Below are 72089 nucleotides of genomic sequence, written 5' to 3' on the forward strand. Positions count from 1 at the left end.
ACAGTTTTTATGGTGAGGACTCAAAACAGTATCAAGGAAATTTTCCCTTTTTATTTATGAATAGCAGACAAAAAGTAGAACTTAGTTGTTTGAGAGTCTGAAGACTTTCAGGCATTTGCATTATTTCTCAAAACAAACTTAATTCTTCATTCATGTGGAATATTTCTGGATGATACATAAACAGGTTTAGAGTGCAAAGGCAAAAAGAAGAGAGTTTTGGAAAGTGCCAAACAGTGAGAATTTGGCTTTCCTGGAACTATCTTTTATGTCGACACTGGAATCTGTCTAGACTTTAAAAGACTACTATTAAAAGAGGTTTAATTTCAAAGGATGGCTATTCTTTCAAAAGGTTCCTGGGTCCTGACACTTAGAGGCAAAAACAGAACTTGCAAAGTCTGGACACAGAGCTGGCTGGTACAGATTGTTTAAGCCCCTGTGTTCCTGAGATCATGCTATTTTACTAAGCTCTGAACCGAGGAACCTGAATGCTCAGTGAGAAGTCAGAGACAGAGTTAGTGTGGAGTGGGAAGTAAATGTGTCCCTAAGGGATAGAGGGTGGGCTGGATCTGGTGACCAAGTGCAAATCCAGTCTGCTTTCTGATACCGCAATCCCCCATCTGCTCCTCCTCCCTCTTCCCAGTGTCAGGGAACTCCCCCAGCACAGCCTGTCAGGTCTAGCAACTTCCACCTCACTGACTCCAGACCTACCCTCTCTCACCCTTAACACCCTACCCAGAGGGACTACCCAGTTTAAACTTCAAGGGCCTTTAAAGCATGAAAGCTCTTTACTTAGCCTGTGTGTGTGTGTGCACCTGTGTGTGCACCTGTGTGTGCATGTGCCTGTGTGTGCCTGTGTGTGCCTGTTTGTGCGCCAGTGTGTGCGCCTCAGACTGGCAAGGTTTAGGGCCACAGTGCTTGAACCAGGCTGGATTTCTCCCTCCCACTTTCTGTCTTTTTCACCCAAACCAGGCATCTACCACCCGTTATGGTTTAAGTTGCCCCAGTAGTTTCCCAATAACCCTTTCATAGCCATCTTAGCCTTTAGGTTTGTGTAGGGCATGTCACCATGCAAAGTCCCTTCAGTTCAGCTGACAGTGATTTTACAGACACTGCATGAACACAAGCTGTCACAGGACGAAACTGGTATCCCGGCCAGCCCTCCACCTAGACCAGAGCTGGGCCTGGGCAGCCTCTCTGCCACAAGGGACACTAGGGACAGGGCAGGCAGCCTTTGCTCCACGTGGGTCCTGGGGCATCCTGAACCTCCCTATTCATCTTCAGGGCCTTTCTTTTGTTCTGGAATAAGCAATACTGTTTTGTTCAAGGTTAGGTTCTGGAGACATATCTTTACAACCTATATTCTATTTCATTCAAAGAGATTATGGCTTCATGGGTTTCTATGGGACTGTATATTCTTTCAACTTGAGTTTATAGTAATGAATAGAATAAAGCCAAAGAAAAACTGCCATGGCCTTTTAGGCACCAAACGTTAATACCCATTCATCTGAGAAGCAGCGACATGGAGGCAGCTCTCTGGGCTTTCATTCTGAATGGGACTATCAGCCCCGTGGAAAGGACAGACAGACGGGCCACTTTCTCCCTGCATGCTGCTTATCACTGGTCTGTGCTCAGGGACCATGAGCCTAGATCTAATGTGGTTCCCGGGCCTTTATTCCAGCCTTCTTCCTGCTCCTCCAAACTCCCACGTCCGAGGCATGCTGGGGTGACTTTGAGGATCAGGTGCAGCCTCTGGAACAGCTGGGTTGGTTCCTTTCGTTCTTTGTAAGCACTCAGCGAAGCAGCTTCCCTCTGAGCATGTCGAGGCACAAGGATAGTGCATTACCAGGGAGAGCTTGTCTGCCCTTCGTCCCTGGAGGCCCTACTATGCACAACGGGAAGAGGCCCAGGACTGTGAAAGAATCCTCCAAACTGAGATCCTGGAGTTTATCTTCCTTTTCCACTTAGAATAATCCCCAAACCATCTTAATACGTTTTTCAGTATTTCAATTCATTTCCTTTATCTTCTTAAGAAAAGATGGGGAAAAGTTTTTAAATTGCCTCAAGGCCCTTTGCATCAACTAGATACACGGTGAGGTCTGTAAGAGGTTAATACCTTCTAGCATAATCTTTCTCTGGCATCCACTGGGGCAGTTGTGATCTCTTGAACATCAATAGGATGGCTACAGGTCTTCTGGAAGGAGTTATCAACTAATTTCAGAATGGAGAGAAAAGCCTGTGAAATATGCAAGGGCTCTTTTCTAATTAAATAATTCGCTAAACAAAATGTGTTAAAATTTAGTTCCCCATCTAGAACAAGTGCTATCCAGTACCCTAAGGAGAGGGCAAGGTGGGTGACAACCGAGGCTTTAGTGATCAAATCTGGTGATTTATCTGCTCACACCCGGTATGGCAGCCATCGTAGGATTATTAAAAGAGGATGTTAGTCATGTTTTGATCATGCTTTGGTCCCTGCCCCATCCATTCCACAGGCCTTTACACAGAACCTACTCTAAACCACACTAGAGTAGAAGGAGGCTCTCGGTGCTCCCGCGCTGGTCCAAGCTGCCCTGCCACTCTCGCAGGTTATTGGAATTACCTTTCAAATGGACTGCCTCCTTCTGTCCTTGTCTCCCTACAGTCTGTTCGCAACACAGTGATCAGAGTGATTCTGTTAAAATGTGAATCAGATCATAGAATCCCTCTGTTCAAAATTCTCCAATAATGCTGCCTCGCCCAAAGTAAAAGCCACAGCAACTGACCCCACTCCTCCTCTCCCCAGCCACCCTCCTCTCTTTGCTCCTTCCTTCCTTCCTGCAGATTTCCTTAGAGTCACCTCACTGAGCCCTTCCCTTACCACCTTGTATAGTATCACAACCCTTTGATTTTCTCTATTCTTCTGGCTTTATTTCCCTGAAACACTTTTACCCGTGTGGCATAATATATACTTTTCATATTCACCTTGTTTATTTTTATATCTCTCCTCTCCCCCCAACTTCCACCCCCAGACACACACTCTAACCCAGTGGTCGGCAAACCACGGCTCGCGAGCCACATGAGGCTCGCAAGCCACATGTGGCTCTTTGGCCCCTTGAGTGTGGCTCTTCCACAAAATACCACGTGTGGGCGCGCATGTACAGTGTGAAGTTGACTTAAAACTTTAAGTAAAGTTTATTAAGTTAATTTTAGGGAACATTGTGGCGTGAAAGAAGATGTAGTGTCGAGGATTGAGAAAGGTATGTTGAGATGGTTTGGACATATAGAGAGGATGAACTAAAGGAGATAGACGAAACAAGCATACAAGACGAGTGTGGATGGGAGAGTTGGAAGGGGGCGATCTCAGCGAACGTACCTCAATCAGATTGAGGATGTTTTTAGCAAAGGCCAGCTTAGGAGTACCCTAATTAAGTTAATAACAATGTACCTACCTATATAGGTTAAGTTTAAAAAATTTGGCTCTCAAAAGAAATTTCAGCCCTAACTGGTTTGGCTCAGTGGATAGAGCGTCGGCCTGCGGACTGAAGGGTCCCAGGTTCGACTCTGGTCAAGGGCATGTACTTGGTTGCGGGCACATCCCCAGTTAGGGGTGTGCAGGAGGCAGCTGATCGATGTTTCTCTCTCATCGATGTTTCTAACTATCCCTCTCCCTTCCTCTCTGTAAAAAAATCAATAAAATATTTAAAAAAAAAAAATTTCAATCGTTGTACTGTTGATATTTGGCTCTGTTGACTAATGAGTTTGCCAACACTGCTCTAACCTAAGCTCTAGAAAAACATCTTTGTTGGGTTTCTTCACGGCTTTATCCACAGGGCCTGTCACATATAGGCATTTACTTAGCACTGCTGAATGACTGGTGACTTGGGGCATAAATGATCTGGCCCAACTTGATGATCATAAGTCAGCCACTTGAAGGCCACGTGCAATATGAGCAAGCAGAGGAGGGCAGAGGAGAAGAGAACAGATGTGGGGGTAGGGTGAGGAGGGGAACAAAGAGAGACTGTGAACTCCTGAGAGACAGGAAGGGTAGCCTTGATATTTGATCGAGGAATGGACCTGTTCCCAATTCTGACTCCCATTAGGCCTCTGACAGGTAACTTGTTTCCTGTCCTTGAATTGTCCACGTATGTCCACTCTTCCTTACAACAGCACTCTTTAACTTGAACCAGCCTGAAGGGAGAAGAGAAAGAAACAGCATTAGAAAAGGAATACACAGGCCAGAGCACCTACGGCCTCGCCTCGTGGGCCTTGCCTTAGGGGCCATGTAAATACTTGGCTCTTGTGCTGTTGGAAATGGAAGACTATTGGGCATTTCTTTGACCAGAGGAGTGGCATGCTGGTTGTCATTTTAAGGAGCTCCCTCTGGCTACTGTATGTAGAGAACCGTCATGAGGAGTTGTATTAGCCGGGGTTCTCCAGAGAAACAGAACCCATAGGCTATGTCAAAATCCATATTGCAAGCTATACCACCTCACACCATTTGGGTGGCTACTATTGAAAAAAAAAGCCAAAAAACTCGGAAAAGAAGAAGTGTTGGCAAGGATTGGAACGCTGCGTGTTTTTAGGAATATAAAAAGATACAGGCCAAAACCGGTTTGGCTCAGTGGATAGAGCGTCGGCCTGCGGACTGAAAGGTCCCAGGTTCGATTCCGGTTGAGGGCATGTACCTGGGTTGCGGGCATATCCCCAGTAGGAGATGTGCAGGAGGCGGCTGATTGATGTTTCTCTCTCATCAATGTTTCTAACTCTCTATCTCTCTCCCTTCCTCTCTGTAAAAAAATCAATAAAATATATATTAAAAAAAAAAAAGATACAGTCCTGTGAAAACTCTGTATCTTAATGGTGTTTTCAATATTGAGGATTCTTAAAAAGAAGCATCCTTTTCAAATGTTAAGATCTGATGTTTGGATTTTCTGAGCACAGCCTGCTGTCTCTTACCTTCATCATCGGCGTGTTTGGTTCCCCACAATCCCCCTTCCTGGGTGAAGTTCAGCCAAGTGTCACCTCTCTCAGACTCTCCCCAGCCCATCCCCACACCCTCTGTCACTCCGACACTGTAATATAATTCCCACATTTGTTCCCATATCTGTCTCCACTATGAGGCTGTGCGCACTTGTAGAAGAGGGTCTGCATTTATTTTGTGCGCCAGGGCCTGCTACCTGGAAAGCTCTCAGTACATCTTGGTCAAGTGATTGATTGAGCCAATTAGATAGGACAATCCCTATTCTCAAAGATCAGAGATTCTCAATGGAGGGAGGGTGGACCCGCCACCCCCACCCCCACCCCTATACACACACAGGGACACCCGGCAATGTCTGGAGACATTTGATTGCCACAACTAAGGTTGGGGGTTGCTACTGGAGCCTGGTGGATAGAGGCCAGAGAATCTATTAAATAGCCTACAACTCAGAGGACAGTCCACCACAACAAAGAGTAATCTGGCCCAAATGTCAACAGTGCTGAGGCTGAGAAACTTTCATAGATTAAAAAAGAAAAATGAAGTCCTGAGATACACACACACACACACACACACACACACACACACACACACACAAAACACTTCTGTTATTTCGCTCGTTCTGATGATGCCTCAGGTAGGATGCGGTGGTATGTATTTTACCAGATTGTGGGCTCCTTCTCCAACAGCTGCAAAACTGAAATAGTCCCTGAAATCAAGGCGACACTAGCCCATTACCCTTAGAATTAGGTTACATCTTCCCAACTCCAATGCTGAAAACAGCTCCTAACTTCTTGTCTTTCTACCCTTCCAAATCCTCTCAGAGATTTACATAACGTTTAATATTAAATACATCAAGACTGTCTTCATACTCATTCTAGAATATATGAGGTCACCACTGCTGGTAATTTCTGCACCAATTCCCTCCAAAGCCACCATATCCTCAAAATATATAGACAAAAATTTTCCCAAGCTTGCTCCCATCCCCAACTAGAGAAATGGGAAAGAGAGAAGATACTCCTTTGATTCAGCTCCCTTCCCAGCAAATACACAGAAACATTGGGTAAATATTTTAACAATATTTGTCAAGTTCAAAAACAAGATAAAACTCAAAGTGCCAGAAATGAGGAGGGGCCCCTTGATGCTGAGTAGAATTGGGGTTTCGTGGCCCAAGGAGTAAGCAAACCTGGCCCCAGGTTTTCTCACAGGTTACAGGCTGGGCATGTAGGAAAGGGGGACAAGAGCAGAGGCCATAGTCCCTGCAAGTGGGGGAAATGGAATGGACTCCCTGGACAAAGCTGGAGTTGGGGAACCTTTGTCTGTAGTGCAAGGACTGGGCTTGGAAGCAAGTGATAATCCCTGTTATTGGAGTAAGAGCCAGCCTTGAAAAACCAGAACTGCCACGTCACTCTGAGAGAGAGAGAGAGAGAGAGAGAGTTGAGAAACTGGCAAACCTCTTAGGACCCTGTCAGAAGTAAGCTCAAAACGGAGCTACAGGGCTGTCTCTGCAGCCCAGGCAGCACAGGACACTTGAAGAAGGTAATTTCCACTGCAGATGAGCTGAAAGCAAATAAGGAAATTCACTTTGCTCAGAGATAATCAACTGGTGCAAAAATAAGAGAAATTATACCCAAAGAACTACAAATATTAGGTTAATCTGAAAGTGATTTTAAAATGAATATGTTTAAAATGTTCATAAGATGAGGCAGAAATAGAACTCACTGGGCAAAATGGGGCATTTTGAACAAAAAGAGCAGAGAGATTTGTAAGATAACCAAATGGAAAGTCTAATAATGAAAAAAACATTTTTTAAAATAGAATATCTTGCCAAAACCGGTTTGGCTCGGTGGATAGAGCGTCAGCCTGCGGACTGAAGGGTCCTGGGTTCGGTTTCGGTCAGGGGCATGTGCCTTGGTTGCCGGCACATCCCCAGTGGGAGGTGTGCAGTAGGCGGCTGGTCGATGTTTCTCTCTCATCGATGTTTCTGGCTCTCTATCCCACTCCCTTCCTCTCTGTAAAAAATCAATAAAAATATTTTTTTAAAAAATAGAATCTCCATGGTGGGGGAAGCAGCAGCTAGCAGCAGTTTCAGAGCCTCCGAAACAAAGCCCTACTGATCACTGATATAACGGGATTACTGAGAACTTAAATGGAGCATCAACATTTAAAATTTTTTAAGTTTTTCTAATTACTCCTAAATAGACTCTCTGACACCTTCCTTTCCCAGCAGGTAACTGATCTATAAGTACTTTCAGGGCAGCTTCCGTAACACTTACCACTTCAGGTTATTGGAATCATCTCATTTGGATAGAGTATTCCCCCCTTATCCATGGGGTATACATTCCAAGACCCCTAGTGGATACATGAAACTGCAAATAGTACCGAACCCTATAGATACTATGTTTTTTTTCTATACATTCATGCCTATAATAAAGTTTAATTTATAAGTCAAGCACTAGTAGTATAACAGAACACTTATAACAACATATTGTAATAAAAGTAATATGAATGTGGTCTTTCTCTGATAACCAATGTGATCACTGAGGTGACTACTAGGTGACTAATGGCAGGTACACATACAGGTGGACATGCTGGACACAGGAATGATTCACGTCCCAGGTGGAAGGGGGCTGGACAGCACAACATTTCGACATGTTACTCAGAAGTAATATTAGAGGAGGAAAAGAATGGAAACTTCAGGAAGAATTTGCCCCATGGATGAATGATTGGCCTGCCTTGGGGGTCACGTGTGAAAGAAAGAAAATAGCATTTAACCCAAAGGGAAAGTTCTGAGTCAGAGAAACCTGTTTCTCACTCCCCCCCGCTGCCCCCCCCCCCACCACCCCCTGCCCCCAATCCTCAGCTGGCCAGAAAGGGAAACAACACAATTTCATTTAAAGATGTTTCTAATGAGAAACCAGGCCGCTGAGGGCCGTCTATTAAAGGAAATGGGGCATGTTTACCAGGCTCAGACGGATGTGTTATGAGTGGTTATCTAAATGTGACCTCTAGTGTCCAACTTGTGTGGCACGTACAGAGGAAAACCTAGGTGATTTGATGGGCCGGACACCAGAGAACCATGAAATGGTAGCGCTGGAAGGCATTAGAGAGCATCCATTCCAGTTTCCTGTTTTACAGATGAGTGATTACGGCCCAGGAGTGACGAAGTGACTCTCCCAGGGTCAGTCACATAAATAGGGGAAGAGGTGGAACTGAACCCAGCTCTTCTAAGCCCCAGTCCAGTACCATTTCCTGTACTCTTGAGAATATTTCCCATCAAATGCAGTTGGCTTTATGTAGGTCATTAGAGGACCTCTCTATGGAAGATCATGAAAGCTAAGTGTTTATTTACTGTGGGCTGAATTATAAAGAGGATGGTGACATCATTTATTTGATCTGAAGCAGTGCTGAATCTTAAATTGTTCATGCTAAGAATTGTTAAAAAGATTTCAAACTCTTTCCATATTTTCCCCATTACACACCACACATGTAAGTGACAGATTATGCCATTTCTTCTCAGCCCAAAATTCATAGTGATTTTCAAAGGAATGAAATGACCCCATGTAATGGGAACAACCAGTCGGGGTGAAAATCAGATGGCTCAAGCCTCTTGAGATTCCCCGCCATGGCCATTGTGTGGGCAGCTGTTACTTTCCATTTCCTGTCCCTCCGCTCACAGCCAGCTGAGTGAAGCCAGAGGGCATCATGCCACCATGCATGCTTGTTCTCCAGCACACCCAGACGATTGAACCTCAGCTGGCTCCTCTCTACCATCAGGGGTGTTGGGGTCCCGCCCTCTCAAATTGCTTCCAACACCTCTTCCACCTTCCAGTACCTTCTTGAATGCCCAAGGAGTGCCCAAAGTGTATGTGGATGGCATGACAAACAGAGTGTGACCTGGAGATCATGTTCCATCATCCTCTCATTCTCCCTTCTTCCTTTTCTTTTTGGTCTGAATATATCTTTGTTGTCATTGCTTCACTTTTCAGGACTATGTAAAAGAACCAAAGTATGGCAGGTGAAGGTGGTATAGCCAAGAACACCATCTTATTGTAAACCTTTAGAAGCTTTCCTTGGAGCAGGAGGGGTTTAAATGCTAGATCCCAAGAAAGCAAACACAGATGCATCATTCCAAGAAGTCAGCAAGGAAGACATAATCCTGTTTCTCAAATAAGTCCACTGGGATTGATGGAAAATTATCTCCTGAGAAGGGAATTGAAGGGCCAAGTGACAATAATGCTTACACTGGTCCTGTATTCGTGGATTCGGCCCTGAGTTCTCCAGAAAAGTTCATGTCATTGTCTGAAAATGTTTCATGTACTTTGTTACCCTTACTGTTGTTCTGGTTGTTATTAAACCCAACAGCACTGCTGAGGACTTATCCTCTGAGCTAGAAAATCCTAAAAGGTCTGTATTTGAGGCCAAACAAGAAAATCCTGCTGAAAATGGTTTAAACTGATAGTGGTTCTTCTCCCCAAATAAGACGGCAACCAGTAGACACGGGGCTTCCTGCTCTGTCCTCCTTCACACATGGCTGCTGCCCTCCAGCCGGAAAGGACAGAAGGGCAAAGGAGCAGAAGAAAGATGGTCAGGCCACTCACATCTGTCCCTTTTGAAGAGGCTTCCCAGAACCCATATCCAGGGATCCCACTCAGATCTCACCGGTCACATGACCACACCTGTAAATGAGTCTATAACGGTGATTGTTTTTGTTTTGTTTTGTTGTGGTTTTTTGGTTGTTTTGTTGTTGTTGTTTTGTTTTGTTTTTGTTTGTGTTTGTGTTTTTTCTCTTAAAGAGAGGAAAGAAGGGAGAAGAGTTGTGAGTCAGCTACAAGAGATCTTGGGTAATTCTATGACTCTGTCCTTCTGCCTCAAGCTAGATTATTCCCCAGACATAAATGTCTGCATGAGGGCATGGAGTGAACACGGGAATACAGACAGGGATCTCTCGCCCTGCTTCCCCTTCACAGCAGAACAAAAGAGCAAGATTTGTCCATTAGAAAACATGCCGTGGGAGCTGCTTCACTGGGGTCAAACCGGTCCTCTCAGCAGCAAAGGTGATTATTTTTCTTAATTACCAGGGCTTTGCATCTTGTTATGTGAGCTGCCAGCGTCTTAATTTAGCTGATGACTTTCCACAGTCATTTTAGATTTATTTGGTACCTAATTTACTTAACATAGCTTTTGCTGTGAAAGTTAATCAGAAGCCCCAAAACTCTTAATAAGCTCAATATTTTACAGTGAACACCACCCTGAGGAATGCTTTATGAAAATGATGACAAGGCACAGGGTCTGTAGCTTTCAGAATCAATACGTTACCGACTAATGAATTAAGAAGGCCTTGAACTTACACTTCACTACAGGCTCCATGAAGCAGAAGCACAAATGAGCATTTGTAAATGGAGCTGGTCCTTAGTAGAAAAAGTCCATTAACCCAGCAGCTGGGTATAGGAGAACCTGTGCAGTGTTAGAAATAAGGACTAGAGAACATATACTGCCCAGTCGGCATGGCTCAGAGATTGAGCGCCAACCTATGAACCAGGAGGTCAAGGTTCAATTCCCGGTCAGGGCACATGTCCAGGTTGCGGGCTCGATCCCCAGTGTGGGGCGTGTGGGAGGTAGTCAATCAATAATTCTCTCTCATCATTGATGTTTCTATCTCTCTCTCCCTCTCCCTTCCTCTCTGAAATCAATATAAATGTTTTTTAAAGGACCATATACTATTCAATAATTAAAATGATCTTGCTTCTGCCACTATTTACTTAGCTATTTCTTTTAAGATGAAACTGTTTTATTTTCAGGTTTCTACTAGTCCTGGCTTTTGATATCAGTGGAAATCACAGAGTTAGACAAAAATGCCCTGTTGAAGTCTCTCTCTTCATGCACCTACTAGGGGTGAGTTCAAAATGCAGGAACCCATCCTTGTGTAATTTACAACCCAAGGCTGAAAATTCCAATGTAGAAAAATAAAGAGTAATCATGAAAGACATACCACTTAAAAATGCAAATAGCTGCCCCCCATCAACTATACTGCTACCTTCACTACTAAGTAACTAAATAGTGCCCTGCAAAAAGCAGAAACTCGAGGAATATTTGCTGAATAAACACATGGTTTTCAAAGTGATGCTGAGTAAAAGGGAAGAAGGATGGGAATGGGTAGAATACCTGGGGAAGAGTAGGCACACAATATATCCTCATAGAAAAGCTAGGACTTCTCCTTTCCTCCCAGATAAAGAATTATAGACAACCTGAGATGAAAAGGAACAAAAGAAAATATTTGTCTGTAGGGTGGGGTGGGAAGACCAACCCAAACTTCTAGGCTCTAATCTGGAAGGCACAGAGGATGAAGAAGGATCTGAGAAATTGACATGTGAGCCTTAGGAGAGGCAGAGAGAGAAGCAAGGGAGTTAGGAGTTAAAAGATGTGACACATTCCTGGACTCTGAGCCTTGGTTCCCTCATCCCTAAAATAAGAATAAGACTATGCTCCACTATTAATATGTACATGTTCCACTATTTCAAATAGGTGTTGTGGGAATTAACTGAAATGATGTGTATGAAAGTGTTTTCAAAACTTTAAAAACACTATGTTAATGCCGTAGGTCCTTCTGGCCCGGGAACAGGTGAGCAGGTGCTCTCCAGAAAGAACTCCGCACAGAGGCAAGTCACCAAGGGATTGTGACCCTCAGCTATAAATAGCCCGGGGGCACTTTAAAAGGTTGGGGTAGGAGTCTCAGATACCCTGTATTTTTAGGGACCCACACTTCCTGAAATGTTTTCACATAAAACGTGTTCATTGCCAGGGAGACTTTACCGGTGTAAGGAATCAGGAGTCTTGGACTCAAGGAATTAAGGGCTAATTAGGCACATAAGACAGCAGAGCCAGGATGAGGGCTCAAGCCTCCTGGCTCCTAGCCTAACGTTCAGGAAAACCCTCCAGCAGATTTAAACCGTTAGCACAGTTTCCTTTGTTAGTGAACAGGAACACGGAGAGCATTCACTTTCCTGCACTTCTGCTACCTCCCCTAAGGACAGTTTCCACAGGGAAAGTAATGAGCACCATGTTCCATCTAAATTGGTCTCCTTGCTGCAAAGCTGACTCCATCTATTTCCGGGAGGAAACAAGCTGGGCGCTTGCGGCTCCCCGTGGAGTTCTGCAGGAGGATTGGACCAGAGGGGAGCATCACAATGGGCCAGCCTGCCCCGGGTTCATAATGGAAGAGGCAGACCTGCATTAGATTGTGGATTGAGAGGCTCTCTGCTTGGAGCTACATTTCCTTATCTGGGAGCTGGGCAGAACGCTGATTTAGGTTTTTATGCTAAAGAGTTTGTCTTAATCAGTTCAGGCTGCTACACCAAAACTACCATAGACCGTGGTTTAAACAACAAACATTTAGCCCTAACCGGTTTGGCTCAGTGGATGGAGTGTCGCCCTGTGGGTTGAAGGGTCCTGGGTTCGATTCCGGCCAAGGGCATGTGTCTTGGTTACGGGCACATCCCCAGTCGGGGGTATGCAGGTGGCAGCTGATCGATGTTTCTCTCATCGATGTTTCTGACTCTCTGTTCCTCTCCCTTCCTCTCTGAAAAATCAATAAAATATATTTTTTTAAAAAAATAAACAATAAACATTTATTTCTCATAGTTCTGGAAAACTGGGAAGTCCAAGATCAAGGCACCAGCAGGTACGGTGTCTGCTGAGCACCTAGCTTGTAGGTAAGTTACCTTCTCCCATAGCCTCACATGGCAGAGAGACAGATCACCTTTCTACTGTCTCTTCCTACAAGAGCACTAGTCCCATTCCTGTGGGCTCCACCCCCATGAACTCATTACCCCACCTCCAAATACCATCACATTGGGGATTAGGCTATGACATGTGAATTTCAGTGGGAAACAAACACGCCATCCATAACACAGTTATGAGTGGTTTTTCTTCCTTACTTTCCTGTTTGACCCAATGTTGATTCTTTCTGATTTATATCCCTCTAAAAAGTGTAAGCAATGGCCCATTTTTTGTTTCAATTACACAGACTGTTTTCCTTCCTACTGAAATGAGAGTAGAACGAATGTGCAATAAGATAGTTTTGTGAAGTAAGCACTGAAACGAATGAAAGCGTGTTGCCTGACAGAGGTGACCTCCTTCCCCCTGCATGGTGAAAGTAGCTAGCATTACCAAGGCAAATGTGTATTACAAACTTATTACCAGGGAATGACACGTGCATAATTGATACATGTACACATTTTTGTGGATTTCTATGAACCTTAGAAAACCAACCTGGAAATATCCTTCATTTGCTTTTGTAGTCTATACTACACAATTACTTAACTATGTAATAATTCTTTCCACAAGTTAATTTTGAAAGCCTTTCGAGTTGAAGATCATGCACTAAACTTCTTTTATGACCCCCTACAAGTCCTAACACAATCTTAAGCATGTAGAAGGTGTTCAAGAAATATTTTTAATTGGTTGATTCCAGTAGGTAAAATATTAATAACACATAGCTAGAGAAGGAGGGTCCAGCTGATGAAGAGCTCTAAGTGCCATGTCAAAGGAGGTGACAACATCTGCAGCTTAGGAAGATGCCTCTGATGGTCATGTGGCGAGTGGGGCTAGAAGGAGGGGGTGGGGAGAGTGGAGAGATGATAGCAGCAGGGAGATCTTTTGGAAGCTGTTGAATGGTCCAGGTGGGAAAATGTCTAAATCTTGGCAATGATAGGGGATGTGGAACAGACAAGACAGATGCAAGAGATACATAATAAGTACAATTAGTGGGCTCTCGCTGAAGTGGGAAGGGCAGTGGGCAATGATTCCTAGGTTTCAGGCTTGAACAGTGGTGTCATTATGCAAAGTAGGAAATGCAGCATGATGAGACGCTGCGAGTGGGAAGAAGTAAACTATTTCATGCTGGACATTTTGAGTTTTGAGGCCAGGAGGGAATCCAGGTTAAAATATTTAGTTAGAAGTTATAAATGGGTGGGCCAGTATCAAAGAGAAGAAGGACGTTTGGACTATGGATTTCAATTTTGGAGCTGTCAGCGAGTGGGTGGTAGTTAAAGGCATGGATGTCAATGAGGGAGTGAATAAAGGAGGATGTTAAGAATCAAGGCAGACCCATAAGAGAACTTGAGAAAGAGCTATTACAGGCACAGAAGGGACACTGCGTGATGCCTGAGGCCTATGCAGGTGAGAGTGCAAGATGGTGACTACAGGTAATAAACCCAAAGGCCCACAGTCTCAAAGAGGTCAAAAAGCTGGAGAAAGGGAGTCCCCAAAAGAGCAGCATCCAGGGGAAGGGGGAATAGTGTTTGACCGTGTCTTTTTGTACCAATGTCCTTGAAACACGGGTTTAAGCAAATTAGGATCACAACCAGACCTTCTCTAAGCCCATCTAGTGCTCCCTTGTCAGACACGGTTTGTGCCAAGAGGATCACAGTGAGAGCTTTAGGGTCTCGTCCTTGCTGAACTGTAGTTAGGTGTCTAGCAAACTGTTGGAAAATAATCAAGACCAATGCATATCATGAGCTGATCTGCATGAGGAGGAAGCTTTGAACATACTCTCTGGAGGAAAGAAAGAGACCTGAGGTGCCTGTCCCTTGTCAGGCCCCAAAGGATGGGCCGTTTAAGCCCCGTGGAGAGGACTTTGGGAAAAGGCAGAAGCGCTGTTGTCTTGAAGAGTTCTCTCACTTATAGAGGCTCAAGTAGAGTTGGGGACAGAGTTCAGGAAAGACGCCCCTCTCCATTGCCCCCAGAGCACAGCAGAGAGATGAGACCAGAGGAAATGTGGGACCATGAGGTCATCTCGTGGGGCTTCTGGCTCGGGGGCCCAGTGCCAGTGGCAGAGGGAGCCACCGGCCATGCCCACTGTGCTCACTATGCTGCAGCAGGCGCCCCTCATTGAATGAGGGCTTCAGACCATGATGAGAGGGCTGGAGGGAGACACGAGGGAACTCTGGGAGCTCCTCTAAATACACCCAGGTGTCCCAGAAGTAACTGGCAGACATTTTTTGACTGGGGCAGAGAAAGAATTTGGCCTCTTTTATATGAAGGCAGGAGTTAAATTTGCGATTTAAAAATTCCATATCAACGGCTGGGGAAACCTGCCTTGGTTTATGGTGGAGAGGCCGATCCAGCCCAGTGCTGCTTGACAGCTGCCGGGAAACCAGAGGTGGGTCGGTGGTCTTCAGGGCCCCAACCTAAGTCAGATCCGGTCTGGGTAGAGCATGCCGCCCCTGGGCATGGACAATAACTTCCGGCCAGAGGACCTACATGTCTCCAAAGGCCAGTTGATCAAACTTTGATTTTAATTGTGTCCAGCTCATCTTCAGGATTTTTAACTATTATTATAAACTTGTTTTAATTTTGCACCTTTATCCTTAGCTATTTTACGCATGGGTGCAAAAGCAACGTACATATCTAGGATCTTTGTCAGTTTTAATTAGGGTTGCCAGATTTAGCAGATAAAATACAGGCTATCCAGTTAAATTTGAATTTCAGATAAACAGTGAATAATTTTTAGTATAAAAAACTAGCATGCAATATTTGAGACATATTTATACAAAAATTATTCATTATTTATATAAAATTCAAACTTAACTGGGCGTTCTGTATTTTATCTGGCAGCTCAACTCGGACTAGATCTTTCCCTAGAGGGCAGAGCAACAAAACATCTGGACTAAAGGAAAAGTTCTGTGGTCCTATTTCCTGCTGAGTAAAACTGCAGTGACTGATTGATTTGTCTTCCTTAAAACGTACTCCCCATTTACTTCCCCAAAGGATGAAAACGGCATCCAATAAAAGGCACAAACCATCAGGCCATTAAAACAGAGTTAGAAAATCAAAGGAAACACAAAGGGTTGGGGGAGTTTGAAATCCAAAAGCCTAGACTGATGTGGTCGTGGTTGACCTGTACTTTTGTTAGCCCAAAGCCAAAAGAAGAGACCAGCTAATACAGGGTCACAGGCGATTAAAGCTTTTCTCTGGTCCTAATTGTTAGAGGACTCTTCATACAGAATAGAATGCTCACCAGAGTGGTCTCCACCGTATGGCAGGTTAAGGATCCCGAACATCTGGAACACCTGGACGGGAGGCTCAGCTCAGCCTCACACCATCACTTCAGATCTCTCACCTCATTTATTTACCTGTAACATGACTTGCCCTGCTGAACACATTACAAATGTAAGATATTGTTACTAGAGCTGGGACTAAGGGTATTACCACCAGCAACAATAATGTGTCCTGTGAGGGTTTCATAGGAGGCACATAAACATTCTTCACATGACAGTTATTACATTAGCCCTTGATTTTAAAAGACTAGGACACACGTTAGTAATGATGTGGCAGTTCAGCAAAGCCCTTCTCACAAGGTGGGTCGCAGAACCAACGTCATCCTGGCTGACCGCTGTGCTCTTGAATTTGCAGACAAGGTGCAGCTCAGAGCTGGCTGTGGGCGCTGCGACTGCACAGAGCACAGGTACTACAAGTCACTTCTCTTCCGTGTGCTAATAATCTCCCCGGCTTAGGCTGAGAATAAGTTGTCTCGACCAAAAAGCAAGCCAAATGCAAGGGGGAGCACCCATCCGAACCCAAGGCAGCGCTGCAGGCCGTGCTTCTCTCAAGGAATTGGCCACACTTGGCCAGAGCGGTAAGAGAAGGGAAGACACATGTCTGTGGGCTCCACTGGATTTGCAGACAGACTATGGAATGCAAATGCTTCCTCACTGAGAAATGGCTGCCAGGAGCCCGCGGAATAGCAGCGTCACTCCCACTGGGTCCCTTCTGCATCGGCCACATTTGTAGGGTGCCCCCTTCTCCTTCAAGGGGAGAGCAGAGGACTCCCATCTTGCTCACAGAATTCCTAGAGAAAATATGCTTCATTTTAGAAATAACAATATAATAATAATAATAATAGCAATCAGTAGATACTGTACTGTTTCATATGCCTGAACTCATTAAGTCCCTGTAAGAAGGTTCTATTACTACTCCCATTTTACAAAGACAAAAGAGGCTTGAAGATGATCCTATCTACCAGGTGGGTATGGAGAAAAAAGACCCCTGGGGTCCAGGAAAGAAGATTGTTCATTTCTGTTCTTATTCGCAAGGCTGGTTTGCTGTAACGGAGAGAGGTGCAAGACCTGAGGGCCAATTATTCACAAAGTTAAATAGCAATTAAGTACCTACGATGAGAGTAGCCTTAAACTAGTCACAGGAGAATGCTCAGGTGGCTGCTGTCTACACACCTTACAATCTAGTTGGTCTACAAACTAACGGAAGTAGAATATACCTGCCATCGGAAAGGTACCTAGAAGGCCTTGGGTCACACTATATCCCTCTGACCAACAGCCTTTCAGATGGTGAATGTGAATATCAAGGGCAGCCAGAGGCGCCTGATGAGGGGACCTTGCTTGGTAACTGCTTCCCCAGGAGGGAGGGGATTGAAGCCAAGTGTAATTCTCGGGACTTCAGGATAGTTTGGCCCAGTGGGCAGGCCATTATGCTGGCGCGTTCAAATAAGGTCCCTGATTCTCCTGGCTACATGAGGCCTTTCAAACTTGGCGGAGGTGGGGGGGGGGGGAGGGGGCTCAGGGGCGGGGATGAGAGGGGAGGTTCAGAGTGACCTCATCCCTTTGGGGACACTGGCTCACCTTATTTCCCATCAAAAATAGTTACCATCACCCCCTGGATAGAGAGCAGAGGAGAGGGGGTGGGCACTGTAAGTCATTCTAAAAATGGACAGTACTGGTCAGTGAGTGGAGGAGTTTGGCCGCAGAGGTAGGGGTGGGTGGCTCTTCTCTCCTTACAAAGAGTAAGTACTCCTTAGCTGGAGTCAGAGCCAGGGAGCGCCACCAAGAGCCACAGCTGTGGAGGAAAGACGCGCCGGCCCTCCACAGGACACAGAGCTGCCTGGACAACCTGTGGCTTTCTCAGCAGGCACCTCTGGGTGCTCCGTCTTCCCGGCCAGGGGCCTGCACTACAGCGAGCTCCTGCTTTGCTTTGCGTACTTCTTGCATTTTTAAACAGCAGTTTCTCGGAACAGAGCTCGATTCTCCCTTCCCGGTGGCCTTTCTGCGCAAACAGCAGATTGCCCGCTTCTGTCTTCTTAATCAAAGGAGGAGAAACATGCTAATCATGTTATTTTCCTCTTCCTTCTGCTGCAATGAGCTGTGGGAGCCAAGGGCCCTCTCTTCCCCTCAGCCTCTCCCCATGCCGACGCCCTACACGGGTGATTTCCCTGGGGACGTTTCACCACGCCTGCTTCCCTTTGGTGTCTTTTTTAAACAAAACCTTGGTTTGGTGTTTGTTTTGTTTAGATCTCTACTGTTTTTTTTACTTCCTGGGAGTCAGGTTGCCATGCAGTCACTGGTAATGTCTTGATTTCTACTTTCCTGTATATTAAAGACCCCAAACCAGGTTGAAATCTATGGAGACCATCAGCATAAAAGTGTGCTTGTGCCTCTTTTTCCCAGGGCCGCTGCCCCACACAACTCCAGAGGCCATCATTACGCAGGACTGTGTGTCTATTGATAGTGACACAACGTGGTGCATAGATGTCATGAAAAACAAACCACCTTAGGCCACAAAAAACTTTTTTTTCTCAGGATCACTTGTTTTGAAATGTCACATATAGGTTCCCTTCCAACACTCTTTGCTTGGTGGCATATACTCTGAGTAGTCCACCCACTGAACAACCCACTGAGCAGCCCACCACAAGGCTGCTGCCAGCTCACTGCTTTGGCAAGTGCCCCAGGCACCAGAGAACTAGAATGGGCACACTAAATCCTGAGAAAGAAAAGAATAAGATGAGCACTAAGACTTGGCTTCTAGAAGAGAATTAACACCTGAAATCAAAACAGGCCAGATTCAAATGCCTTCCATCAGCCTTGCAGAGCTGTTCAGTGAGGCCATACATCGTGTTAATGGGGTTCCCTGCCCCTGCTAGATTCTCAGTTTACATAATTTGACCCAGGCCTACCTGTTGGGGCTGCTCTGGGGAACAGTGGCCTGGCAGGTCTCCGCCCTTCCCAGCAGGGTAGAAAGGGGGGATTATGGCAGGTGTATTAGTTGGCATCTAACCAGAAAACCGAAATCACGCAAGTACTTACAGAAGAGAGAATTTAATGCAGGAAATAGGTTACACAGGTTTCTTGGTTAAGAGCCCCAAAAGACCCAGAGACAAGGATTTGAATGCAAGTAGTTTCGCTGGGAGGGGATCCCGGAAACTTACAAGTAGAGAAGTAAGACGGGCAGGAGAAGGAGGCCAATCCAAAGGGTTCGTTATCAAGCACATCCTCCATGTGTTTGGGAACCGGTGTGGAACAGCTTCAGGGTGTTTGTCTGTCAACACACCTGAGTTGCAGCTGCTTCGGGGAACATCAATTCCCCAGCTCGCTCTAAAAACACACTGAGCCCTAACCGGTTTGGCTCAGTGGATAGAGCATTGGCCTGCGGATTGAAAGGTCCCAGGTTCAATTCCGGTCAAGGACATGTACCTTAGTTGCAGGCACATCCCCAGTGGGGGGTATGCAGGAGGCAGCTGATTGATGTTTCTAACCCTCTATCCCTCTCCCTTCCTCTCTGTAAAAAATCAATAAAATATATGTTTTAAAAATTAAAAATAAAATAAAATCACACTGAGCATGCTCCATGGGTCAGAACAGGACTCGGCCAGCAGGTCTCAGGTGTTCCGGGAAGCAGCCTTTGGTTTGTAAACAAAGAGCAGCTCATGACACATATAAACAAACCACTGAAATTCTCCAACACATCAAAAAACAATCTTAATTTTGCCTCTCTGACCAAAAAATAGGTATCATTTTGATTCATTCACACTGTACAGCATTTGTTGTTGGCTATTGTCATTTTTTTTTATTTGACAATCTAAGGGAAAAAAGGTCAGTGCCCTGACTAAATAGTCCGGTATCGCATGTTTTAAAAATTCTCGTGGCTGACCTGCACCACAGTGTCTGTGACAACAGATAAAAGAGCCAAAGCCGAACAATAGAGAGTGAGGCCACCCAGAGAAGAGCAGCAGCGGAAAGTGTCTACCAATTCTAGGCCAGAAAGACAACCTTGGGAAGCCACGTTCCTGGGTTGGGAACGCATGGTACGAGCTGGAGCCAAGAAAAAGGGGTGGGCCTACAAGAACAGGACAATGGAGAGGATGCATCCACTCCAAAGACACTGCCCGAAGCGGAAGTGGGGGCGAATACCTCGATTTCTCTTTTCCTCCCTCCCTCAGTCTCTCACCAGAGACCCACCCTGGCTGGGAGCCAGCTAACAGGGGAGCTGGAAAACGGAGCCTTCAGAGGTTAGTGATCTCCTCTCTTCTTGAGCAACCCCCTTCCCACCATAATACAGAGCAAAGCAGAGAAAGGGTAAGGCCTGTGTCTGAAAGCAAACTGGCCGAGGATGGCAAGGGGGGGGTGTGAATTAGTCTCCCGCCCCCTCCTCTACACGTGCTCCTCTTACAGTAAGAAGGCGAGGAAGATACAGCGACCTAGGAAGATACAGCGATCAGGGCCTACGTGCTGGGGGGTTAATAAAGGTGATACCCAAGTGTTCGTTAACCACATGGGTTGACACCCACGTCTCTAAGAGCAGGTCAAGGACCATGGTGTGGAGGGGGAATCTCCAGGAGAGGAACCCTAATCTGCCCTGTAGGGACTTGGGGGAGAAGTACAAAGATGGCTGTGGTGACGCTGCCATGTTATCCAAGTGTAGCAGCATTTTCTAAACTATATCCTGCTAAATAAATGTAATAACCAAACATTATACACTCTTCTGGAAGATTCAAAATGTATATTATCGGCTCTGAGAAGTCTTACAGAATTTCTCAAAACTTCTTGGAGTCTAGAACACCACCCTCCCCATTTTTCTTAATGGGGAGTGCCTCTTACATCTCAAAGACAAGATATTTTCTAGCACAGACTTTAAAACCTTAAACTAAAGAATTTGCAATTAGAAGAGTGCTGAAATCTCTAGGAGGGTATAATATAAAGTTTCTGGTGGGGTCTTGGACTAAAAACAAGTAGGATGAGCCACTAAAGGCTGTAGCATGCACTGGTGTCCGGAAGCCAACCTGCACTGGCTCGGAAGAGCCAATGTTCAATTTCCTGGAATTTTAAGAGCTGGTTGCTTAACATAGCCATTATTAAAAATTAAGTCCTCTGAACTTATAACTGAATATATTTTATTAAAAACAGAGGTAATAAGTATTCAAAACGCATCACTCTGTAATTATTTTGCTATTATCTGTGTTCCCCGGTGGTTGCTGTCTATTGTGTCAGTAAAGTGGAGATACTGTATGGTGCCGGTGCTACTGCGCTTCTCTTCCCAACTCTGTGTTCAGTGATGGCACATTGTTAGCTTGAAATCAGTCAGGACGGGAGTATTTACACCATGGAAATCAGAAAATGCTATGCCTCAGGGCTTGATATATTATTTTATTGTTTATCTAGACCCGTGGTCGGCAAACTGCGGCTCACGAGCCACATGCGGCTCTTTGGCCCCTTGAGTGTGGCTCTTCCTAAGCCTTAGGAGTACCCTAATTACGTTAATAACAATGTACCTACCTATATAGTTTAGGTTTAAAAAATTTGGCCCTCAAAAGAAATTTCAATCGTTGTAACTGTTGATATTTGGCTCTGATGACTAATGAGTTTGCTGACCACTGATTAAAAGTCTAGATTCTAGACTTTTAAAATATAGAGAAAATGTTAATAATGTAGATTAAGTTGTTGTTTTATAGGCATGGCTCTGTGAATAGCGCACACAAAAAAGTTGAGATGTTCTTCCAGTATTCAAAACCTGTGGGGAGGCATGGGACTTGGCTGGAATGTCTGTAAGGAGGATTCTCCGAAAGGTCGGGGGCCTCTGCGGGGACCTTGCCTAGGGCGGCAGCCCCTACCTTGACTTTTCCAAACAAATCCAATCCCCCAGGGTGTTTTGCTAGAATCTTTATGTTTAGTCTTTAAAGACCTGACCTTGTAGAAGCATATACTTTCTCAAGGATACTTACCCTGATAATTTTATCTAGAGGTTAATTTTAGTTCAAGCTGTTATGATAATAAAAACCTGAGAAGGCAGGCGAACAGAGTTACTTGGCGGCGATAGCCAAGTAGTGTCTTAGCCCTCCCTTTCACAAAAACGTGTGTTAGAGTAATCATTCATCTGTTGCTCAGAGTCTGCTGGTCAGCCCCGTAAAAAAGCTATATTCAGCAAAGAAATTGCTAACACCATTGGCAAATAAATGAAGTTCTGATCTGTATAGTGCCAAAATGAAAGAGGTTTCAGTTTAATGGATGTCACCTTTACAAGAATAAGAAATAGTGTAACAGATTTCATTTCAGAGTAATGATGATAAATTTAGTGGGAAAAGAGAAGACTGGGATGCACTCCATTTATGAAATCCTGGCTCAGTTGCAACATAGCTTGGCTGCAGACACAAGAGTTCAGCAAAAAATGCAGATTTTGGTCTGTAGGTCTTGGGTGGAGGTGAGACTGCGTTTCCGGCAAGCTCTCGGTTGCCCACCACAGACTACACATTGTGCAGCAAGGACTTAGCACACAGGCTTGCTGACTGGACAAGACCTGCTCCTGGGACACAGGCTCACAGAACACACCCCTTCTCTGCTTTCTGGTCCTAGAAAAAGCACTTGACATCATGTAGCACTGGGTCCTCAGCTGAGGGGAGAAAAACTCTGGTAAAAATTCTCCTTGACTAACCCCTTATCTTCAGTGGAAATGCACACCATTGTTGAGTCAGAATGGCAAGCAGGTCCAGATCCTTGGGATGGACAATGAGTACCAGGGCAAAAAAGACAAACCCAAAAACAATCCTCAATGCATTAATGAGTGTCCTTGGTAGGCAGAGGGCCCTTCAATAATTGATGAATGGGACCATTCAGTGTTTGCTGCAGCTCTGGCCAACACTACTCATTATGGAGATGATTCACTTGGTTTTATGGAACAAATTGTTCCAAGGTCTAACTCCACTTCCATTACTTTTTTTTTTTTTTTTCAAATAAAAGGCATGCACCTGTGGAATTCATGTGCATGCAACCGTGTCCAGAATAGATCAAAGATAATTCATTCATGTCCCAGAGCCCATAACAGAGCAACCTTGAGGACCCAGTCAGGGAGCTTGGCTTTGGAAACAACTTCTTTCCTCAGAGAGGAGGAAGGATATAGATATGTTGAGTCTCTGCAGGCTGCTTAGATTCTAAGAGCAGCATGAACTGAAATGAGATCGTCTTCCCCAATAAGGCTTGTTATTTGTTAGTTTGGCAGAGGGGCCATTGGTATTCAAATTGTATGCCTACAGTTTAGATTGTGCATGTGGTAGCTAATTTAGTGTGTCCAGTTCCTGTTGGCCATGTGTTTCTAAGTGCTTAGGGTTGCCTTGTGAATTGGGTCCGGAGAACAATTTAATTTAGCTCTCAAACTCTGGTGGCTTAACAAGCACATGTCAAGCTGCTCTAGTTCATCTCTATCCCTGCTCTGTCCCCCAAGTTTGGAAACTTCTCTGTTTCCTCTTTTCGATTCATAATTTTCATGAAAAGATGCCAATTTGTTCTGTAAAATGAAGTAAAAACAATCGTTTCACTGGCCACATTTCTGCAGTGGTTTCAATGTGTGCAGACTCAGCCCTGATGAAACCCTTGGTGAGAGGGCAAAGTACTGGCCTGAGACATAAGATCTCTTCCTTAGACAACCAGAGAGTCTTCACAACCGAGAGAGCCCGGGGTGATCCAGCAGAGCCTGATGGTGCCGAGGCCCGAGTGTGAGCCCTGGAAAACATCATCTATCCTCTTCAAATCCCAAATCCTGCTCCAGTTCGCAGATGCTAATAAGACTCTGCCCAGTCCCCAGAGTATAATCTTGGTTGGGCTGGGCTCAGAAGCTGTACCCAGCTGTGGCTCTTTTCTGAATCCAACAAGGCCTTGGACTGACTAGGCTCTGGGCCCACTGGACAAGGGACTAGATTTCCTTGCCAGATTGGAACAAACCAACCCCTGAGGAATCCCAGGGACTCGGAATCACACTTCTGGTGGAGCTGGGCCACCAGAAAGAAAGCAGCTTTCCTTCCCCACTTGATTCTAACGGCATCTTAGCACCTCATGAGTCAGTGACCCTTTGCGGGTGGAAGATCTTTGCTTTAGGATCTCTGTTCTACTACTTTCCTGTGAGTTTGTCAATAGTTAGCTAAACTTAGGATCAAGAAATGGCGTGAAAAGGCCTAAAGAGCCTCAGTGTCTCCTCTCTTGTTCTCTGGCTCCTCCTGCGTCCACTGCCTATTGTTGAAAGTTGACCTGTCCAGCAAATTCTCTTTCTGGCCTCCAGGTGCTCATTTGGAAGCAACAGTGTCTGCACGGCATTCCTTTGTCTTCTGGCTGATTCTAGAAACTGAGGATATTGGTCCAGATTCTCACATCTGTCTGCTCTTCCTTCATTCCCAACTCCATTGTTACTTTTGAGTCCAGGTTACCTCAATGTCCAGAGGTGTCCTGCATACCACAGAGATGGTACAGACAAGGAAGAGGTGAGAGCATGTGCTGGGCAAGGTGCCACTCCAGGTAATGCTGAGGGCTGCTCCTCCACAGTCACCTCTCCACTGGGCAGCAGCTTGGACCATTGCTGCTGAGGCCTTCTGTGGCCAAAGACAGGGCACTCCGAAAAGTACAGCCCAGATGCCAGTGTTAGGGGAGAACTTATGGGTCAGCAAGTCACCACCCACTGGTGTTTGGATCCTGTCTTCACTGTCCTTCCCTAGTAGCCATGCAGGAGGTACTTGACTAGCCTGTGTTAGTTTGGATATTCTGAGAAGTAGATGCCAAGCAAGAATTAAATGCGCGAGGATTTTATTAATGAAAATGCCTGAATAAAAGAAATAGGAAGGGAGCCAGGAAAAGCTGGGAAAGCATCACCAAAATGCAATTCTGACTCCAATCTTTTTCTTCTGAAGACCAGAAGGAGCAGATTGGGGTGAAAGCATCCTAGACTGTCATGTAGTTCAAGGGTATTTTACAAAGCCTTCGGGGAGTCCTTGACCCCAGAGTAGGCAAAGGAGCCCATGTTTACCTGGAATGGGTGGCCATTGACAAGGAGCAGTGCACAGAAACATGTCCTCAGTGCAGATGCTGCGATGGTGCTTGTCCCTCCCCCAGATCTCCATGGGCTCAACAGTCTAAGCTGCCCAGTCTCAGCCTCGCACACTCCCAGAGCTTGGAGCAAGGACAGCCAGACATCTGAGTGGAGTTAGGCCAGAGCAGAGGAAGAGGCCAAGTCTGGAAAGCAGGAAGCTGCAGAAACCCCAGCCTGCCTCCCATGGGCACTTGAGACAGTCATGTGACCAGTGATTGCAGTCCATGGACCTCAAGGCTCAGTGTGGCTAGTCCCGGTTGAAAGAGGAAGGCTGTGTACACAATCAATACAAGTGTTCCAAAATTCTTCCCTGAAATCCATTCCCAATATTCACCTAGTCCCAACTGTCACGTTTAAATAAAAACTGATCAGAATTTAGGGGAATGGGTTCCCAACGGGAGGAGATGATTTGAAATGCCCATTAGTTCAAAAACCCATTGTTTCTGTCCTTCTTTGTAAAAACAGTAGCAGCTTTATAGCAATTGGAAATGACTCTTTTGAAAACCTTGAGGAAATGGCTTAGAAACCACAAAATGGTAGTTTCATAGCAATTCTCAGGGACAGTGTACATCATCACAGCCATCAGACTCTTCAGTTTATCTGGGGACCTCCTGCAATTAGCTCCCAGCGCCTCTGCCTGGACATCACAGGCCTATCCGTAGTCTCTGACTTACAATGGATTTATGGTAAGTCTAGGGTGTTGCCATGGAAAACATCTCCAGCTGGTGAACCAAAGTCAGGCTGTTTTTAGGTTTGTGTCTGGCTGGTGCATGTTATGGTAGCCAGGCTTCACTATAATCATATTCAGAGATTTACAATACGCACACACACACACACACACACACACCATGAAAAGAGAAGTCAAATGGGGAACAGCTTCTGATGAGAATCCATGATTTCCCCCCAACTCAATTCTCATTTGATAACATGTGAGAGCTGAAATTTAGAAATATTTTGAATGTCCTACTTTCTCTCACATTGTATGTACAGTGTGGCCAACATTACAACTAGAGGAAGTAAGTAAGAAAGGGGAGTTTTAAAGGAGGAAAACTATGTCTTAAAGTGAAGATTCTATTCTAGTAATGAGCCAAGGATCCATACAAGGACGCAGATAATAGATTTATAGGAAAACACAATAATTTTTAAATAGTGTCTTTTGTGACAATGTGGATGAATTTCAAAAATATTAAGTTGTGCAAAAGAAGCCACAAACAATACTCTCTGTAGTTCCATTTATATAAAGTTTAAAACTATTCCATGGCAATAAAAGCCAGAACTGTGGCTGTCTAGGGCAGGGTGAAGGTGGATCAATTCAATCGGGGTGATGGCTTCACAGTTAAACACATTCAGCAGTGGCCTGAGTCTGGCTCTCATACTCCTGAGAGGCAATTCTTAAATAAATCAGAATAATTTTCTGAGCCAGATGTTAGGCCATTGCTAGTTTGAAATCAGCTATAATGAGAGTATTTAAACGATGAAAATTAACAAATGTTACAAATCAGGCTTTGTTTGTGTGTGTGTGTTTTTTCTAGAGAGCCAGTTTACCAGCACATCCCTGAATATATCTATCAAACTCCTCCAAAACTTATACTTAAGAATCATAAAGTTTCCTATATATAAATTATGCCTCAAAAAAGGACTAGTAGCAAGAAGGGGGGGTCAAAGGTTAAAATAGTGTCTTCAAGTGGTGATCTAGACCAGTTGCTCATTCATGACTTTCACGTTCTTATGTGCCTTTTCAAGCAAGCCCCTCATGAGTTCTGTTTTCTAAAATTAAGGATCACCATGACTGGTTTGGCACTGGTACTATGGAAGCTGTTGAGCTTATTTAACTACTTTTAATACAACATTCATCCTAATTTTTACTCCCTCTCTTTTTTAAAAAAAAATATTTTTATCGATTTCAGAGAGGAAGGGAGTGGGAGAGAGAGACAGAAACATCAATGATGGAGAGAATCATGGATTGGTTGCCTCCTGCACGCCCCCATTGGGGATCGAGCCCACAACCCAGGTATGTGCCGTTGAGGGGACCCTTCAGTCTGCAGGCCTAGGCTATATCCACTGAACCAAACTGGCTAGGGCTTTACTCCCACTCTTAAAACAGACTTACACACAAAACGTAAACATGCACCCCACTTTATTAAAAAGTTTAATATGTAAAAATCTTAACATGCTAAGCAGAGGAAATATTTTATTACTTAATATTGACTTAGTTCACAAAGTATTCTTTCTAATTGAATAATTCCCCACAGTTTTTGCTTTGTCTTCATTTTCTTTTGTTTTGTGGGGTTTGTTGAAGCCATAAAAAGGGCATGTTGGCTGTGTCAAATGCAGACAACACAAAAAGCCAAGAAGATGCCTCCCTGTAGACTTACCCTGAGTGCCACTCTCTCAGTGGTAAGACTCAGCTGCCCAATCGTTCTCTACACCTGTATTATTAAAAAATAACAACATACAAAGACATGCATATTCTAGTATACACACAGTTTTTTAAAACGAAAATAGGATTATGCCTAACACCACATAACCTTGTCTGTTTACTCAATATTCCATGGTCACCTTTCCTTTTTCATATAGATTAGCTCCACCTTATGCTTTTTTAAAAGCTTCATGAGCTATGTACCACTCTTGATTTAATCATTCTCCTATTACTAAAATTTAGGGTGTTTTTTCAAGCTGCCATCATTTCAAGATGCTATAATGAGCATGCTTGTATTAGATTGAATCATTTGAAATTACTGTTTTTGTATATCAAAATGGTCAAATCACAGTAATTTCATATGGTTCACACTATACATTTGTATTTCTATAGACTACACTTCTTGAAGTGGGATTGGTAAGTCAAAGCATATGTGCATTTTTTTAAAATTTTGTAGCTACCGCTACACTGCTATGTTCATTTCCCCATGCTCCTGACAATAAATAATAAAAGCATTTAATCTCTTTAGCATTTGCTAGCAAATTACACCTCGTTGCTTTGCTTTGCTTTCTTTACCACTGAGGAGGATGAACATCATTTTGCATGCATTTTGCTCCCACAGCATTCAAAATATCATTTGGTTCTCCTACAGCTTTCCAGACACACTCTTATTTTTTTAAAAAAGAGAGAATCAAGCTTGTGTTTGAAAGAATTAAAGAATATATGCCTGTCATTAAAAGAACCTCTTTTAAGAAGCTGGAATGAATTCTTTTTTTGCCTTCAAATTTCTATTTGTTTCTGTTGTGGACACACGGAAACAGGATGTATTGTTTTTACCCAGAATGAACCCCTTTGACCTCAGCCACGGCTGTGGGCTTTGTAGCCTTGTGCGGGGCCTGCCAGCAGGGGGCCTCTGCAGCTCTGCTAGCTCTCCTGTCCTGAGCTCCATTTTCCCTGAAAACAAGCTTCATCCCAACACAGAGGCAATTGCCGGCTTCTGCTTAGGCAGACTAATTTACCGAATTAAAGTCGTTTGGCTCCCACCATAGCAATTAGTATGCAAATTACCGGAATATTACCTGCCAAGTCATAAATTACATTGACAAACTTAATATTCACAGATTCAACATACACAGATTCAACATTCACAGATTCAAAATTACCAGTGTGGGTAATTTTTCTATTTTTCAGTAGTTATAGTCCAGGGCGATTCATCGTCTTATTGAACCATTACACATTAATTCAGCAGTTGAAAAATTAAGCATTTTTCAAAGCATTTTGTTATGCATTTATTTCTTTCAGTAAGCAGTAAAGTAGAACCTTAAATATTCAATGTGTCTAAGTGTCTAAATGGCTGGTGAATACATTTAAGCCTAAAGCAGTTCTTTTGAAACTTTAAAAAAAAGAGACTCAACAAAGGAAAATCTATACCATAATACAACCTATTGAATCTTATTCACTATCATTGGAACCAAATATTTCCTAGTCCAGATTCCTGTAACTGTGAAGAGTCATTCAACCCCAATATGTGGTTCAAGTTAATGCTGCTCACAGCTGGGAAGTGGCAGGTCAATCGGATTCAAGCTTCGTAAGTTGTCACTAAGGTGTGTAGCTATGGCATAGCTTTTGAACTTCGGGGTCATTCACTCATTAAATTCATTATACCCACTTTTTTTCTGTTTTGAGCAAATACTGAGTTACTGAGTCTTAAGATTGGGAAAGGGGTGGGGCAAGTCCAAGTGGGAGTGGACAGGTCAGGCCCGAGCACTATCCTTCCTTCGTTCTGACAAGAAGCAAATGTCAATGGGATAAATCCCGTCCCCAGTGGGATTGAAGGACTGTTAGAATCAGAGTCCCTTAGCTCTGCACCTGCTGGTGGAACAGCCTAGTGATCAGGAATCACTGAAGAGTCTCTGGAACCTTCCTGGCACTGAATTCCTCCCCCTGATTCCTCTCTGTACCCCCAACAAAATAAACTACCTTTGCTTTAAGATTCTAACCTTGCTACTAAGGTGAGCAAAGGGTATATTCCTTGACCAATTAAGCAAGGAGAACTGAGAAAGGTTATTGGAGTTAGTTAGCAGGAATATACTGAGAGACACCCATTCACAGATGTGTGGATAAGGTCAAATTGTAAATAAACCACATGACTGATATGTTATATTTGGTGCTTAATTTTAAAAAGAATTTGGTTTGCCTGGCTGGTGTGGCTCAGCAGTTGAGTGTCCACTCAGGAACCAAGAGGTTGCCAGTTTGATTCCTGGTCAGGGTATATACCCAGGTTGCAGGCTCGATCCCCAGTAGGGGGCATGCCGGAGGCAGCTGATAGATGATGTTCCTCTCTCACTGATGTTTCTATCTCTCTATCCCTCTCCCTTCCTCTCTAAAAAATCAAATTTAAAAACATTTTTTAAAAGAAAAGGATTTCATTTACATAGAGAATTTTTTCTCTGGAGATGGTGTGATGATTAATCTTAAATGTCAGCTTGATTGGGTCCTTAGATGCCCAGAACAGCTGGTTAACCATTCTGTCTGGGTGTGTCTGTGAGGGTATTTCAGAAGAGACCAGCATTTGGTTTGGAGGACTGAGTAAAGCAGATTGCCCTCCCCAATGTGGGCACCATCCAATCCACTGAGAGCCTGACTAGAACAAGAGGAGGAGGACAGAGGGATTTACTCTCTGCCTCACCACTTTAGCTGGGGCATGAATTTTCTCCTCCCCTCCATGCTCCTGGTTCCCAGGATTTCAGACCTAGACTGGAATCTACACCATCAGCTCTCTAGCTCTCAGGCCTTCGAAGACCTGCACTGCTGGCTTTCCTGGGTCTTCAGCTTGCAGATCGGAATAAGTGGGAAAGACCCTCCTGTATGAGTAGGGAGAAGAGAGGATAATGATATAAGTAAAAATGACAAATATGAACGTGTACGTCTAAGAGCGTCCTCGTCTGTTCCACAATCAATCAAAAACTACAGAGCATAGAGACAGGCATACAAAGAACAGGCTTACCCCAACAGCAAATAATAGTTCTGTGTGTATCGATTGGAAGCTGAGGGAATTTGGGCTGTTACCATATCAAAACCCACCATGAGCTGCAGTTTGTGGCCTGACTTCACCTAGAAGTGAAAGGTGGGGAACTGTCTTTTTTCCTCTTTGCTACCTGTATTGACCCCTGAGACTATCTCAATCTAGTGTAGCCTGGAGTCATCATCAATGTTTAAACTTTCACTTCAAAGGGGGAAATCCATGCCCTGGCACCTGAGATTCCATTTCCTCAGGAGTTTAGGTCTGTTGCCAAGTGCCTTGGGACTGCCTTCAGGCCTTGCCAGTTCTCAGGTGAACTGAGAGGTTGGCAGTTCCAGGATGGAGCCCAGGTTTCCTGCTCCCTCTCAGCTAGAAGTAGACTCCCGGTTCCAGGAGCTGGAACTGACCCCAAATGACAGTGACCCAGACTGTGATAGAGGCAGTGATCCAATAGACCCACAGGGTTAATAATAGTTGTACAGAATAGGAAATTTTTTTTTCTATTTCTCTATCTTCACATGTAGACCAAGCACAAATCTCAAAATTTGAAAATAAATAAATGGAGTTATATGTTGTATATGTGTGTGTGTGTGTGTGTGTGTGTGTGTGTGTGTGTGTGTATATATGAATTGTGCTATTATTTTGTGGAGACAAGTTAATTTTATCATCTAGGAGTGTCTCTCCCTTGATCTTGGGCTTGTTTACCCATGGTGTCATTGATGGGAGGACAGAATAGTGAGAGGAATATTCTCACGTTCTCTGTTTGGTCCAGGACTTGGATTACAGTCACATGGTTCTAGAACTGTGGAACCAGCGGATTTATATTTTTAGAGGCAACTGGAAAAGTATATATGGAAAGGAGGTCAAAAGTGATGGGGAAAGCATAGGCAACTTGTAGTCACTTGCTTTCCTAGTGTCATCTTACTTTGCAAGTGTTAACCATGTAAGCATTTCTTGTCTCCCTTTAGACATGGGAAACAAGGCAGGCAATGATCCACCAACTAGCTTGAATCAACCCAGCAAGTTACTACCAATGGTGGAGAATTCAGCTCTCCTAAATTCAAATCCATCCTCCTGCCTTGACCCATAGCCATGTCCCCTTTACTCAGATGCACCTTGTTGGAGCTTATGGAAGTGAACCTTCAGAATCCAAAATACATTTCCCGAGAGTAGCAGAGCCATTCAAATTTTTATGAAAGCAAAATATAGTGGTTTGTCATCCAAAGAAAAGATACTGGAACTTCCTATTTCCTTGTCTAACAGTAATTATTTCTGTCTACTTTGAAATGAATAAAGACAGTTTTCCAGAAATGGAGAGAAATACAATCCAAGGGCCCCATTCATTCGGGTGTTAGGTGTTTCATTAGAGAGGCCAGATGAAGTCACAGTAAGAAGGCTTTGTGTATTCACCCAAGGGAATAGGCCTTGAAGCAAGCTATAATACATGTATACACAGTGGCTTAGCAGGAGCATGCCTGGAAAAGACTTGTGGTTTTAATTGACTCCAAGTCCAACAGGAGCCAATGATCTGATTGTGGCCTCCAAAAATAACTGATTTAACTTCAGCTGTCTTTAAAGAGCCATAGTAAGCTGAATAAGTGAAGCAGGAATTCTTGCCAGAATCCACATGGACAGACCACAATGAGGGCCCCATATTCTGCTCCCAATATCTTGCCATTAGAAAAGACCTTTGTTACCTGAAACCCAGCCAGCCAGGAGAACCTATGACAACAAGAGCACTTAAAACCATGGCCTACAAAGGGCTGGGCTTGTTTAGCCTGGAGAGAAGAATTCTTAAGGACATCATGACAGCTGTTTCAAATATTTTTAGGACAGTCACATGAGAGAGGAATTGGTGTTGTTCAATGTGGAGCCAAACTGGTATACAACATCTTTCTACACAGGAAATGCCAGGAGTTTGGAAGAAGCATTAATTAATGGAAAATATAAATAATAATAAGGAAATAAGAAGTTTCACTCTATTTTCAAGAAAGTCTAATTCAGCCTTGAGCTCTTTGCTTTTACCATTAAGCATGCGGGACCATCGCTCTGAAAAAGCCCTTTACAGAGATTTTGGCCAGCCTTGTGATTAGGTATACAACGGCACCATCATTTTTTCAGGGGATGGAAATTAAATAAAGGAAAGGCAATTCGGTAATTTTTCCACATCCCAAGGGAGATTAGAATTCATCCCTTCATTTTTTTCTCTTCACACCTCTGCCTGCTGAAATCAGCAGGCTTCAATGCCTCTTACCTCAATTAGCCATCTCCCCAAGTTATAAACATGGTGATCGTCTGGGATAACATTCCTCCCCAACACCCGACTCTGTATATTTTTTATACATATCATATTTTAAATGCAATCCCTAGAAGAGTGTCATGAAAACATTTTTGATGGAGAGGTATGTAGCTGGCCCCGGGAACCCGGGGCAACACATAGCGACTTCAGCTTAAATGTGCGTGATTTCACAAACACCATCTCAAATTCTCAATTATGTTTTGCCCTGATACTCTTTCTGTTTCAAAATAAGCTATATTTCTTAAAGAACCAGAATGAAGTGATTTGTATTCTAGTCACAATATGGGGCTTTGATTGAACAGGCTCAGATTTCTCTCACCTGAACACTGCAACTAAATAAGAAAAAAAAATGAAGTCCCATTCAAAATGCAAAAGACAGAAAACCAGAAATCGTTCTGCCTTGTAATCAAAAGCAGAAAGCTGTTATTGCAGCCCTCCCCCAGTTCCAGGACTATTAATTCACTGCAGAAACGTGGTCCTAAAATGAAAGTCTGGGAAGAATGACATTGTTTCTGTGAAAAAAAAAAAAAAAAAAAACAATTTGTCTCAGTGGCATCATTTCCAAAGTCATGGGTGCAATTGACAGACAATAGCTGATTGATTTGGGTACTTTGTTCTAGCCACATATTTGTTTAGGAATAAAAAAAAATCAACTTCAGTCAGAGCCAGTCTGAAATTAAGTAATTAGGACAATGAGTGCTCTGGTGACATTTATAAGAGATGGGAAATTATAGTGCTTTCTTGAGTTAATATTATATTTATAATCACTGTGAACTTCTTGAGGTAAATCTGACACCATGACTGTTGATTCTGAGTCTTGAAAATATTGTTTGAAGTTTCCCTCAGGACTTTTTTTTTCTTACATTCTTCCACAAAATGTTATTTGGCAGCAACCTTCAAAGGATCCAACAGTGATTTTCAATTACATTTATTATTAGCTCCATAATCAGCCCACGTATTAAAAAGAGCAAAGGCAGTAACTTGGACCACTGGGAACTGGTATCAAGTTTCAAAGTTCATTTGGCTTACAGAGGGTAACAGGTCTGGTGAAAATTTTACCTCAGTTCTGCTTTATTGCATTTTGTTTCATTTTCAGTTCTCCACCAGAGGATTCCCGAATCTCAGACTGCATGGTTGCCTTCACTGAATGGTAAAAATAAAATCAAAATATTTGGGGGTTTTTTCTTTAAAAAAATGTTTTATGGATCTTTATGCTGCCAAGCTATTTCTCTTTGTTATTTCCCTTGAATTTTCGTTCTTTGGTTTCAGGATTCATTTTAATCCATTATTGGATCATTTCTGAAATTATATGAGATTACATGGCATTGAATTTCTATGAGGCTGATTGCTACTGATATAGCAAAACAAAAAATGATGTAATAATTATAGATAGCTGTCATCACCCTGAACTGAGAGTCCTAAGGAAGTAGGATTAGTGACTCGGTAGATAATACTGTCTTTTCTTGAGGTTTCAAATGATTTCTCAGTATCCTCTCTGACTGTAACTGGAGGCACCACTTTTCACTCCAGTTCTCACACTTCTGTGCTAGAAGTCAATTTCCCAATGAGGGCTTGGGAATTTATTCCATGGAAAAGAGGACGCTGCTTATGCCAACAGCCACATCAACCAAATGCTGTGGAATTCAAAACAACCAAAATGGCTTTATTCGAGGCAAAATGTTATGACTTTAAAAACCAAGGCAGTATTGTCAGGTGCGGGGGACCTAAGACTGGAAGGAAACCAGGGAGAATGAGGTTGAGCCTGAAATGGAGAGGGGAGAACTGATGCTGGTGCCCTACTCTGAATAGGACAGGGTCAGCTCTTGGTATCTGTTTCTCTATGATCTCCAGGCAGGAAAAGGGTTTCAAGAAGCCAGTCTCTGACAGAGGCTCTTTCACAACCTCCCCATGATTCACCACAGCTGGAGTGGTTACCGCTGGACCAGGACCAGCCACCACTCAAACTTGCCCATGTGGTGGCAGCCAAGTTTCGCAGGCTGGTTACAAATTCACGCAGCGCAGTGATCATCCATGCGCTTGGAGTGAGCTGAGCATATTGAAAAATACAGACAGTGCTTCAGTTTTCATTTGCCCCAAGGCAAACGCTGCCATAGCCCCAAGGTCAAGAGAGCCTCCCTCTGAGGCGGCTGCTGCTTACCGTGGTTTTGCAGGCAACTCATGCAGAGTTGTTGGGAGCCTGTAGTGCAGATGGCCTGTCAGGTCCCATTTTTCTCCTGGCCTCTTCATAATGTTGGAATAAAGCCTTAGCTCGTCATCTGATTTAATTCTTGGAATGTGATACTCAACGTACGCTAATGCTGAAATGAGAACATTTTGAACATTCTCAATTATAAAATGGTAGGGGCAAGGCCTTAGCAAAACACAAGCTAACATTTTTTCCTCCTACTAAAATGGCAAGATATTACAAAGTGTGCTGACAAACAATTCTCAGCACACTTCACTTTATAAGATTTACAGGTTACATTTTGAAAGTGTTTTATTGTGCCAGGATAGACAATGATTTTATTTACCACAGGCATCCTCAAGTTTAACGAAGACAGCACTATTCAGTTAAAAAAGAAGATGCAGGGCCCCACCTGGTTTGGCTCAGTGGATAGAGTGTCAGCCTGCGGACTAAAGGGTCCCAGGTTTGATTCCAGTCAAGGGCACATTCCCGGGTTGCAGACTCAATCCCCAGTAGGGGGCGTGCAGGAGGCAGCTGATCAATGATACTCTCTCATCATTGATGTTTCTATTTCTCTCTCTATCTCCCTCTCCCTTCCTCTCTGAAATACAGTGGGGCCTTGACTTACGAGTGTCCCGACTAACGAGTTTTTTTGAGATACGAGCCGTCTCTCAGCTGATTTTTTGCTTTGAGTTGCGAGCTAAAATTCGGGTTACAAGCCAGCTTCAGATACCCCACCGCTAGTTGGCGCAGAGAATGTCACAGTGAACGCCACAACATCAGCCCAGCGTCATGTGTCTCACTCGTTCACTGTTGATTTGACATATGAGTAATTTGAGTTACGAGCTCCATCACGGAACGAATTAAACTCGTAAGTCAAGGCCCCACTGTAAATAAAAATATCTTAAGAAGAAGAAGAAGGAGGAGAAGCAGCAGCAGCAGCAGGTTAGCTAGAAGATGCTGGTTTTCCAGTCATAAACCAAAGCCCAGAGGAACCACAAGGAGAAAGCAACCATCTCCTGGACCTTCGCTCTCTTATTTCATTCATGTTTATGATGAGGGATAAGAGCTTTGGTTTTCATGAAATCGAGACCAAAGGAGGAGGGCAAGTGAAAGTTCTAATAGTTCAAGTAATTTATTATCACACAGAACTATACTTTCAGAAAAGCAGAGGTTGCTGCTAAGAGGCCTCCAGTCTTTGTAATACACATGGGAGTGCACACACACACACACACACACACACACACACACACACCCTCTGTATAACCTGCAGAAAGAAGAATCCTTTGAATTTGAGTTGCGTTCTGTTAATAAACAGGTCCAGTGGCAACATCTCACCACTACCACATCCATGGAGATCCAAAAGCTGATAGAAAACTATAGTCTGTGAATAAAATTAATTTGAAGATATAAGGACTAATAAATCTGTGAGTACTTAATGTTTCTAGCTCACTGAGTTCTGTGGATAAAAGGTCCAATATAAAAGTGTAACCTTATACTTTTATTACTTATTGTTACAAAATTCAGTTTCTCTCTCTGTATCTCTCTCTCTCCTTCCCTCCCTCTTAAAAATGTCGTTCTTGGGAAACATTTTAAAGCCTTCACTGGTCTTAAACTTCACAAGAAAACCTGAGGGCCCCCTTTTTCATGGAAACAAAATAGGTTGTCTTTACATTTAATCTTTTGTTTAATTTCAGCTGCTTTAGTTTCCAACGTTAGCAATGCGATTTTAGGGCAGTGCGGAGGGAGGGTCATTCAATGTATTGTTCGTTACACCTGAAGGCCATACAGAGTGAACTTGGCCTACCTAATACTGTGGTGTTGAGATCTGATAGTTTCCTGCAGTGAAAGCAAAAATAATTTTTTAATTGCATACAAAGGCTATGACTAATTCCACAATTAACATTGCACAGTGATCTTTCCCTATATGGAGACCATTGCTTTATTTTTAAATCAAGAGGGTTTTCATGTAAAAGTGCCTATTTAAAAACACACACACACAATAAACTAAAGATGTCTTTGACCCTAAGAATCACTTCCAAAAACAAATCAAAACAATCCAAATTAAAATAGTTCTTAGGTTAATTTTTTTTTTTCAGGATCAAATAAGACTTTGCCAAGCCAGGGAGATGGGAAGGAAAATATTTTAGACCATCATGGGGCTTCCTAGGAATAGAGAAATAATGTTGAGTCCCCACTGTGTGCCTTTGACACTCTTCTCTTGTAGTAGGTCTTTGACTCTTAGGGCCTTGTCACAGGCCCGCTTATCTCTCCAAAAATTAATGAAACACCAATCCCAGGACAAATACTTTCTGTGGTTGTAGATTTCCAGTCCATAGGGGAGTGCAGATTGGCTGATGCGTCCACCCCTCCGTAAATATCACACAGTATCCCTTCCCTGACATGCTTACATCCACTTCACTCCATTAGCAAACAAAATGAAAACTTTAAATGGAAACCTCAAACACTAAATGAACAAAATGCTTGCCTGGTATTCATTTACACATACTGCATGCACACACATGAGCAAGATGTGTCCAATCCTAGAAGCTCTGTGCTTTATGGCTTGCAAAACACTTTCTGGCCCATCCTAACAATTGTGTGATACGTGGGGTGCTGGGAGAGGAGGCAGCTAGTATTATCTCCATTACTGTCAGGTAAACCTAAGGCTCACACCAGTAATGGTGACTTTTTCCATTGTCTCTGAGCTAATAAATGATGGAGTCAGGATTTTAACCCGGATGATCAGGCCCTTATTCCAACTAGTTTAAACCTATAATTCACTTTGCCTCTGTCTCTAATTCTGTTTTTCTCTACAGCCCCTATCCATTTGAGGTTTTTTTCCCCCTATAGAACTAATTAAATAGATGTCTGATGGAGCCCAGCCTTCTTGAATCTGAGAGAACCCACATTACAAACTGATGTGAATCAGAAAAGATTTGCATCCCACTCCCTGGGCCTAGCTCCACGCCAGGGCCATGGAATCCCCCCTTCTCTCCAAGTTTGAGTTAGCCATGCCCCTTGTGTGCCACAGACTCCATTTTCTTCCTCCGACACAACAATAAAGCAATTCTGCTGGATGCTGAAGAGCTTGAGGAAAGAACTTCTTAGCCACCAAATGTCAATGGGAACCCAGTTCTGGTGTGTTGATAAATTCAGTCCCCAGAAGTTCTTCAACCCTATGTCGGATTTCCTATATATAGGGAAGCGTGACTCTTCCCCAGGAGAGAAATGTTGAGGACAGAGAAAATATTAAGGTACAATCCCAGGACCAGCTCTGACAGTGAAGTCCATTCTGAGGGTGGAGGGCACATGCTGGCCACACAGTGGTGTGTCTGAGAGCAGTAAGCTATTGCATGAATTTCTGGGTGGTAGACTCAGCCCAGAGCTACTATCTGACTCCTTCTTTGGTATTAAATGCCACACAACGAGGACCACTAATGAGGATGTGGGAGCCATGCCTCCCCCTCCCGCACCAGCGGCTCCTTGAGGCACTAGCTTCTTTGTGGGAGCCTCCCCTGCCAGCAGGACTCTCCTTATGGACGCTCTCCATGCAGAAGGCAGAGGATGGCCATCCCCCGGGCATGTCTCACACTGTTTTTCAAGCTGGCGCTCCAAGGGGAAGATGAAAAATTGATTAGCTCTCTTAAGCAGAGCTGGGAAAATGAGTGATGCCAACAGCTCACAGAGTGGCACCTACTGGTAAGTGACACCTTGATGTGAGGAATCTCCTGGCCTGGCCAGCATGACAGCCCAGATGCCCAACTCCAATGTCGGGGATCCCAAGGCAATGACTTGAAAGCTTCCACAGGACTCATTTGTCATGTTTGTGCCTTAAACGACTTCCTTCTTAATGAGAAAAAGCAGGCCAGCAGTGCTGTGCCACTGTGCTTTCCAAGGAACAGGGAGCCAAAAAGATCCTCTCAGAAGCGACATGCTTGCCTATCGTATAGGAGAACCAGCTGAAGTCAGGTATATAATTCATAGTCAATGCATAAAATAAATTTACATTTCTATAAAGCTGCTAACATTCCCAAGCACGTTTATATTCATTGTGCAATAACTAGAGTAAGCTTCATTATCCTCATTATGACTGAGGTTAAATAACTTGCCCCCCATTGTAGGACCAGCTAATGGCAAAGCCAGGGCTACAATCCCAGGCTTCTGATTCCCAATTGGAGGCACTTGCAACATGTGTAAGTGTTTCTTAACAGCATTCAGCTTATATTTTTATTAACCTGCTAAAGGAATTTTTCTCATCTCTGTTCTCTCTCACCGACTGCATTACTCCCAGACTCCCACACATGCAGCACACAGCAAAGTGAAAGGGCACCCTGCTGGGGAGGATGGGGGTCAGATGCTGCCACAGTCTCTGCTGGCTACCTTGGGGCAACCCTGCCGGGCCTCCTCTCCCATTTCACGTTGGCAAGACCCCAACGTATCAAATGAATCAGCTTGGCTTTTTCTGAGCTTTCTCCTTCTGTCTCCCAGAGTGTGCTGGAGGTTTTAAATGGATTGCATGGGAGTGAATGACTCACATGTGGGATGGTAATGAAATTTTGGAAATGAATATCTACAGAAAAGCAGAAAAACTGCAGGCCCTGCAGGGCTTGAACACGCTGAGAGCTTATTCACTGACGCAAGAGAATTACAAGAATTCTCAATTTAGACTTATTAAATAAGGGGGATAGAAAATAACATAAAATATATGGCACAGTAATTTTGCTTTTTAAAGAGGCTTCCTTTCTCTCTCCCCTTCTTTCCCTGTCTCCCTGTCTGACTAGCTACACACACACACACACACACACACACACACACACACCACATGTATGTGCATGCTCAGTAATTCTATTACTGATACAAGATGAGATCCTCTCCTCTTTACTGTAACCCAGGGGGGGATTTTCACATAATGACCAGGGTAACAATTTTTGAATAATTGTTCTTCAGATCTGAAGAGTGTCTTGTTTCCAGATTACAGACTCAAAGCTTTGGCAAACATATCGTCATTATGAAATCCTCTTGACGGTTCCATGGGAGTGAGCCACACAGTCTCCTGCTGCTGCAGTGAGAATCCTGGAGGAAGGCTTGTGTCATGGAGAAGTACTAGCCTCGGAGTCAGGAGGGTGGGGGCTGGCTCCGCTCTGCCCCTAACCAGATGTGCAATCTTCAGCGAGTCCTCTGACCTCCCTGGGCCTCTGGGGCTCATCTGGCTCCTGAAGAACTCACTGAGCTGCTTGCCCAGCCCTCCTCCAGCTCTAGCAAGTGTGACAAGACATCTGAACTGTTACAATTTACAGTCTTTCACATAGATTGACCCAATCTTCCCCACAGCTCATCTTATCAGTTGAGGAGACTGGGGCCCAGAGATAACGGGGTTTGCTTGGGGGTCATAGAGCTAATAGAAGAGCCAGGTTTGGGAACCAGGTTTCTGACTCCAAAGCCATATCCCTGGTTCCCAAATGCCAGGCCTTCTATGTTTTATTACTTATTGTAGAAAAGTGAGATTTTTCAATAATAGTTTATTTAAAAGTGACTTTTGCAGTTTATCAATCCAAATGTTATAGTCAGTCAAGAACAGTATCTTTCCAAGGCCCAGACCATGAGCTGCTCTGGAGAAGGGTGAGCCTTGACCTCACAGGAGTTAAAATCCCCTGGAAAATACAGCTGTAAAGTGCGCACAACCACAGCCCATAGCCTTATGTTCAGCCTTATGTACTGGGGGTGTCCCTGGGAACATTCCCTTTATGAAAATATATTTGGTAAGTTGACCTATATGTTGAATACATAAAGCTCATCTGCACTTTAAAGTGGTCATCTTAGAAAATTCTTGCATAGCTTAAAAAGAAAGAGAACATTTCCTAATCCAACAGTTCTCTCCTGGGTCACATTTCCAGCTACGGAACAGAGAAACCAGGCCGAGCGGGGAGACTGGCCAAGATGGACAATGGCCACCAGCTCCAACAGTCACTGCTGCTCACACTGCATCTGCTCATCACTCCAGCTGCTGGGAGTAGGGATGGTGAGTGTTGCTAGCTCACAGCTGGGCCCCAGTTGCCTAACCCAAGGCCACACACCAGTTCCCTGGGGCGGCCAGGTGAATCGCTGGTATGCATCAGGATGAAGCCTGGCCTCTTCACTCCAACTGCGGGCAGCTCTGCAGGGTTGGCTGAGGCTTCTGTTGTGGCTGCATCACCACACAGCTTATCCCTCTGCCCAGGCCTGCTTCCCTCCCTCCCCAGACATATACTGCACCCCAATCTCCATCTCAGAGTTTGCGTCATGGAAGCCTGACGTGCCACACACATCTTCCTTTCTCTCAGTCCTGATCCAGCAGACTCTATAAAATCCCCACTTCTTTTTCTCTGATTATTAAAAGCAACTGTCCTGGCAAGGCCTCTGATGCTGAGAGCCAATGTTGAGGAGGACAGGGCACAGCTGTCTGTGAACTGACCCACGTGCACCTATGATTTTAGAACCTGGGAAGAGCCTTTTGAGACAAAGAAATAGGTGATTTGGCAGAAGCAATAGCAAAAGAGAAAATGATGTTGCATAATGAATGAAGAGGAAATTCCACCACACACTCAAGAACTTCATCCAGGGAAAAAACAGAGCCTTCTCTGACGCCTCCCCGAGGGCGCACGTTTCGGCCAGACCGTGTCTGCCGCAGCGTGGCGGAGCACACCTTCCATCCTCAGGAGCAGAACCGCAGGGATGCCTTCACCGGTGCTGTATTTTCTGCATGAATTCTCTTCCCTGAACTTCAGGGCATTTGTGTTTGTCATTCAATCAACTTACAATACTATGAACTCCTCCCTCCCAATAGGGAAAGTAAATTATTCAGTTACAAAATCTGAATGTGTCTGCATAAATCTAGCTATAACCGAAATCATGGTCAAACCATCATAAGTAGGTCACATGATCAGTGTTTCTCAGGATCTAATGTCCACGGACAACCAAATCCTCCAAACTGTGGGCAACACAACTAAATTCAGAGACAGCTGTGCACAGGAAATTAATATTAGATGATGTCATCTGACCTTTTGAATCTCTGCCTTTTTAACTATTAGTTGGCAGTATGAAAAAAAAAAAACAAGAAGAAGAAGAAAAAGAAGTCATATCTGCCTCTCACGACCAGGTCAGCTCTAATTTGATTATGAGAGTGTTAGGTACAATTTTTGGTCATAATTTGGAGAGTGAACTGAAACAGAAGTCTGGTTTTGCCCCCAAATGTGAGGGTTATGCATATTTGTCCAGGTCATTGGTGGAATTCAAATAGAACAGAATTTCCAGAGCAAACCCACTAAGTGTTTCCCAAAAGCATCAACATCCCCAGTCCCTCTGGCCAATATACAGAGAAACATGTGGATGTTACCTGAAAATACACACAGTGATACCATGAAAGGGTCAGGAAAGGGAAGGGAGTATAATGAATGATTTCTATAAATCAGACACACCACTAACCTGTCTTCTCTCTGAATGTGAACTTATGGTCCCTGGTTGGCCTAAATTGATATACATCTACAGAGTGCCTGCCTATTGGATAGCAGGTCTAATTGTTGGTTTTTAATGACACGTCACATAGGTTTGCATGTCCCTGTTACGTGGGGTTGCATGTCAGTGAAAATGAAGGATGAGCAGGAAGAAGGACTCGTTAGGAGAAGCACTTACAGTCAGCATCACTCAGAAGCCCAGCAGGAAACAGAAGTACACGTACATGAGGATAATCCAGGAAGGACTATCTGGGGAAAATAATGAGATACATTATTGTAACTGTGTCCTCAATTTAGAAATGAATGAGGATTGATATAGATTATGTCAAAGGAAGATTTATTTATATAAATACTAGAGGCCCGGTGCACAAAATTCGTGCACTGGGGGAGGGAGTGTCCCTCAGCCCAACCTGCACCCTCTCCAATCGGGACCCCAGTGGGATTGGGCCTAAACAGGCAGTCAGACATCCCTCTCATAATCCAGGACTGCTGGCTCCCAACCGCTCGCCTGCCTGCCTGCCTGATTGCCCCTAATCATAATCGCCTCTGCCTGCCAGACTAATCACCCCCTAATTGCTCCCCTGCCAGCCTGATCGATGCCTACCTGCTCCCCTGCCGGCCCGATTGTCCCTAACTTCCCTCCCCTGCTGGCCTGGTCACCCCTAACTTCCCTCCCTTGCTGGGCTGGTCGCCCCTAACTGCCCTCCCCAGCTGGCCTGATTTCCCCTAAATGCCCTCCCCTGCTGGCCTGGTCCCTCCCCAACTGCCCTCCCTTGCAGGCCTGGGTCCCCCCCAACTGCCCTCCCCTGCAGGCCTGGTCCCTCCCAACTGCCCTTCCCTGCTGGCCTGATCACCCACAACTGCCTTCCCCTGCCGGCCATCTTGTGGTGGCCATCTTGTGGCCACATGGGGACAGACATCTTTGACCACATGGGTTGGCCATCTTGTGTGTTGGAGTGATGGTCAATTTGCATATTAACTCTTTATTATATAGGATTATCGTACTATTAAATATTATCATCATCACTGTGATGATCTAAATAACTAGGGGCCCAGTGCACAAATTCACACACCTGTGGGCTGCAAGGCTGCAGTGGGCACAGGGGCGGGTCTCAGCCCATCCTCCGCACCCCTGCCTGGGCCCTCATGCCACGGCCCCCAGTCCCCTCTCTGCATGGAGTGATTGGGGCTGGCTCCAGCAGTGGGTGCGAGCAGGGCAGCACCATCAGAGGGTGCGAGCTGCGGCTGATGCCCTGATCAGCCCTCAGGAGCAGGGGGAGGTGGAGAAGCCCTGAGGGGCAATCAGGGCCAGCAGCCGCCGCTCGCACCCACTGATGGCACCAAGAGATGGGGACCAACACTGGGCGCCAGCAGCAGGTGCGAGCGGCAGCTCCAGCGCTGGCTGTGGGTGCAAGCGAGGCCAGGGGCCAGCAGCAAGTGTGAGCACTGGGCGGGACCGCGGGGCATGCGGGAGCAAAGAATTTTCAGTAACCATCAGAGGCTCACCCCGATGACAGCGACCGGCAACCTGCCCTGGTCTGGTGCCCCCGCTCACCTGCTTCACCATCCCATTGTAGCCGACGCCTGCCATATTCCATGACGCCCCCTGGTGGTCAGCGCACGTCATAACAACCAGTTGTTGGGTTGTTCTCGTTGTTCTGCCGTTCAGTCCATTTGCATATTAGCCTTTTATTATATAGGATAGAATAAGAGATGATGATTAAGTTAAGTGATTTGTTACCCTTTAAAGTCATGAGTTTCCAAATTTCTTATTTAAGTGGTGATTGTATATAGTTACATTGTGTATTAACTTAGGCTTAGGTTCAACTACAAAGAACAGAAAACTCAACCAAAGAAAACCTGAATGAGATAGAGGCTTACTGTATTTTTCTTTCCCATACAAGTCCCAAAACAGGCAATCCAAGGCTGCTATGGAGGCCCCATAGGCATCAGTAATCTGACTGTCTTCTGTGTTTGTGTTCCACCTTCCATAGCAAAAGGCTTCCATCATCAAAGCTGCATTACTGCCAAAGATAGCTGCAGGAACTCCAACCATCGTGTGCAGTCTAGCCAGGAAGGAAAAGGATGGAGAAAATGGCAAATGGATGTATTATCCTACTGAGTCAACCTTGTTTGAACCAGTTTTTCCAGAAGCCAACTTAATGGCTTTCAAATACATCCCATTGACCACGTAAGGGAATTTGGAAACTGTGGGAAGAGCAGAACACATTACCATCAAGGAAAGGGGAGAATAAATATTTGGTCGGCAACTAATAGTCTCTGACACAATTTGCCTATCAGAAACATGCTACCACTAAGTACATGGTGATTCCACTAGACCAGCAGTTCTCAACCTGTGGGTCGCGACCCCTTTGGCGGTTGAACGACCCTTTCACAGGGGTCACCTAAGATAGACACTTTTCGAAAGAGGACATACAGAAGGCCGAAAGACATATGAAAACCTGCTCAAAGTCACTAATTATATGAGAGATGCAAATCAAAACGACAATGCGTTATCATCTCACACCTGTCAGAATGGCTATCATCAACAAATCAACAAACAACAAGTGTTGGAGAGGATGTGGAGAAAAAGGAACCCTTCTGCACTGCTGGTGGGAATGCAGACTGGTGCAGCCACTGTGGAGAACAGTATGGAGCTACCTGAGAAGACTAAAAATGGAACTCCCATTTGACCCAGTGATCCCACTACTAGGAATATATCCCAAGAAACCAGAAACGCCAATCAGAAAGGATATATGCACCCCTATGTTCATAGCAGCACAATTCACCATAGCTAAGATTTGGAAACAGCCTAAGTGCCCATCAGCAGATGAGTGGATTAGAAAACTGTGGTACATATACACAATGGAATACTATGCTGCGGTAAAAAAAAAAAAAGAAAAAGGAACTCTTGCCTTTTGCAACAGCATGGATGGAACTGGAGAGCATTATGCTAAGTGAAATAAGCCAGTCAGAGAAAGATAAATACCACATGATCTCACTCATTTGTGGATTATAGAGAACAACATAGACTGATGAAAAGGGACAGATCCAAAGACTGAGAAACAGCTATCAGGCTATCAATCCCCAGAAGGAAAGTAGGGGAGGGCGGGGTAAGGGGAAGAGAGCAACCGAAGGACTTGTATACATGTATATAAGCCAAACCAATGGACATGGACAACGGGGGGATGGGAGCATGAGTTTGTGTGTGGGGGTAGGTTGGGGGTTAATGGGGGGGATGAGGACACATTTGTAATACCTTAACTAATAATAAAAAAATAATAATAATAAAATAAAATAGAATTGTCAAAGCTAAAAAAAAAAAAAAAAGAAACATGCTACCACTAAGTACATGGTGAGTCCACTAGACCAGCAGTTCTCAACCTGTGGGTCGCGACCCCTTTGGTGGTTGAACGACCCTTTCACAGGGGTCGCCTAAGACCATCCTGCATATCAGATATTTACATTACAATTCATAACAGTAGCAACATCACAGTTATGAAATAGCAACGAAAATAATTTTATGGTTGGGTCACAACATGAGGAACTGTACTTAAAGGGCCAGAAGGTTGAGAACCACTGACCTAGACCACACACTCTCTGGGAGCAGGACCTCATCTATTCTGTTCACTACAGACCTCCATCCCACCCCCAGCAACCCAAACACTACATGAAATATAGAGTAAATAACTGGTCCAAAGTTACTCCAAGAGTAATAGATTGAGTCAAAATTAGAACCCTAGTACCTCCCCCCGCCCCAATCAATGCCCAAATGCCTCCCGAATTCCTCCATGCTTTGAGGCTGTACAAGGAGGTAAATGGTAGAGCTAGGAGAGAGGCTGGAGAGGTGGATTGGAGGCTAAGTAGTGACAGTTCTGAATACCTTTCCACCAGAGATCTTAAACACAGATTCCATGAGGAACACTGAAGAGAGCAGGAAATAGAAGAGAGTCTGTAGAATGGTGCACAAATCCAGGTTAATGCTGATTAGCCCTAACCAAGGCGATGTCAGTGGGGACAGAGGAACGGGGATGAATTTGAGGGACAGCTTTCTGGATCCACAAGACAAGGGCCATTGGCAATAGGGAGGGGGAGGTAGCAGGGATCACAGGCTTCTAACTCATGAGGCAGTGTAGATTAAGATGGCATTTGTAGTAACTAATAGAAGACAAGGTTTTTAAATGAAGGTTCAACTAGTGTTTTTCCACAGAACACCACCACCAATGGATAGCCAAGTAGTCCAGTAAAATAACCTAATTCAGCCAACAGACTAAAGGAATGAGCTTATTTTTAACCTCTTCTGTTTATCACATGTATAATCCTCAGTCTTTTTGTTTCTCTTATAGGCTGAGCAACTAGAATTCATGAGAACAGTTCATGTAGGACCAAGCTTGCTGTTTTCCCAGTTCCCACAGAGGGGGGGGGGGGGGTGCCTGCTGGCATCCACAGCAGCTCTACAACAGCTATTCCAGGCTGACAACCGCCCTAGAATGCATCCTCTTTGAAAACGAAAGCCAATGTAATGTTTCCAATGTGGCTTTGTGAAACCTGAGAAGTTTCTACTCTTCTCTTCTGGTAATAATTATAAGGTGTTTTTTTCCTTGAGTGCAACAAAGCTGCAGAGAACCACTGCATAGAGCAGTGATGGCAAACCTTTCGGCGTGTCAGCATTTTGAAAAACCCTAACTTAACTCTGGTGCCGTGTCACATATAGAAATTTTTTGATATTTGCAACCATAGTAAAACAAAGACTTATATTTTTGATATTTGTTTTATGTATTTAAATGCCATTTAACAAAGAAAAATCAACCAATAAAATGACTTCGCGTGTCACCTCTGACACGTGTGTCATAGGTTCGCCATCACTGGCATAGAGGATAGAACATGCTTTCATCCACTTAATCTGGAAGTCTCACACAGTTAAAGATGGGCAAAGCATTTGGAAATATTAGAGGCCTGAATTGTTCCACTTTAGTTTGATGTCCTTGTGGCCAAAGCACTGGCACCCGGTTCTTTGGAATTATCTGAATAACTCCACATTCACCAGATTTTATTTTGCTAATAATTATTTTGTGTGCATTTTCTTTCCCATTATTGCTTAATAGACATCTTGTAAGGTTCCTGAAATGGGAACAAATCTAATTTATGTAGTGGTACATAACATAAACAGTTGATTTCATCATGAAGCAGAAATGCAAATGGAAATGTTTAAAAGAAATTTCCATTGCCAATTAGTTCGTGAAAACAAAGAAAATTCAAAATTTTAAATATAAAGAGATACATAGTAAATATATGAAGGGATATTTTAGGACTAGAAATATGTAATTCAGTTTCTTTGTATATTCCTACTCCCTCCCTTGCCTTCCTAAATCTTTTATTGTCTCTTTATTTTCCAAATTGAATTACAACCTGATGGATTAGTTTCATTAAAAATTTACAAAAAGTTGAAAGAAATCCAATAATATTAGAAATTGTAAAATATACTGACTCAAATAAAATAATAAAGACAAGTAGAAAAGGAAGCAAAATGCCCAGAATATCAATCTACTTGCTTCTTGATGTCCTTAATTTGAGTGATTCATAACCAATTCCTAGAAGAGTGTATCTTCAATTAATTCACTACCAATTTGCTTTGGGTTTTTTTTTTTAGTTTTCTTAGAATTTCTGGGTCAAGTGTTCAAATATAGCAATTCCTGTCTTCAGTCTTTGTAACTTAAGATAGCCATTATTTAACCTTGTTTTCTATAAATAATCCTTAAGGCCTTGAGGATATAATTGTCCCCAGTTCATTAATGAGAAAAGTATTATTCTAAATATATTGAGATTTCTGGGCACATTTTGTTTAAGCATTTCCAACGAAGTCTTTTGCATACTTCTCTCTGCCCACTCCCAATCCAATCCCCAGGACATGAGAATTCAGGCAAAAATGGTCTTAGATGCTATTATTAATATTTGTCAGGTCAGGTAATCCATGTATTTTAAACTTGAAGGAAACCGATAGGTTTGAAGACCCCTTTGGTATTCTGAGATCTATGGTCTGACTCTCTTTGATGTTTCTCTCGGTGTCATTGAATACTGAATCCTATTCATTGCCTACAGCATCTCATAAACTTTGCAAATGAATCATCCCTAGTCTACCCCATGTGACATTTCACTTCACCTTTTCAAAGGTGGACTTATGAGAGAGAAAGAGACACCTATTTAGAAAATTTGGTCCAAATTTCCCAGAACATTTTTAAGCATTTCAAGGTCCAAATATGTCCACACACCCTTTCTCCATGAAATTCTAGAAGCATCCAAACTCTATTGCTATACTAACAAACCACCTCCAGCATTCATCCAGGGAAACAAATCTATGTTACCATGACTCCAGGTTGATGGAAAATGACATTTACGTCAATATCACTCTAAAGAACTTCTGCTTTCTTACCGCTTATAGATTTATTTTCAAAACACAGAAGTAAGCTATAACCCACTCTGAGCTCCCACTGAAGTCATCGATATAGTTTTCAGCAAATACATCACTTACACTGAAAACCAACTTTGTCACAATAGTGCTATTCTAATTCAAACCACAATCCTTTTCTAAAATAAAATCCTCTCTCTTGTTTCTCCAGGAAAAGAAAGTGCATTCTGGGCAGGTTTAAAAACCATTGTTTACTGAGCATCTGCCAGCTCTGTTCACTTTCAAACCTCCCCAAATCCCAGCCCCTCCACAAAGGCTCCCATATATTGGCAGCAGTGAGGCCCAAGGCCATGGCCACCACTCCAGAGACCAGCACCATGCAGCCCATAATAATCCATTTAAAGGACAACTATCACTGTGCATGCTTAATTATTTATCTGAACTTATTTTTGCTCTGTGATCATTCATCTTGATCCTATAGTATAGAGCATAGCATATAAAGGTGCTGTGCTTGTTTTACTTTCTTTACACTGGGTTCTGTGCTACCTGCCAATGAGGGTGGTTCTATCTCTGAAAGGACTCTACGTGTTACTTTATGATATTTCTCACATGGAAGGGTATTTACTAAACCCTGCATTTGCTTATTAGCTTTCAACTCCCTGGCCCTTATACTTCTCTAGTTAAACAAAGCACAATGGAAAAGGAAGGATGCGGGGGAGGGGAGGGGATCTTACTTAATGGGAATGGACTGCTGCTTATAGATTATTTCAATGACCAGAATGGTCAAGTAACACAAACTATTACATACATGCGCCTCTGGATGGATTTATGTATGTGTGTGTGTATGTATGTATGTAAAGGAATCTTGCTGGCTGTGTCTAGTACCAGGCACAGAGCCCAGGTTCTGCAGTCAAACTGCATGACTCAGATCTTCACTCTGCCACTTTCATGAGGAATATTTTTCTCCTCTGACTTTGGTGTTCTGATAGGTGGAGCAGGCACCATCTGACTTTGGTGTTCTGATAGGTGGAGCAGGCACCATCTGACTTTGGTGTTCTGATAGGTGGAGCAGGCACCATCACCACAATAACGTACCTTGTGGGGCTGTGCTTAGGATAAAATGAGAGAAGATGACACTTGGGGCAGGGGAGGTGGGAGAAGGGCGTGGCCAGAGACCCCTCTCCCTTTGCTTCCCCTTTTCAGGCTCTGGCCCCTGAGTGTTTCTCATCCCTGTTGTTTCCCTGCTGCACTCTCAATCCAGGGACTAATGGCCAAGACCACAGAGCAAAGAACTGCCCTGTCATCCGCGCATTCACTCTAGGTGCAGTCAGAGCTCACGCGGTGAGCTCATGTGATTCGGCAGGTCCCACTTAGCTCATCCACAGCTTGACACTTTTTTGTAAAACATGGGATTCTACACAGGCTAGGGATCTTCCTGAATGAGGCATTACAAGGCTCCATGTTGGAGTCTTATCTATTTTTCTTTTTCTACCTCAAGATCATTGACAATTACATTCACTCCCATAACTTTACAAACCATCTCTAATTCTAGCTCCCATCATTAAGGGCCTGCTGTGGCCAGGCGTTCTACTTGTCACTTACCTGACATAAAACTGCAAGATGGACACTCTTTTTCTTCTTTGTAACTTATGGGGGAACTGAGATTCAGGAATGTAAGCAACTTGCCCAAGACCACACAGCTGGGTATGGGCCATGCTGCTACTCAAAGTTGGTCTGAGTTAAAGACCGCACTTTTTCCACTCTACCAGAAAAAGCAAACAGATTTCCACTCGTGTCTCTGCTACGCCAAGAATTCTTTAGTTGAGGAGAGCTGTTGTGTTTGTGCTTTTGCTTGGTTTTGGGTGTTCCCCTCTTCTTTAATCATCTCAGTTGAATCCACATAGATCTTGAGATCAGGAACAACAGCTGTTCTCTGCTGTTTTTTGTAAACAGACCCAACGTCAACCTTTCTGCTACAAAACCAAATCATCTAGGTGTTGTGTGAGGGAATAATGTATCTTGGAAGTCTAGGTTTGAAAACAGGAATTTCCGTCTGATGTGCAACTCTCTCCTGACAGACTCAGAACTTGACCCTGGCCCCTGGATTCCTTGGTGGTTATTTTTTTCTTAGAAAAAAATGTCTGGTGCCTAGTTTATAAAGCCCAGTCATCATTAATGCACCAATGAGTACAAAATCTTTTAAATATCTGATGTAGAGGCCCCATTTCATGTACGAAGCAACCTTCTTATTGCATTAGTACTTGAGTGGCTTGTTTTGGCTAATCTAGAATTCAATTATGATTTTTTTCAACAGGTAGAAGGTACTACAGAGGCTTTCAGAAAATGGGAATTCACGTGTAGCTGACTTAAGTGATGACAAGACTCATTTTTTCATACAGCATGGTTCCTTCAAGGAGAAAAATTCTCCTCCTTGATTGTTCTAAATCAGGGAGGGTTTGTAACGATGTCAAAAGCTGGATTTTCTAGAAGATAACTAGCCTCCCGAGCTTACGCCACCATGTCATATTTTCCTGTTTCCAGCGATTCCCCTGGGTGAGTCTGAGTGACTTTTGAAGTCTTGAACAAAAATATGATAATTTTCCAAAAGGATTCTCACTTTTACTTTATCTTATATGAGAGACTAGAGCCTTAACATTGGTCCACATGGGCATCCAAGCACATTGCCATTAGCATGCGGATTCACCCATTCAGAGGCCCCTTGGTTTCAGTCGATGCGCACTGGAGACAGAGAATCTGGTTTAGGATACAATGAGCTCATTCTCCTGGACTGAGGGAAGCCAGGCTTGCCAATTCTGGTCCTAATCTCACTCTTACATGGTTATGATTATTCAGCACAATCATGAAAACTTGATCTACTTTAGAATTCAAATGTCAGCTCTGTAATGCTATTAAGAAAATAGTAAATAATTTCACAGTCATCCTTCCTAGAAAAAGCTGGTGAGACCATCCATCATCTGTAATGCAAACAACAGCAAACATTTTGTGGTACTATGTACAGGTATTTTGCAAGTGCTTCATACGCAGTATTTCATTCAGTCCCTACAGCAAGTCCTCGAGTCAGTATTCTTTCTTATCCCATTTTGGACTAAAAACACTGAAACAGGCAGGTATGCCACAGGTAGCCACAGACAGAAGAGTAGTTCAAACAAATCTGTATGACTCCGGAGCCCATGCTTTTAACACATGATAGGTTATGTTGCTTTTAGAATAAAATAGTCACATTGTGACAACTAATATTAATTGAGCACTAGCTATGTGAGTACTAGTAAGTTAGATACACGTAATAACTTACCTTATCAGGTAACTTTTATGATTACCATTTTGCAGATGAGGAAATTGAGGATGAAATAAATTAAATAACTTGCCCAGAGTCTCACAACTAGGAAGTGGAAGAACCAGGTTTATAGGGCCTACACTGACTCATCAATAACCATCTCCCAGTTGTCTATGCTCTTATGACTATAGAATGACTGTCAAGAATAACAGTCATCCTGGCCAGTGTGTCTCAGTGGTTGAGCACTGGCCCAAGAACCAGGAGGTCATGGTTCAATTCCTGATCAGGGAACATGGGGGGTTGTGGGCTCAATCCCCAATAAAGGACATGCTGGAGGCAGCCAATCAATAGTTCTCTCTCATCACTGATGTTTCTATCTCTCTCTCCCTTTCCCTTCTTCTCTCTGAAATAAATAAAAACATTTTTTGAAGGGAAAAAAGAATCCCAGAGTCAGAGATTCTGTGGTTGTGGTACAGAGACAAGTCAAATGGTTAGTGATGTCCAGCCATCTCTCCTGAGCACACAGTAGGAGCAGGGCTCTGACCTGGGCGGTGGGGGCTCTAAGTGGCTAAGATCAGACATGGGAGAAGAGCCAGGCTGACTGCACCAAAGCTGCAGAGCAAGGACCTGAGAAACAGCAAAGGGTCGAATGCAGGGTCGGATCATGGGGACACATGCAAGGAATTGTGAGGACAATGGGCAGACCCAAAGGGGCTGGGCAGAGAGGAGCAACTAGATCCAAGGCAAAAGAACTTCCTTTAGGCAGCAAGACAGAATAGGGAGTTTGGGGAGACAACCGCAGAACATTCAAGAACCTGAGGCTTGGGAGATCGGAAGCAAAATCCACTCATGATTTGGAAGGAGGTGGTCAGAAAGCCAGTGGAATGAAGTGGAAGGATGAGCCTCTGCACTGACCTCGTCAGGCTGCTGATAAACTGTTAAACCACCCGACTAAACAAAAATCTCGATCATCATGAACTTAATTTGTAATGTCTTCCCTGTAGAGATAGATAAAGAAATCTATCACCCTCTCTCACGGAGCTGGCTAGCATTCCCATTTGCCATTTACCCAATTTTCTTTGCCTGGAACAGCCATCCACTGAATTCATTAAAGGCTTTTGTTTGTGAGAGTGCCTTGACTCTGGTTAGCATCTTCAATAAAACATGTCTCACTTTGTTCTCTCTCAGTCAGTCTCCCTGGACACCCCACATAATCATCCTTTTGTAAACAACGCAGGCTTTGAAGCCACTAGAAGGCCTGCAAGGCTGAGAGATGGGAATGAGTTACAGGCTCCCTGGTGGAAACCAGAGACTGGAAATCTTTCATAACCTTCATCATTTTTCATGATTATGAAAGTGTTGAGTGTTCATTGTAGAAAATACACCAAAGCATCAAGAAAAAACTATTATCCAACAGAGATAAGCAAACATAACATCTGGTTTAGAGCATATATGTATGTATACATACACACACACACACACACACACATATGCATGTATATATACATATATATTTAATTTTAGCATTAAATTATGTGCAGTTTTATTTCCTGTTTTTTCTTTCACTTGACACAGATCAAAAGTGTCTTCCCATGTTGAATCAATATTCACTGTAAGCATTGTTAGTGACTACATGTTAGCCCATTCCATTAAACGTCTGGTACTTACATTCAAGGGTTTTTTTCTTGCCTTTTTATATGAGGCTGCTGAGTTGGCTCTGTGGTTATGTATTCAGACCCTACTTATCCATTTCATCGCTATGCTTTCTGAGGTGTAAGACACAGGTTCTTATCCATTTCCTCTCTATGCTTCCTGACGTGTGAGACCCAGAAGGCCCTGCTACCTAAGCACTGGAAAACAGAAATTCTGGGTTTTGTCTCGAGTTCTGCCACCAATTCTCTAAGCAGCTGTGGCCAATCCCTCTTCTCTGTGCACTGTATTCCACATGGGTTGTGTTGTGCTGCCTAACTTAATCATACAGAGTTTAGTAAATGAGAATATTCCACCTGGCCAGCCATGGCCCCGAATACGGAAGAAGCTGGTGTTTCCTGTAGAGCAAAGGTCAGGATGACATGTGCAGGCACTGTGCTAAGCACAGCACACACATGACTTCATTTGATCTTCCCAGCATCCCAGTGAGGGGAGAACTATTATTAGTTACATGTAGTGGAAGAGGAAACTGAGGCTCGGGGAGTTTAAGTAACTTGGTAGAGGCCTCGTGAGTAACAAGATGGGGTTCGAGCCCAGCTGCAGCTTATAGCCCAGGGCGAGGACTGTTGTTTGAAGGTAAAGCCCTCTTCCCAGGACTCTGAGCCTTGTGGCCATGTCCTGGGAGAGAGCATTTGACCGGCCACTTTTAAAAGATAACACATCTGCACATTTTAGAAGCCAATGGAAGATTGTAGATGAGGCCAAATTTCTTAAATGTTCAAATCAAGTAGGAAGTACTGAAAACAGATGTGTGACAAGGGAAAGAAAAATGGCTCAGACACAACTCTGGAAAATTGAAACGACTCTAGGATCCAATTTGAAAAAGAGCCCCAAAGTATTATGCTAAGTGAAATAAGCCAGTCAGAGAAAGACAAGTGCCATATGATTTCACTTCCATGTGAAATCTAATGAACAAAATAAACTAACAAACAAAATAGAAACAGACTTGTAGATGCAGAGAGCAGACTGACAGCTGTCAGAGGGGAGGGAGGCTGGGGAGCTGGTGGAAAAGGTGAAAGGATTAAGCAAAAAGAAAACACAAAAAACATCTCATAGACACACACAGTGTGGTGATCACCAGAGGGAAAGGTGGGTGGGGGAAGGTAGGAGAGGGTAAAGGGGGTATAATGGTGATGGAAGGAGAATTGACTTGGTAGACACACAATACAATATACAGATGATGTGTTGTAGAATTGTATACCCGAAACCTATATAATTTTATTAACCAATGTCACCCTAATAAATTCAATTTAAAAATAAATTAAAAAACAAACAAAAGTAAATTTAAAAAAATAAAAAGAACCCCAGATCCTGACATATCTGAGGGCCCTGGTCTTCATTATCTTTCCTGAGTATTTTAATCATAAAAGCATGTAGCTCTTTAATATGTCTCCCATCCTACTCCTCCCCTGCACAGGGAAATGGTATTTTGAGTTTTTGTAACCAGCCCACAGACACAAGTCTATTTTTGTGAATCCAGACACATGCCTTCATATTCCCTCACCATCCCATCCTCCACTGTGTCAGTACCTCCCTCCCACCCCCGCAAGCACGAAGGCCCTCCAGGAGGCCTCGGAATAGAGAGGACCTTGCCCACCCTGCCTCCCAGCCTCTCTGCCCCCACAGTGACTCACACACTGCACAGAGCCACTGAGACAAAAGAGAACTGATGCAGACAGAACAAGCCGGCTTCAATCTGAGCTTTCACAGCCGCCGCACCACCATTACAGCTAAGCCTCTGCCGGGCGTGGTACTAGTTCTGTACAGCAGCCAAGTGATACCCACATTTTTCTAGAAGAGGAAAAAATGGGGATGAGATGGAGAGCTTTGACCTGCTGGGACTAAAGCTGTGCTGTCCAATGCAGCAGCCACTGGCCCCAGGTGGCTAGTAGGCACTTGAAATGTGGCTAGTCCAAATTGAGATGCAGCTGCAAAATAAACACCAGATTTCAAAAATTTCATATGAAAGTAAATGTAGGATATTCCAGTAATAATTTTTAAATTGAGTAGGTGTTGAAATAATATGTTGGGTATATTGGGTTAAATACAATATATTATTAAAATCAAGTTCACCTGTTTCTTTTTACTTTTGTAATCTGGCTACTAGAAAATTTTTTATTGTATATGACATCTCTATTATATTTCTATTGGGGTGTACTGGTGTGGTCAGAATTTATACTGGCTCACATAGGTAAGAGTGTTGGGGCATGGTGAGGTGGGGTAGGGGAAGATACTTCACAGGCCTGGGTGCAATTCTCTCTCTCTCTCTCTCTCTGTATCTCAGTGTCAATCAATGGATGAATAGGTAAACAAAATGTAGTATATACACACAAATGTACTATATACACAAACTGTAGTATATACAGCCTTAAAAAGAAAGGAAATTCTGACACATGGTACAACATGAATGAACCTTGAGGGCATTATGTTAAGTGAAATAAGCCAGACACAAAAAGACAAATAACATATGCTTCACTTACATGAGGTACCTAGACTAGTCAAGTACATAGAGACAGAAAGTAGAATGGTGATTGCTAGGGGCTGGTGGGTGGGGTGGGATGGGGGGAATGGGAGTTGTTTAATGGGTGTAGACTTTCAGTTTTGCAAGATGAAAAGAGTTCTGGAGATTGGTTGCACAACATTGTGAATGTACTCAACACTACTGAACTATACACTTAAAAATGGTTAAGATGGTCAATTTTATGCTGTGTGAATTTTACCATAATTTTAAAAAATTTTAAGTAAAGAAACAGTGGTGGCAGTAGATGAGGTACATGGGAAAGCAAGGCCCTGTGAGTTGCCTTTTCTGTGTCTCAACTGTTCTGGCAGCAGGCCATGAAGCGACAAGAGCACTTGACGCTCAAGTGAGGCTCAGGCTAAGCCGTGCAGAGGGGAGCTGGTTCAGCTCCACAGCCCACAGCTGCACTCGGTGTCAAGGAAGCAGTGATAGAATCTCTCCTGACCCTCAAAGCCGTGACCGCTGCAGAATGCTTTATTTTTCTGTTTCTAACTGCCCTCCCTACCGGCCCCTAAGAAATAGCACAGCAGTAGAGGGGTTTAAATGGCTGCTAAAGGGCAGGCTCTGGAAGCAAACAGCCTGAGTCTGACCTTGACTCTCCCTTTTATTCATTGTTTTGATATGAGCACATTAGTTAACCTTTCTAACGCTTGTCTTTAAAATAGGAACAATGATATGGTGTTTGTTTGCGTTTGGGGAGGATTCAATGAGAATTCTGCTTTGGAGCCCTTATCCCAGAGCCTGCACACAGTAAGTACCTGATAAAGGAGGATGGTTACTGTTCTCTCCACCCAGCCAAATCCTACCTATGGTCCAAGAACCAGCTCAAGCCCTTTCTCTTCCATGAAGTCCTCCAAGAGCCCACCCTGAACCAACAGCCACTGTGAACTCTCCCATAACACTGGTTATTCACAGCCTTCATCCCTGCAGCAGTTTTTCGGGGATCAGTCCTCATCTGGCCCCTCCACATTGCAGCAGGGAGAGAGGTAACAACTATTATTCTTAGAACTCCCAAGTGCACAAGGATCACCAGCAATAGCTTATGAGTTACACACAGTAACTGATACTGCAGGAACTCAAAACTGGCCTTGTTTGTTCTTGCAGCTAGGATTTAACCCTGTTTGTGTTCTATAACTTGAGGTGTACCAGAAAAGACAGCCCCGCCCCCAACCTCTTCACACCTGTGCAGAGCGCCTTTAGAGTAGGTCACTTTGGGTTCCTCTGTCTCCCTGTTCCCTCTTCTTTTACGTGTAATTCTTTGCTGGGAAGGATCTCATGCTTCACCTTACCTGAGTCAGTTTTTTTTATTTTCTGAGACCACATTTTGCCAGGTTTTGGGACAAAAATTCAGAAAGCAAGGGAAATGGATCCCAGAGAAAACCTGGTTTACCTTATAATCAATCCATCTGTTCATTCTGCCCATTCATACACTCATTCAGTGAACATTCTTAGATACCCATCACGTGCCAGTCACCGCATGCCCCTGTGATGACTATGCTGGACAGTCCTCTTCAAGATTCTGAAAAGGAATCCTGCAGTCTTTCCAATGCTGCTTTGGCAATGTATAGACTATCTCTGTCTGGCGATATGGGAAACATAAAGCCATTCAATTGAGCAACTTTAGTTCAAGGGCAGTGATTTACTTATCTCCTTATGCCAAGTACTGCCGGGGTCCAACCCCAGCGGGTCCAGGGGTCCCCAAAGGTGTGGACGGAGTCGGCGAAGAAGGAATGACATGGAGACAGTGTTCAGTTGATCAGCAGCCTAGCCAGGATCTCCAGCAAAGTTCTGGTCTGGATCTCCAGCGAAGTTCTGATTAGGATCTCCAGCCAGGTTCTGTGTCCATGTTCTCTTGCTAGGTTCTCTAGGTTCTCCAGCCAGGTTCTGTAGCCATGTTCCCTCGCTAGGTTCTCCAGCCAGGTTCAGTCACCAGGTTCTAGTCAGGTACTCTTGCCAATTTCTGTAGTCAGGTTCAGTCCAGGATCTTTTGCCATGTTCTCTCGCTAGGTTCTGTCTCTAGGTTCTGAGGCCAGTTTCTGTCCAGGATCTTTTGCCATGTTCTCTCCAGCGAAGTTCTTCTGTCTCTAGAGAACGTTCTGTGTAGGTTCTGTGCCTAGGTTCTGTCTCTCTCTCTGTCTCTTGCTGTCTTGTTACATCTGTATTTATACCAGTTGATTCAATCCTATCAATCTCTATTACAAAGGTTAGGGCGTTTCTTATCTCCATTCCAGGGAGTAAAGATTATGTAGCTTAAGCATGATTGTTCATAGTTAAAGTGATTAATTACCCGCCTGGCACTTAGTTAAGAGGTTTTATTCCCTCCCTAACTTCAGGGGAAAATCCCTACCTGGGGAAACAACCTTTCTCAGAGACCTTGGTTAAAACACATAGTGCCAAGAAGGTGAGCAAACATATTAAGAACAGTATGCCATATATGCCAGGTCCCTTGAAACAGCAAGCATGGACTGGCTCCCGGCAAAGTACCTCATGTTTCTGGACATATGGTAAGTTGGTAAGATTGGATGGATGGATGGATGGATGGATGAACATTACAGATAACATGAGTCTTAGTTTGAGTTCCCTGGAAGCAAATCCTGAGTTAAGGTCATTTATTTGGGAGGTAATCCCAGGAAAAGCTGGTTAGGGAGTAGGAGAGTGAGACAAGCAGGGGAAAGAAGCCAATAAATGGTGCCTTATCAAGCAGGTTATCATTCTAATATGCATCGGGTTACTTACTAGGCCTTGAATACTGAATGTCTCCCTTGCTTCCTGCCCTCATTAACTGAATGGTTATGGAACTCAGATGTTCTGAATGAGGATGGGAAAGTACAAATATGCATGTGTTGTTGGATGCCTTTAAATAGGAGAGCATCCTTTTCCCCATTTCTGCAGACCAGGGCTTCTTAGAGATTGCCTAAGATCTTGGGTGAATTCAACATGTCCTTGGGCAGATTTAAGTAAAGTATCTAGGAAACATATCTCCTTTTGATATGTAAGAAAATAGCTTGGTTCAGAGTCACCTATTTCAGGACAGGAATCACACATTTTATTTTCATCACTTCCTAGCTGTGTGACCTTGGGCAGGCTGCTTACATTCCCTTTGCCTTGTCTCCGCACCTGCAAAATGGCAATATTAATATCATCTATCTCATAGGAATGTTGTGGTGATTAAATGAGACTATGCTTGTTAAGTATTTATCAATGACTGGGGAAGAATAGGTACTCGAGCTATTCTTATTCTTGCTTGGAATGAGTGAAAATGTGTGGTAGGTGAATTTTTAAAATTATAATTACATAAAGATTATTAAAAATACAACTATAAAAGGGCTAACCAGATGTATAAAACAACCTGGATTTCTGACAAAGGTGTTGAGCATTCGTGAGCACTCCCCTAAGGAAAAAAAATAAAATAAAAAAAGATGAATCAGGCACATCAACTAATACCAACAAAGCCGAAATAAAACACTTAATTCTGTGAATTCAATCCTCTGGTCTCCAACCTTAGAAAGACCAGAATTTAAGGGTATTTCAAACTCAGCTATCTGGTAGAGAACATAGAAGCAAAGGGCAGATTCAGTCAGTTTCTTTTGGTGTACACTGGAAAAGATTAATGGGTGCCTTGTGTTTCAATATTAAGTTCTAATTTGTGAGATTCCTATGACCTTCACTTCTTGACATTTAGGAGAAAGATTAAATGTGTCTCTTCGCTGTGCTCCACATCTATTGGAAAGTTCCACTAGACTGCGGCTCGTGAGCCACATGTGGCTCTTTGGCCCCTTGAGTGTGGCTCTTCCTAAGCCTTAGGAGTACCCTAATTAAGTTAATAATAATGTACCTGCCTATATAGTTTAAGTTTAAAAAATTTGGCTCTCAAAAGAAATTTCAATCGTCGTACTGTTGATATTTGGCTCTGTTGACTAATGAGTTTGCCAACCACTGCCCTAGACAATTGTGTTCATTACTGATCATGAGACTTAAAATAGTGACTTAAATCAAGCAGAGACTTCTTTTTCTCTTATAAAATAGGAAGTCTGAAGTTAAGTATTCCAGAGTGGACAGGGTACCTTCAAAGTGTCATGAGAACCCTGGGCTACTTTCAGCTCTAAGTTCGACCAGCCCTGGCGTGTGACCCTTGTCCTTATGTTTACAAGATAGCTACTGGAGCTCCAGCCCTCACTTCAGTGTTTTAGACAAAGAGAAGAAAGATGCAAGGAAATACAAGTAGGGTCTTCTGACTGATTCATCTCTCTTTAAAAAGCTTTCCCTGGAAGCCCCACTCAATGACCTTCAATTATATCTCATTGCCTCTCCCCCAACAAGTACCTTTGTAAAGAAAGTTGGACAGCTTGCCACACCCAACAATATAGGAATTCTGTAGTGAAAAGGAAGAGAAGACGTATACTACTTAGAGACCTAGCAATCTTTGCAACATTGAGCTCTTTATAAATTGTTGTATTTTAAGAAAAACACAAAAGGAGAGAAGAAGAAAAAGGAGAGAAAATAATCTGCTAACTTATCCCTTTAACCTTCTATGAGCTCCTAAGGCCAGGAACTGTGTGCCTCATTCATCATTGTGTCCCCAGGGCCTAGCTCAGTACCTGGCCCATAGTCAGTGCTCAGTAAATATGAGTTTAGCTGGCCAGTGTTGCTCAGTGGTTGAGTACCAACCTATGAATCAGAAGGTCAGGGTTCAATTCCCAATAGGAGGCATGCAGGAGGCAGCTGATCAATGATTCTTTCTCACCACTGATGTTTCTCTCTCCCTCTCCCTCTCCCTTCCTCTCTGAAATCAATAAAAATATATTGTAAAAATGAATAAATAAATATGAGTTTAATGATTGAACTAAAGGACAAGATACAGGTATAAAATAATAAGACAGATTACAGACTTGTGTGAAAATTCAAGTATCCTAAATGTAGATGCTTGGCCTTAAAAGACTTGTTCTCACAACAACTCAATAAAAGAGTATTATAATTAACCTCATTTTATATATGAGGAGACTGAGGCTAAGAGAGTTTAAGTAACATACCCAAAGTGAGACATTCTCAGGGCCTCATGTAAGAGCAGGTGATGTCATCAAAGCTACAGGGGGCCTCAGCCAAGTGAAATGACCCAGTGCTCACCAGGGAGGAGCAGAGCAGGCACAACACAAGCAGGGCAGCTGGGCAGCATACTGCCCTTCTCACCACTCAGCTAGCACCACCCATCCCCCATGCAAGTCCTGGCCAGCATGGCCAATGCCACTGCCCTGCTATGCACAAAGGAACGATCTAGATGAAATATTTAATTTCCTTCCGTTTTACTGATGAGGACACTAAATTCCCACAGAAGGTTGGCATTTTGTCCAAGGTCGCACAGCTCAAAGGATTAGAATCGGGTGTACCAACTCCCAGTCTGGTGCTAAATTGGACCTCAAGTTTCCATCAGCACCAACCTCTCAAGAAATCAGTGCAGTTGCCTGGAAGCAGAACTAAGATGAACTGAGAGCTACAAGATACTTCTTTCCACCACCCCAGGCTAACATATCCACTCCCCTGGCACCCATCCCAGCATCTGTGGTTGAGAGTGCTAGATCCAGATTGCAGTAGCATTGAGGGAAGAGGAGGCATTACTAACAAGTGGGGGAGGGGGAGAGGCATCACCAAAAGTGCCTCCATGCCAGTAGCCTCTAGGAGCTAACACCTTAGCCCTGGCCCCTCTAATGGGAGATGTGAGCAGGAGCAGGGTGTCCCACCACCCTGGTTTCCACGCGTGTCCTGGTTTAGTACTGAATGTCTTGCATCCTGAGAAATTATTCAGAATGCTGGCAAGCAAGGGCAGTTGGTCACCCCAGCATACTTCTGCTGTTTCTCATGGGCCATACATTTAAAGACTTTCAAGAAGGAAGCAAGAAGGAACCAAAGGTAGCCAGTCCTCAACAGTGGATTCAAGCTGTCAAAGAGTCATGTGTTGAGTGCTGAATTGGTGATAGGCACTGGACACGGGACAATCATTGCTCCTGAACACTCACCCAGCACTGAGCGAAAGGGGCTTCTTATAGATACACGTTCACCTCACATCATCGCTAAAAGACAGATGCTATTGTTCTTCCACTCTCAGAGAGGAATCTGAGGCACATGAAATGTTCCCCACATGAAACAGCAAGAAGGCGACACAGGTAGGGTTGGGCCAGGTAGAGAGATTCCAACATTTGTACGCTCCCTTCTTCATGGCTCTGCCTCACAGAGGGAGGGAGGGCTCCCTCTTCACTAAAGAAGCCCACAGCCTGGGAGGCAGGACAGGCAAACGCTCAAATTCCTGAAGGAGGAATAAGCATGATACCTTGGCTGACATTGTACCTGAAGTAGCCGTGGACCTGCTCAGCCTCTACGTAAAAAGTTTAATTCAATCATCCTACCACATGCACAGAACTGTTACCTGCATTTAACAGAGGATCAGACTGTGGCTAAGAGAGGTCAAGCACCTTACCCAGTGTGGCACAGGTGGTGATGCTGGGGTTCCAATGCAGAAATCTAATCCTATGAGAGGGCGGAACTAGCAGTGCTTAGGAGCTCAGGCAGTTTGTTACCCACGGCCAGTGGAGCCACAGATTAAGTGCTCTGGACATTTAGCCATTCCACTCTTATAATTCCTTTGTGCTAAGAAGGCCAGGCCCAGTCTTGAGCCCTGGCCTGTGTTCAGCCAGCAGCCCCAGAGCTGGTGGTGGCCACGACTGTTCTGCAAGCCAGTGAGCCAAAGGCCAAGCAGAGAACTTGACGATGCTGACAGAACGTTCAGCCCTGCCACAGCGCTCTTTCCTTAAGGATACACACAGCTCGGTGCTGTTCTGAGAAGCGCCTTCCCATGCCCTACCCCAGCCTGCCCCTCGATTGTTGCTGTTTGCTTCCTGCTCCAGAGAAGGGTTGAAGACAAATTATCTACATACATTCAACCATGGCGAGGGGGAGGCTGTCTCGGGTCCTGCCCGTCACGGAGCTGTGGGCTCAGGTTATTGTTACTGCGTGAGCAAGAGGCATTATTAGTATAGATGTATTCCAGAAGTGACTTGTTTAAAAATCTTGCAAGGGGGCAATGCCTGAGAGCACGTGCTACCACTATGCCCGCAGAGTCCTCTTTGGCGGCAGCAGTGTCTGGGAGCTCTGATCTCCCACGCGAGAATCCCTACTCCTTCACCACTTGTGCTGAGTGGCAGCATAACTGAGGTTCCTAGATGGCAGAGTGGCCTCTAAGAGGGACCCCGCCTTTCTATCATGAAGATGGGGTCCCTCTTAGAGGTCACTCTGCCTCTAGAAGAACTCTGCTGCTTCTCCCACAATGACAAGGGAAAGTGAGCCGCAAAGCAGAGCGGAGAGTTACTTCTCTGCAAAGAAAGCAAGCCACCCTCCTAGATGCTAAGGCCATGAGGACACTAACCTAGTGCCAATTGCAGCTAAATAATCTGGTGGAAAACCAGTAATAAGTGCTCTGATGAAGCTGAGAATACTTGGGCTTGTGTGTGATGATGATGATGATGATGATGATGATGATTTATTTTTATTTTTTTTAAATATATTTTATTGATTTTTTACAGAGAGGAAGGGAGAGAGATAGAGAGTTAGAAACATCGATGAGAGAGAAACATCGATCGGCTGCCTCCTGGACATCTCCCACTGGGGATATGCCCGCAACCCAGGTACATGCCCTTGACCGGAATCGAACCTGGGACCTTTCAGTCCGCAGGCCGACACTCTATCCACTGAGCCAAACCGGTTTCGGCATGATGATGATGATTTAAAACAATAATCGTCATATTTACCACATGCCAAGCACTGGACCTAATCACTTTACATATGCATTTTGACACGCTATGAGGTATTATTACCATCTCCATTTTATAGATGTGGAAAGTAAGACACAGAGAGGTTAAGGTACTTACCCCAGATGAAACAGCTAGAAAGCAGCAGAGCTGGGATTTGAACACACAAGGTCCATGGAAAACTATGGGAGCATGTCTATGGGGTACCTTCAGGGGTGACTATGACAAAGCTGTGAAGTGCTGTGGGATTCTGGGTGACCACTGCCTATTGCAGAATATGAATGTTGTTTTTCCTTGTAACAAAGCCACCTTCTGGGCCCCATGCATGGAAGCCTGCAAGCCCAAAGCACTGCTCGGTAGAGAAAATACCCTAGTTTCTAGCTGGGAGCTGGGAGCTGGGAGCTGGTATAGAAAAGTGTATCATCTCTGACATAACAGTGTCTGACACCAGGTCACCCCTGTAAATACACTATGTCACCCTGCTTCACGAGCTGGATCAAACAACTCTCTCTATCTCCCCAAACCAAAGGTTTTCTCCACGTCTGTGAAGAAGGTGAAAGAGGGTGGCTCCCCTGCCCAGGCTGAATTTAAAGAGTCCTCACTGCAGCCTCACAAAGATCATGTTCTGTTTGCTTCTCCTGTGACCTGTGCCTTCTCACTGGCCACTGGCCAAATCAGGCCCAAGAACGATGTGCCCCAGCGTTGCCTGGGCGTCTTCAGAGCCCAGCTCGTATTTCCGGGGTGGAGGGGGTCAGGCTGATATACATCCACTGCTGAGCAAGGGGTCCAGTCACCTGAAGAAAGAATCCCAAAATCAGAAGCAACATTCATGACATATCTCTAAACTTAAAAACTAGATTACAAAATAATAGGTAAGTTTGATAGTATTTGGGGGAAGAAAAAGCAACAACAATAACAGTTGTTTGTTGGGGCTTGCTGTATGCCAGACACTGCTACCGCTTTCATTTATCCTAGAGGAATTCTGTCCCATAGAAGGCATCAGCTAGGTATGAACACCTCGAGACTAAAAAGATTAAGTGAATCACCCAAGGCATAAGTGGTGGAGTCAGGATTAACCCCAGCTGACTCACCACACACCCTACTCACATCACTGTCCCAGCCTCCACATACAGCAAGATGTTAGCTGTGGGGACTTTTATACAAGAGACTAACTGCTAGGGTCAGAATTTTTTTTTTTTTTTTTTTTTTTTTACTTTTCTGTGTTTCCCAAATTTTACGTGCTAAGCATTCTTATTTTGCATTGGGGGGATGGGGTGAGGTAGTGTGAGAGTGGAGGATGTTACTAAGAATAAAAAAGTAGAGATATTTTTTCAAATAAGAGAAATAATACAAAACCCCCAAAGTCATTAATGTCTGCAGCTCACAACCAGATAACTAAATCCTGGTGTCCACCCCTCCTCCTACTGAGTTCAGTGTGTGGCAGCCTGAAGGCTCTCCTCTCCACCCATTCCTGGCCCGCCCTCCTCTGCTCCTCACCACCCATGTGCCCTTCTGCTGCTGCCTCACCTCAGGGAGCAGCCCCCGGCCCCATTCCCAACCAAGAAGCAAGCCCAAGTCCAGGATGTGAGTGGCCAAAAGGTGGTGGACAGGACCAGCGTAAACAAATTTTCCAGGTAACCACCTTATGAAAAGGGTGTTTCTGGACACTGGGCCCAAATACTACAAAATAACAAGAAATGATCCTGAAAAGACTAACACCTCACCATCCTGAGCCCTGAGGAGACCCAGGAGAGCTGTCTTCTGAACCCTAAAGAAGAAGCAATCCTTCAATGCCTACACTGTCCTTAGCATTATCAATCAACTCCGCTCCCTGTGATAGAGATATAGACCTACGCAGGGAGTTTACAACCAGTTGGAGAGGCAAGACAGGCCTCAGGTAAGTAGGAAAAAGGACACCTCTTTTAGCACACCCATGTGGTGCTGATTTGTGATAGCACAGGCATCTCCGAGTGGTTTACATTCATTCACTGTGGTGCTGCATTGTGTGGTTGGTGTGTAATTCTCTCACAGCCAGCCAGTCGTACAGTGAACAGCATGCTTTTGTATGTCCTCAGTGTTGGGAGACAATTCTCTGTGGGTTGCTCGGGTTTCTGTATGTCTTACAAGTGTGGCACTGACCATCTTTTCGAGGATATTTGTACAAAGAAAAGCCTTAGGAGATAGAGCTAGTGTCTCCCCCCAGAGCAAAGGGCAGGCTTGCTCATTGCCATTGTAAAAGATCCTTAACAGGAATCTTAAAAATGGCCCATACGCTCAGGGTTCTTCTCCATAAGAGAGTGCAGTGCCTGTCCTGGTGTATCACGCTATGAAAATTAGGGCTCAGGGGACCTACTCGGCATTGCCAATACTCTAGCTACTGTCACTGCTGTGAATGACAAACGGTGCTTTGTCTCTAACCCAGAAGGCTCATGTTTTCTGCCAGAATCCATGACACTGTGGCAAGCGAACTCATTACTGTGTAAGGAGGGTAAAATTCCAGACACTTCATAGTTTGTGACACTGAACCAGTGGGTTCTAACATGGTATAGTCTCCTTTTCTCAACCTGAGGGACACAGTCCATTCCATTCACTCAGCTAAGGTCTCTCATCCTGCCATTATTTGTGTGTGTGTGTGTGTGTGTGTGTGTGTGTGTGGACAGTTTTCATAATCATGATTGAAATATGGGGATATACAAGTGATCAAATAAATAAATTTGATCTGCAGCAAATAAATTAAGGGGCAATCTCACCAGCCATAAAAGGCAAGAATAACGGTGGCTCAAGACTCCTTCATGAAAATGGTTAGGAAATCAAGGGTACAGAGCAACAGGATATAAGGCATTGGTTGAAATTCTTTGATGTAAGAAGAGCATTAAAACACCAGTGTTTTCAGGGAAGGTTGATCAATAGTTGCAGGAAGAACTTAAGAGAATGGAAGAATGACCTGCAAATGCCACTGAGAATGCATCCTCACTGGGGATGAGCCAGAAAGACCAAATAGCATTGATTTCACTTGGAGCTCCCATCCCCGGGAAGGCACTTTCTCAATAGCATATGCCCTCATTCCGCCACATGGCACAGATACGTGCCAGAGAACTTGTAAACCGGAGTCCTTTTCTGATTCCTGCTCTGCATGTAAATGTGGCCATATTGAGATTTTTGTCCTAAAATACTCTGGGAGGAAAAGTTAATTGTAAGGTGCAGTCAAAAACATTGCACACAATTATTCCCTTTAATTTTTCTTTCAGCTATGGGAAGTCATGACCATGTTGCAAATAATAACCTCCGAAAACAGAGCATTTAAGGAAACAATTTAGTCATTAAAATGCACAATATAATTAACCTGACTCAAATTTTCCAGTACAAACAATCATTGTGCTACCTGGTAACCAGACAGAAGCAAATGACTTGGATGAATGTAATTAGTATTACTTTGATGCAGAAACCAAGGGCTTGCAGTTCTTTCCTTTTCTCTCATTTTCAGGACCATTTACTCTAACCTCATGCATCAAGGACAGTGAAGGACACACAGTGGGGCTTCCGTATTACCAAGCTTTTAATGGCTGGGAAGAAGGTGACCAGATTAAATGATTCACCCATTAAGGATACAATCCAATGGTTTTCAGGATATTCAAAGTATTGTGCAACCACTGCTACACTGTTCTACTGTGCTAGAATATTTTCATCACTTCAACAACAAACTTTCAGTAGTCACTCTCAGTTCTCTTTCAACCTGCTACCCTTCTACCCCCAGCCCAGCCCTTGGCAAATTGAAACCTTTTTAATTTGGGAGGAGAAGTTATGAGAGTGGGATGTAGAATCCCTGTGACTATAGCACTTTTTCTTAAAAAAAAAAAAATTACAGTAGGTGTCACTGGGCCAGGAATAACTATTTTCTGGCTAGGAATTTACCACTTCCCTGAGCTCTGGCTTAGCCATCGGCAGCCTCTATGCAAAGCTGGTGTTTAAGAAGCTCAGAACCAAGCCATAGAGAGCAGCGGTAGAGCAAGCTGGAAAAGGGCTCGTGACCTAAAAAATCCAGAAAGATCTATTTTTCCAGGTATCATTTTCAAGTTAGATGATGGGACTATTCCATTGGACAAAGAAGTTGTAACCCAGACAAGTTTCCTGGGCCCTTTGCTTACCCAGGGATAAGCAGTTAGAACTGTCTTGAGTTATTTCCATCCCTAAAATGGTTCTTTTTAACTTTACTCAGAATCAGAATCACCACCTGAGGGTGCTTATTAAAAATCAATCATCCTCAGTTACAACCCAGAATGGAAACTGTGTTTTTTCCCAGGTGATTCTGATGGAGGTCCTTCCCGGACCCGTTTGGCAACACTGCAGGATTTTCTAAGGACTCTGAGTTATACTTAACTCTGCCCCTTAGTGTGGCTTTCTCATGGCCATGGTGTCACTCAAGACTGGGAAGAGGGATGAAGGGGAGAATGCTCGAGATTGGGGAAGGGAAGAGTAGAGTGCCAGTACAAGTGAGATGTGAAGAAAGAGTTTGGCAAAGAACATTCTGGAGGCCTTTTGAAGATGCTCAGACAGGACAGAACTTGCCATATCTATCACCTGTATTATTATTTAACTTGTATATATTTGTGTATATCAATGCAATAAATACTACCAGTTCCTTTAGACATGTCCTAAGAAATAATATCCAGGTTAGATAGTTTTTTCAAATACACATTACAAAAATATATAACTATTGACATTTTAAAATATGTCTGTGTACTACTAAAGTCTTTACAAAACTACCAGCAATCAAAACACCATCTTTAGAAAACATTCATTTACTCTGTGATCTTCTGGAGGGCATGGATTATGTTTCTTCGCTTTGAATTCCTTGTGATGACTATTCTTCCTCCAGGACACAAAGTTTTTAAAGAAAAATCTGTTTTCCAGAGTCAAGATTAACCTCTTGTCCACCACTTAAATAGGGCATAGTTCATCAGAGGTCAAGGGTCATGAACAGCTGCTCTCTGATTATGCACACGATTGCCACTGTAAAATGCAAATATGCTGCAAGTTAGAGGTTAATGCAATCTCCCTAGAGGCTATTAGAATGACTACTAGTACTCTTCTCTTTATTGCTTACTTTTAAAGTTCAGTCTTTCACTGGGTGAAAAAGGTAAAGGGATTAAGAAGTGCAAATTGGCAGTTATAAAATAGTCACAGGAATGTCAAGTACAGCATTGAGAACACATTCAATAATATTGTAATAACTTTGTACGGTGTCAAGTGGGTACGAGACTTCTCAGGGAGATCACTTTGTAAGTTATATAAACGTCTAACCACTATACTGTACACCTGAAACTAATATAATATTGAATGTCAACTGAAATTGAAAAATTAAAAAAATACATTTTTAAGTTCAGCCTTTCAAGAAAGCCTTCAGAGTTAAAAAAAAAATGTATATAATATTCCAAAGTGCATAAATTCAAAAATATAAAGGAAGTTCATTTGAAATGGAAAACAAAAGCTCAAATGTAGTTTTTTTGCAGGTATAAGTTCTGTTAAACACATACAAAAGAATGTGTTCAGATGAATTTAAAATACGTCTTTATCACTGGCTATTTCTCCTTCTTCAACATTCCTTAATAAAGGAAGCTTTTAACAAAGCTGCTTGCATATAGAATAGGAAATTTATATCCTAGTCTTCTAGAAACATAATGCAATCATAGTTTGCAAATGCAAATTTAGGCGAGACACTAGACTCAGTAAATAGAGATTTATGAGATTGTCTCATTAATATTGCTTAGAAACCAGGTATTTCATAAAAGGGGTGAAATGAAATCCTCTATAGCATTTTGAGCATCCTACTCATAATGAGATACTTAAGTGTTGCAAATTGGGGAGGGTATAGTAATATTTTATATACTAATAGCAAGTGCAGTCCCGTTTATTTTACTTTGGTTCATTTTGTTGCATGATAGCTGTATTCATGCCATTCGCCATTTTGCAGGACATGAAATGGAAGCATAAACTGATGTTCCCTTTTCTGGTGTAATGTTTTTATAGTGCCAATTGAGTAAACATCCTCAGGGAAGGCGCATATGCTCCAGACAGAGCAGAAATCTTCTATTTTCATCAAAGCACTAGACCTCTTCTGTTTGTGCAGCCAAAAGAAAAAAAATTATCCCTATGTACGTAAACACATTGGAGTGTAAAACCCCAAAGATCAGCTTTCTTTTCTTTTAAAGAATTTTATTATATTTTGCAATATGTATGTGTAGATGAGGATGGCTTGAGAAGGCAAAATACACCACCAGGACCAAAGTAGACCAGTTGCTTAGAGAATAATACAAATACATATAAAATTAAACTTTCTATCCTTTTCTTGGTAGAATAATCATTATGATCCCAAAGACATCGGTTATTTCTTTTAAATGTGCTTATCCTGGATCCTTTGGGGCAGATGAACCTAAAAAAATAAAATTTTCATGTCTACTGCTTTATTTGCCATTTCTCTCATCTCTTTCAGGACATGTCCTAACTAGCATGTAGATTTCATCTGATCCTAAAACAAAAGCTTACTCAATTTGGATGGACAAGTCAGAGGAATCAAAATTGAAAGTAAGAACCTTGTTTTATAATCACTTGTGTGGTGTGAATAATTTAACCTAGAAATCACACTGAGCTGTCTTTCCCTAGCAATAGGCTGGAGAAGAAATTCTGAGCGGTGTTAGTCTGTCCCCTTCTAAAGATGGTAAGGCCTCCCTTTCTCCAGGGCAGAGTACAGAGCCTTTGGATTTAGTCTACCATGTGTCAAATTCTACATTGCAAAGATGTAGAACAAGATCACTGAGAGGGCGGGATTGAGGAGCAGGTGAGGAATGGAGAGAGGTAGTCAGTCTGGGGCATCAAGATAGATGCCTCTTCTACACAGAATTTCCCAGATGGCGAGATCTCCAATGGAGAGCCTATGTGGAGCCACCTACTGAACACCATGCTCCCTGTGGGCCTCAGTCCAAGCACTAAACGTGCGGGAAATAGATCCAGGCCAGCTTGGTCGAACCACAATTGTCAGGGACTTTGTGATGACTATTAGGAGCCTTCCAACATCAGAGCTGTCGCCTCTGCAAAGTGCAGAAAGTAGGTCCAGTGGCTTGGATTATCAAGCATGACTTTTTACACTTTATTCATGCCAAGGCTATAGCTCTTGCAGCATCATTCCTAACCAATAAGATATTTTAAACACTAATATTGCTCATTAAAAATTACTTCTAATATCACTTTTGTTACTTAACCAATTTCAAGATGTTGATTCAGATGAACTTGCCTACACCTACATCACACTCCTCAAACTCGAATATTTCCAAGTGAATTACCGTTAAGTCCAATATAACATCGTGGCTTCAAGAGAGTGGGTGCTAATGGCAGCAGCATCTCCCACCTCCAGGTGGACACTGCAGTCTTGGGCTGGGAATCAAACTGTGACCTGGTTCATGTGTTGATGCTCAGCCACTGAGCCACACTGGGCTTTTGTAAGCTTCTTAAAGGCTAAGACCATATCTGTTTTGCTCACCACTGTATTATACACCACACTATATATGCTTACTAAGTATTTGTGGGGGGAAAATGGAACAAGGGAGGAAGTAGATCAAGGGAAAAGAGGGGGAGAAGAGAGAATGGAGGGAAGGGAGAGTGTTAAAATAGCAATGCCAAAACCAAGCCCTCCCTATCTCGTGTGCCTCGCTTCCACTCTAAGGATTCCAACCCCAGGGCTCCATGCAGTCTTTCTCCAATATGTCACAGGCTCAGTGATGTCTCCAAGGCTAGGCAAGGTGCCAGAATGGAGTAACTACATGAGAGTCCTGTCTTCTCAAGCTGAAATAAATGTCTACATTTAAATA

At 43.6% G+C, this 72089-nt stretch overlaps 1 long non-coding RNA gene across 1 annotated transcript; it reads right to left on the reverse strand.

Annotated features, from left to right (window-relative positions):
* Positions 1-3146: 3146 nt before the first annotated feature.
* Positions 3147-45210, reverse strand: LOC308518350. Its single transcript, XR_013995938.1, has 5 exons — positions 44384-45210; positions 44058-44188; positions 42681-42751; positions 34983-35142; positions 3147-4164 (listed from the first exon to the last, which is right to left on the reverse strand). It is a non-coding gene; the product is annotated as an uncharacterized lncRNA (long non-coding RNA).
* Between the last annotated feature and the right edge of the window lie 26879 nt (positions 45211-72089).

This window comes from Myotis nattereri (assembly GCF_964212035.1).
Source record: "Myotis nattereri genome assembly, chromosome: 4".
Classification (NCBI taxonomy): Eukaryota; Metazoa; Chordata; class Mammalia; order Chiroptera; family Vespertilionidae; genus Myotis; species Myotis nattereri.